This window comes from Dicentrarchus labrax, unplaced genomic scaffold (genome assembly GCF_905237075.1).
Source record: "Dicentrarchus labrax unplaced genomic scaffold, dlabrax2021, whole genome shotgun sequence".
In the NCBI taxonomy this organism is placed as follows: Eukaryota; Metazoa; Chordata; class Actinopteri; family Moronidae; genus Dicentrarchus; species Dicentrarchus labrax.
Window position 1 is genome coordinate 8098889 of NW_026136716.1, and position 72089 is coordinate 8170977.

At 42.3% G+C, this 72089-nt stretch overlaps 1 protein-coding gene across 2 annotated transcripts; it reads right to left on the reverse strand.

The window, feature by feature from the left end:
- Positions 1 to 750: 750 nt before the first annotated feature.
- LOC127378802 (fidgetin-like) lies at positions 751 to 32352 on the reverse strand. 2 transcript variants are annotated; one of them, XM_051428066.1, is made up of 3 exons: positions 32146 to 32352; positions 31054 to 31084; positions 751 to 3957 (listed from the first exon to the last, which is right to left on the reverse strand). In XM_051428066.1, the coding sequence occupies exons 2-3, from the start codon at positions 31076 to 31078 to the stop codon at positions 1691 to 1693; spliced, it is 2292 nt and encodes a 763-aa protein (XP_051284026.1). In that variant the 5' UTR covers positions 31079 to 31084; positions 32146 to 32352; the 3' UTR covers positions 751 to 1690. The 2 variants fall into 2 exon arrangements, with proteins under 2 accessions (XP_051284026.1, XP_051284027.1); XM_051428067.1 differs by lacking the exon at positions 32146 to 32352 and adding an exon at positions 31208 to 32076.
- Positions 32353 to 72089: the final 39737 nt, after the last annotated feature.

Here is a 72089-nt window from a genome sequence, read left to right on the forward strand (position 1 = left end):
GATCAAATCCAACTTGAAAACTAGGAGGACGTCTGGAATTAGCTCCCTTGATCCTGGTTTACTGTTATTAAAACAGATCTGATTCAACTGAGCAGAGGAGCTGCTTACTGATATCCAATACAGCACTTCTGGCTGAAACCAACTGGAGTAAACTAGACCAAATGACATTAAGTCAAACATTTAATTCAAGACCCACACAAAGAGATACAGTAAATTGTCTGATATCACTGTGATTTAAAGAATAGCTTGGGAATGTGTATTTACTTCCTTGCTGAGAGTTAGATGAGAAGATTGATGCCACGCTCATATCTGTTCAATATACAGCCACAGCTTATTAGCTCCGCCACACGTAAACCCACGGTAAGACCACAAATTGTTGTTTTTACACTTCAGTTTTCATATAGATGAAACAAGCAAAATATTAAACAGAATTTGTTATATTCTGAAAGCCATGTTAGCTGCCATAGCTCGATCTTCTCGTTTAACTCTCGGTGAGACGGCCAATATTTCCCAAAATTGTCAAACAATTCCTTTAAATTATTTGGAGGTGTTTTTATGCTTCATCTACGTCAGAGAACACGTGACAAATGAGCCGACATTTTGCGCAGAAGTTAGCTGACAAACTGATGGAGCCTCCATGCAGCCTAACCATATAGCCTAGATCAGATAATATAAACAATGTTGATTATGGTTGTTTTAATAAATATACAACTCCCACCACCCCAACACCTGCCCGTCTCCTAACCCCCCCCAAACAACAAAGCTGGGCAACACGGTTTTAAAATCTTTTAAGAGCGATGGAAATAAGCTTCAGGATTGGTCAAGTAGAAACAGGTAAACGAAACACCTGCTGTGAGGGGAAAAAGAAGAAGAAATAATGTTTTTTACTCTCACTATTGATTATGTTCCATCACTCCAGAACACATCTAGTACATTCATTGTCACCTCTTTGCTATTTATCCTAGCCAGCTGAGGTACACCTAACACTGCTTCACTAAACTACCTTGGATTCTCCTGTCAGATCTTAGTGCTTTTTCGTCAAAATATCTTGAGGTACTGTACAATTCACAAACGCTTTCCTGAGTTTTGTTTGTTACGTTTGTTTGTTTTGCAGACACAGGATCAGAAGAGATGAGTGTGAGTCAGGGCCCAGACTACTGCCGCCCTGATGGATAACTGCTCTTAGCAAGACAATAAAGAATGATTGACCACCACCAATGGCAACTGTCAATCTCTGTTTTTCAGACTCACCCACTGAAGTTTTAAAGCTCTTGATAATCATCAGCTCATGCCATGAATGTAGATTGTGAGGCAAATAAACAAATAAAAAGAAATCAGAAAGCACCACTTCAGGCACTTGGATAGCCAACTAAACGTCAAGAACAAGAACATAAAGATATATACACAGACACTGGGGCGTCTCTTCCGAAGCCAACTTGCTTGCAATGTGTAAACAATGCCTGGCTTTTTCTGGAGTGTCAAGCATTCAAATTAAATCTCTTGCTCATTAACTGCAAAACTGCCAGCTGTCTCATCAAACCAGGTCTCTCGGTGCGTCTAAACCCTGCTTGTGAGAACTCGGTGGGCTTGTGTTGGCCTTCTGTGTCTGCCGTTCCCTCCAGCACAATGCTTCTGCCCTGAGGGGAGGAATTGTGGATGCCTCTTTTTCTCAAGGGCGGAATCTATCTTTTCACTGGCTGCAGCCGAACATTTTGTTCCACTCAGTGTACGTGTCAATCTCTTTCTGCGATATACTGGCTTGGAATTTACAAAAGACACTCTCAAAGTCCTGGTAGGTGAGGGGCCTGACCTGTCCCCTGGCCATCATACCCGTCATGTCCATGCCCTGTGCAGAGACATGTAACAGACTGATGAGAGCCTCCTGGCAGGATCTGGCCAGGTCCAGTCCAGAGAAACCCTCAGTACGCTGGACCAGCAGCGCCAGCTCCTCCTCGCTCAAGCAGTACTTGTGCTGAGACTGAGCCAGGAGCTGGTTCATGATCTGGTGTCGGGCTGTGCTATCCGGCAGGGGCACGAGGACCCTCCGAGCAAAGTACCTGCGCAGCCCTTCGTCCATGTCCTGGGGTCTGCTTGTGGAGCAAACCACTAACACTTGGTTGCCTCCGTCCTCGCCCGAGCCCATGAGAAGTGAGTCCAGCTGGGCAAGTAGCTCCCCCTTCAGTCGGTTGATGGGACTCTCTTCGCTGAGGTGGGCTGACAGCAGCATGTCCACCTCACTAATGAACAGTACTGAGGGCTGCCGGCAGCGTGCCACCAGGAAGGATGCTCGGATAATTTTTTCCCCCTCTGCCAACCACTTTGTGGCCAGCGTGGAGCCGCTGAGCTGGAGGAATGGGGCACCGAGCTGGCTGGCGAGACAGCGACCCAGCAACGTCCTGCCACTGCCCCTGGGGCCAAACAGCAACACGCAACGTGGGGCCGGTCCCAAACTGCTGAACATGTCCGGACGCAGAATGGGCCACAGGACCTCCTCCTTCAGGGTTGCTTTGGCCAGTTCTAGTCCTGCAATGTCACTCCAGTCCACCGGGGGCCCCTGTTGAACGATTTCAGAGGTAACCATGTCTAGGAGGTGAGGGTCACTAGTTTTTAGCTGCTCTTCAGCAGGCCGGGTGGAGGAAGTGGATGAGGAGGAGGTAGGCCCTGGCGCTGAGTGGGAGAGGTGGAGACGGTGATCATCGGCACCTTGCTCACTGAGGGATGGGGAGGTGAAGCTGACGAGGGAATCTGCCGAGCGGGAACCCCCCAGGGTGGAGGTGACGTAGGCCGGTGGAGTCAGTGGCCCACCTGTTGCCTGGCTGCTGTACTTTCTCTGCTGCTCCGAGGACATCGTGGACTGCTTCTGAGGGTTAAAAGGTAAAGACGACTTTTCAGCACTTCTGTCAAATCCGCCACCGCCGGCGCTGTTGGAGCCTCCGTTTGCACTGCTGCTGTCTGCTATCCTGTACATGGGGCTGTCGGCCGAGCTCCGAGCCTGGCCGTAGCCAAAGTTAGCATAAGCAGAGTCTATCTCTCCTTGGCCCGTCATGTAGAAGGCTTTTCTCTTCAGTGAGTTGGAGGAGCTACTGTTGAGAGGGGTGGGGGCAATTGGGGTCAGGTTGTGGCTCTGGTATGGGTATCCAGGTAAAGTAGAAGAGGGGGGAAGGGGTGTAGGTGCAGCAATGCCTGAGGGGAGGTATGAGGAAGGAGGGGGTGCTCCCCCAGGGCTGTATCCTGGCCCGACTGAGCTCTGAGCTGGGTAGCCTGCTGGGGGGTAATTATAACTAGACAAGTTGGGGGAGCCTCCGTTGTAAGCTGGGACTAAAGTGGGATGGGAGGGTGGTGGGGGCGGCTGCAGGAGCCCAGAGCTGTGCAGCGGGGAGGGAAGTGCTGGGGCGGGGGCAGACTGGGAGCTGTAACTACTGTGCAGGTAGGAGCTGCTGTATGCAGGGCCGTATTCCTGAGAGGGCATGGAGGAGGAGTGGAGGGCGGTGGCAGTGTGGCTCCCACAGCTGCTGCTGGAGTAGCTGGGCTCACTCAGGGTGCTGGAGGCCAGACCCGGGGAGCTGCACATGCCAGACACCACCTCTGAAGCTGCCGCAACCCCTCCCTTTCTGACAGAAACCCCCTCTGGGATGCAGCTCATGGGATAGACGCCATCCTGCCAGGGCTCCGATTCACCTTTCCGGCCATTCATCACCCCGGGGGCCTCTGAATAGGAGCCCGGCATCTCCAGAATGCCGGAGTACTTCTCGGCGTACTTCTTGAGCAGGTTGGAGGCGGTGAGGGCTGAGATGTCATCATTAGCCCAGGCATACTGGTAGGTGGCCGAGCGCTGCAAGTGGCCAGGTACCGCCCTGTAGGCCTCAGCCTTGTGGGCTGGCGAGCGCGTAGTGGATGAGATGTCGAAATGCTGTTCGGCCCACTGGCTGTGCTCGGGGGTCCACTGCATCTTTAAGCCTGAGAGAAATAGAGACACAGACAACACACGTGAACACACTGACATGCTAAAATCGCTTTTCAGCAATAATTAAAATGACAACACCTTCAAATTGCCTGGGATGGAAGGTGGTCAATTAAAAAGGTGATATTCATCTGGAGGTTTGTGTGTCTTTATTTTTATTTATTTTTCTTCCCTATACACATGAATTGTTAATTTCTACAGATCATATAAAAAAGGGACAGAGCGAGTGTCTGCAGGTATAGTGCACTGCAGAGGGATGGTGAGAGGGCTGGTTACGGCAGCCTAATGCACCCTGGCCAGACCAATAAGACAGAGGCATTGAGGGTCACTCTATAATCCCCGGCTCATCTGAGGTGGCTGGAGATGGGTTTGAAAATGCGCCTCGCCGAGTGCCACAAAGCAACACACACACCCATACGCATCCACCCCCCTCTGCTCATGGTGCTTTCATCGAACACACACACACACACACACACACACACACACACACACACACACACACACACACACACAAACCCGTGCTCAGACACACAGGCATTTAAAAAAAAAAAAACTATCTATGCCTGCACTCAGGCGTGCTGACGTGCACACGCGCACACACTAGCTCCCATCCACTGACCCAGACGGACAAACACAGGCACGCACACAGTAGCTGTAGCGAGCAATGAATTACAACACATTGTGTCTCAAGCTTAGTTCCTGTCTGCACAGCTCCACCTTGACCTCTCTCTCTACCGTTCTCTTTACCTTTCTGTCTGCCTTTCTCCTTTATGCCTCCCTGCTGCCTTGTCTTTCCTCTCAGTCTCTCCTCTTTGCTTTTCTGTCGTCCATTTTCCACCTCCCCTCCTGCTAGATCCTTCTTTATTTCTCCTCACCTCCTTTTATTCTGACTCCATCTATTTCGATATATATCTCTCCTTTTCATTCCCTTATGCTCTTTCTTTGCGGCCACCCCTCCTCTTATTTACTCCCTCTGTGCTCGCTGCGCCTCCTCCCCTCCCTCCCTCCTTGCTCCATCTCATCTCAGACACACTCACCTGGCTCTCCCCTTTATTGCCTCAGGAGGCTGGAGAGCCACTGTTTCCTTTAATCCCAGCCAATGCCATCTGCAAACACTGACAGTCACACAGCGACTCCATCGTTGTCTCACTATCAAAGCCGTGGCGCTATCAAAGGCTGGACGGGGCGTAATCACAGCAGCCGCACGGCAGATTGAACCCCCCGTTTGATTTGACTTAGTGCACACAAATAAAGGATAATATCGGTGTCATTTAGGCTGCTTCCTCCGACTTATTGACTGGCAGTGGTTGCATGTAGAGATCCACAGTTGGGGGTCTGGTGAGCAATGCCTGCCTCAGAATTGGTTTATGTGTGTGTTTTTGTGCTTTTGTGAGTAAAGCAGGCAGGCACAATAAAACCCATTCATGAAGGAGCAAATCTTCTCTTCCTCCCATCCATTTATGCTACTGCAAACACAGACATACAACAACAAAAAAAAAAAAAAAAAAAAAGTAGAAGCACGCAGACACAAACACACACACGTTCACACTCCCTTGCTCTCTTTTCCGAGGCCCAGTGTTTGTTTGGTAACAACACAGGGAGGGAGGGGGGAATCCCCAGACTCCTATTTCCTCTCTGATTCTCCTCTCTAGCCATCTCTCGGCAGACGCCAGTGGCTAATTAGCAGAATGGCGATCTGCTAATTGTGTTAATTTACAACATTTTAGCCGAGGGGAGTCTAGCAGGGGCTGGCAAGCCTGTCACCCTCCCAGTGTACCAAGCAGGGAACGCCTCAGACAAAGAGCTGCGCGGAGGAAACTTTTGTATTAGCTGGGAGGCTTCTTTAATATTGAGAATATATTAAGTGGAAGCAGCACTACAAAAGGGCAGTATTTCAAGGAGAAAATTACAAGCTGGGAAAACCGGACATAATAAGAGAAAATGAGGCCAAATACAGGTTTCACAACAATCCTTCAATTGCAGTCTGGTTTGTATACACCATTATATTGTTGTTATGTGTGTTTTTTTTAAATATAAAATCAAAGGTTTCAATTTTTAAGGAACCAAAAGAGGATGTAGTTTGTCATTTCATCGAAATAACTGGCAGGCACACTTTGCTTATTCTGTTCTCCATTATTCCAACACAGTATGAATACAAAATAATCCTAAATAAATAATATGATTATTGAACTCTTGAACGGTCTCATGAAAGCTGAGTAAATCAAACATTTTTAAAGGGCTTTTAAAGTTGGGTCGTTCTTAGGATTGTATTCTCAAGCTACATGTTTGATCCGTAGCCAGGAGCAAAATGCTGAGTTTGGCAGTGCACATGAAATCTCTATTATTTCAACATTAGGTCTTCAGCATTAATAGATAATATATAGCTGAGGTAAAAGTGGCACGTGGCAAAGGCTCTGAGCCAGATTCAGCCATGTCTTCAACCATCAGTGTGCCTTTTTTTGCTAATCCACAGTCCAACCCCCCCCCAATCTGATTCAGGAGCTAGAGTCACTGCAGTGTCTAGTCTTTGAGGTCTGCAGAAGCAAATGCCTGCGATGAAACTGCCTCACTGATGCTCGGGTCAATCTACGTCGCTTGATTCTGCTGCAGAAATATCCACCTTCACATGTCATTTAATGCGGCCTTCAGTAACCTTCCATTCGGTAATCTAATCATTGACCAGCACTGGTGATCAAGGAACGACAATGTCGACAAGTACTTGACCTTGGCCTGTAACTAACATAATAATAAAGTCCCATTTTTATAGTGCAGGCCCTTCCGACAGGGGTGAAGTGGTGAATGCAGAGTGAAGTGGTAATTTATAGTATCACTACACAAGATAATGTTGACAGGAGAATGGATTTTAGTTATTTGTCTTTGCACAGATGAAATAGTGAGAAAGTATTCTAGCTTCTGTGCAGCTTGGTATTTTCTGGAACCTGCTGTTGCACTTCAGTGCTCCCTTTGTTCTGAGGGGACAGCTAACACACCATAGCCACAGCTAGCCTGAGCTAACTGTATGTAATTCAACCTAGCAGTAAACGCCATCAGTTTGTTGTTGCCACCATTAAATCGGATATTTAAATGGATGAAAATGAACATTTATGTATCAAATTCAATACAAATATTAAAAGTCAACATTTAATTAGGAACTATGAACTTAAAATATTCAAAATAAAGTTGTTGTTTTTTAAAGTAACCATGTTCAAAATGATGTAGAAGATTGCTGTTCAGGCAGAGCATCTATATGTTTTTAGGACAACATTTTGCCAATCCCTGAGATTTTAGGTGTAAAAGAATCAGGCTAAAAAGGCATAAAATGAAAGCATTAAAACCTTTTACAACCTTGTTACACAGTTTGCTGGGTTCTTGAACCACTATTTTTTATGCTGTTTCTGTAGTGCAGTAATTCAGCATTATGGGACTGTAAAACTTCCAACTGATTTGACATTTAATCTCCAAATTGTTACAAAATCTGTCAAAGCAGCGAGTGGATTTCTCCCTGCCAGTCTTCAGTGACATGCAATCAGGCAAGAATTGTGAAGCGAGCGACTACATCTGGCAATAAGGTCGTTTCGAGACAAATATCAGTTGATTTAACACATGTCGTGAAAACAAAAAGCTGCACTGCATTGCAAGTAGTGAAGTAGAAGTGAAGATATTATGACTTTGTTAAGATGGATGTGTCTTTGCGCTGTCATGATGAATTGGCCTGTTTTCGGCATCCTTTTAAGTGCCAGGCTGTGGTTCAGCTCAACTCAGTGCAGGGACGCGTACAGAGAAATGGATGGAGGTAGAAATGAAAAGAGGAAGCGAGGATGGAGAACGCAGAGAGCAGGAAAACACAAAAATAAAACAAGCCTTGCGAATCACAGCGCCCTCCTCTCGCCACATAGTTTGACACTCCATCAAACTCCGATATGTCCTCCATTTAAAGAAACATGAATCTTTCTAATTCCATCATTAATAAAGATAACATATATAAAAGAGTGTGTCAGGCTCCATCAGGGCTTTCATCTCTTCTATAATGAGGTTAATGCAGAGACGCAGTGATTACCCCAGCAATGCAAATGAAGGCCAAATGATAACTTGCACTATTTAAATAAGGTAATAGCGATTACTCTACGTTATTCAAATGAGGACAGATGCTTTGAACTGAGCGCTTTGAACTCGCTGCTCCTTCTCCAAAACAGAGATGGAGGAGGATTGACTTTGGAATCATTCAGTGTGTATCCTCTAATTCAGCGTGATGTAAACCAAGGGCAATGAGCAAAGCAAAGTCACTTAATGTGGTGGTGCAGCATGGGCGGGGTCAGATAGGGAAAAAAGCTCAAGGTAGCCTGACATATACACTCCTTTACTCTCGTTGAAAGGCCTTGAAAGTCACAGAAAAAAGGTCCTTGAGTTCATTAAGGGCTCAAATCAACTGAAAATCAACACGAATATCCATCGGAGTGTTTTTTGTTAATAAAAATCATCGACTACTCTAAATTCTACCCATTCATTTCCCAAAAACTTTCAAGGCCTTTTATAATTTCAAATATGAAAAGAATTCAGCTACTTGTGGACTCCAATTTGCCTGAGCTTTAATGTTGAAATGAGTGTGTTCTGGCTTCGATAGCCTTCGTCAGGGTTACAGGATTAAATGTATAGACCATGCTGTTAAAAGCCCAATTTTTTTTAGCTGAATTCTTTCTATTCATTTGTTGTCGCTTTTTTTTCTCCTGATTATAGCAACTTGATGCAGCACATCCCTTTATTTGATTTCCTCCACAATCTTTCAAGGGTTTTTAAAGCCTGAGGGAAATTTGCAAAGCATTTGGACGGACACATGCAGCAGCGTGTGTGAGCTAAAAAGCGAGCGATGTGTGTGTTTGTGTTGCAGGGGAGACGGAGAAAGAAGGAGAGAGATCGTGCACTCAGCTGAAACAACATCCAACAGAAATCTTCTCCACCTTCTGAAGCGTCAAGTCTGCCAGAGCCTCTTTTTTTTTTTTTTTTTTTCCTCCAGCCTCCACATAGAGAAGCCTAATCATTCTCATTACACTCGGCGTCCATCTGCATCAACAGAGCTGCCTATTACTGTGCGTGTGTGTATGTGCAGTAAACAGCTCTTTAGAGAGAGCTAATGAGCTCTTTTAAGTCTGTCCGCTGTGTGATTCTGCAAGCGGGGTGTCAGAGCAAACTGCCCATTTTGGTAACGTCATAATTAAGCCGGGTGTGTGTGTGTGTCTGTGGAAAAGAGATGCCGGCACACATGTTGACGCCGACATGCACACACACACACACACACACACACACACACACACACACACACACACACACACACAATCTGACATACAAATGCGTGCGGCCCCCTTCTTTCGTCTTTCTAACATAAACAGACACCGAAGACCTTCAAAAACAAACTATCATGTCGTATTTTTATTAAAAAAACTCTGTCTCCAATTGAGTGTGGGAGGAGGAGAAGGAGCTGCATGACAAGCGATAACTTCATCAGGAGAGACCTGTTTTCACGCACCACCGGGGAAATCTAACCAGCCAGTTATTCAAATCCTTATCAAATACACCAGAGGGCATCTTTTAACCTCTTAACTGCTGCGCGTGCAAGCACAAAAAACCTCTGGATATGCGTTGTATGTAGCTATTGTTTTATGAGTGTGTGTATTCTCATGTGCACAGGGCCTTTACTGTGTGTTTGACAACCTCCGGACCACCTTGTTAATGAGTCCAGCACACTGTGACTAAGCCACGGGCTACGCTGTAGTGGCACACAACCTACAGTAGAGAGTCAAATAATGTGATTAGGTCCTCCAAAAGGCAATTAATTATGAAATTAGTCATGAGCTGGTGTCACACACACACACACACACACACACACACACACACACACACACACACACACACACACACACACACACAGACCACAATCAAAACTCTCTCCCTGCGTTGGTGAATTCACCTGTAATGCTCTTCTGAAGTGACAAAAATTAAAAAGAGGTTGAATTATCAGCAGCAACCCTCATTTGAGTCAAAACTACATGAAATGAATTTTAAAAAGACAAATGTGTGTTAACAGATCAACTCAATTTCTCTCCCATCCCCGGTGACAGACAACAAAACTGTTTCTTTCCACACCAGACTTTTTTCCTTCTGCAAAGAACCAACAAGCTCGAATCCACGCCTTTGAAGCCGGCGACTCGAGCTCAGCCACAGCTTACCGTTACAACGACTAGCCTGTCGCAAAGCAACGGCAACAACAATAACAACAACAACAACAGATAAGGGAGTAAACAGAGTGAGTTCAAAGTCTAGACGGCGAGCAGTGACCGGGAGAGATGAGCTGTCACTAACTCAAAGACAGTAAAGGGGGGGAGAGATTGCTGTAAAGATGACAGCTCCGAGCTGCGATATAAAGATATTTGACAATTGACGGCGTCTTTAAATAAAAAAATCTAATATTCATTGTAATCTGTGATCTTTGACCCCTTGTGATAAGTTTTTCGCAGCTTCTGACCATCAAACTTTGAAATCAGTGTGCCTTTGTGGAGCAGCTTTGAGAAATAGGCTTCATTGTAGTATGAAAATGTTGAAGCTTTAAAAAATATTAGGGTATGTTTAATGATGACTCTAAATTTAGCTCGCAGGAAAAAATCAGACTTAACCGCTATAAATCTCTTACTAAATTCCAGAGGCATATCATCATCGCCCCTGCCTGCCGGTATCAGATCTTCCTTAGAGCTGTATAAATTGACACTGTCTAAATTTCCTTTTACTAGACAGACTATTGAATGGGTGGGTTAAATGGGTAGGGCGCAGTTAAACAAATGCTCCGGATCAAGGAAATTGTGCGTGGCTTCTTTTGTCATTCAGAGAGGAAATTGAGAGATATTCGGCGGGGGCTTGGAGCCGCTAACGCATGGCATTCATCTATAATGCACTCGGCCTGTCCGTCAGCTACTCCATTTCCTGTGACTAGCGCAGCGTGCCTAATCACCCGGCTCGGCGCGGGGTTCCTTCCTCAAAGACGGCACACATGCTAATGCACGCACAGACAGACACACACACACACACACACACACACACACACACACACACACACGCGGTCACGCGGGCAGAGAATGAAGGCAGACACATGCAGGACACACAAACACTTGTAAGAAACATCAGGCCCACAGAGGCAAACAGATTATTCTTATCTGGTGAACAAAACATCTGTAAAGACTCTTGCCACTGCTGTGCCAGGAAGCATCCACGTACACATCATCAGTGGAGGAAAAAGACACATCTGTCTTGTAGTTAGTGAAGTGTGATCACTGACTTAATAACATTACATGTTGGGGCTGCTGTTGATTCATTTTCAACAAATAAAAAGTCGAGATAGACCTAAAAGGTGAGATCTGCTGCAGATATGTGCCTGACGTATTTGGCTTGTATTTAAATAACATTTAGGGATGAAGTTACACTAGAGGAGGATGGACTGATTAGTTACTGATTTATTTATCAATCTAGAATTAAAAACATTTGTTATCTTAACAAAGCCATTAGTCACAACTTATAAACCCTTAATGAGACATACTTTATTATTAGGGATTTATAAGTTGTTCCCAATAGCTTAAATCATTGATTAAGTCATATTATTGCTCATATAGCAAGCTCAATTTATTAATGTCATGATACATTTGACATTTATATAAGACATTAATAATTAATGTCATATTAAAGTAGTTACCACTGGCTTAATCAAGTTAATACATATTTTATTAATTCAGATTACTGAGCTATAAAGCATTAATAAAGTATCAGTGGATGTAATAAAGCCATTAGTAGCAACACAGAAATCCTTAGTAAGCATACTTTATCAAGTAGTTAGTAAAGTCTTTATCAGGTATCCTTTATATCCTTTACATTAATAAAACATTTATTAACTAAATAAAATTGTTAGCAACAGTTAAACCTGAATCATTATGTATTTAAAGGTTATATGTTGTTACTAATGGCTTTATCAAGTTAATACATTCATTAATTAACTATCAATTCATATTGCTGATCTACAAAAGCAGTGATCACTTTAAGGGTTTATGAGTTGTTGCAAATGTTTATACTAATGTTAAGTAAAGCATTTAATACAATTTATAAGCCCAAATCATTAAACCTGCCTCATTAGGAAGTGCTACCGTTTTCAGGTCATATGGCAACACGAGCTGAAGTTGCAGATACTAAAGTGATGCTTGATAAACCAACTCTGCTTACTTTTACAGAACAAAGTAATTAATTTGCAAGATGAACATCCTCCTACACTGGTGTTAATTAAACTTACACCGTCCATACTTGCAGTCGTTGTCAGGTGACGGCAGGAACAGTCGCACATCTATATTCCCTACAAACGGGCTGCTGCTGTGTCTCTACCTGAGGTGAAGTCAACAGGATCTCTCAGAGAGGCCCCAGGGTTAACATGGGGCCACATGCTATCAATACTCCTCTGACGCCCAGATCCATACCTGTGAACCACCACCACTTTGTTTACCTGTGTGTTCAGTAATTAAAATAGATTTCTGAGAGGAGGCCTAATCCTTTTAGAAATGACATTGATCCTCGCTACCAATGCAAAGAGAGCTGTGGTGTAACTTTTTTTCTCCCCTACACTCCTTCCATACAAGCCGCGATGAGGACACTCCCCAACCCCCCCACCCCTTCCTCCTCGATGAAAACTTTGGAAAGTCCTCGACATGAAGGACGTCATTTAGGGCCAGGCTGGCAGGAGAGGGAGGGGGGGGTGGGGGGTGCAGTAAAGGGGTGGCAGGTGGAGATAATAGAGAGGAAGCCTCTAACCTCGTCTAAAGCTGTCTGTCTTCGTAAATAAAATGAGATAATTATTGAGTGAACAACATTATACGCCGACGACGCACTCTTTCTTCTACCCCCCTCCTGCCGGCGCAGTTGTAAATCTCAACATACACGGTGCTTTTGGACATTAAGTGCTCACTAAGCACAGTGGATGCATCATATTTCAAGAGCAGGCGTTGTGTGGGTGAGGAGCTGGGGAAAATGGAGTGTAATGGTTATCCATTATCTTATACGGCAACGGCGGCGATGATCATTTTCAAGTGACTCATTTCTGGAAGTACCTATCTATTGGCCACTTCGAGAGAAGACTTTGATGGCTAATCCAAAACAACTATTCAGAGGTCATTTGCTGCAGTAGCGCCGAGACACTCTGCACAAGAGAACGCTCCAGCCTCCCTCATTATTCAAATACAATCCTCACGAAGATCCACATCACAAACAGCGGCGCCGCAGCCCCAGAGTGGGCGATTACCTACACAGCATACTCCGGTCCAGAGTGGAAACATTAACAATGCATCAACAAATGAATATATCACAATCCAAGTAAGAGTTTGAAAGCGCACAAGAGATATTTGTCATGGGAATTAAATAGTGATACTGCAATGTATTAACATATCAATGATCCCACTTGTGGAGAAGCTCGGTAGTCAATAATATCCAGATACAAGTCGTGTCTGTGAGGGAACTTTCATATTATTCAGTCACATTATATTATTCTGCAGAGGTAAATGTATTTTTAGAAGTGATAGGTTCGATGTTTGTTTGTGTGTGGTCTCGGCTCCACATGAATGGTTACTTAACACCACACTGATTTCCCCTCAGCAGTTAGAGAAAAACCAGCCGATGCTCAATGATGCATCACCGTGTTTGTTGCCGCCAGGCTGTGTGTATGTGTGTGCATATGTCTGTGTGTGTGTGTGTGTGCGTGTGTTATCATCGCTGGCACGTAGACAGACAGCCCAGGAGTGACTGCCGGAGTGTCACCATCTGTGGATGCATTATGTCTGTCTGCACTGGGCTCTGTGTGTGTGTAGTGTGTGTATGTTTGTGTGTGTGTGTGTGTGTGTGTGTGTGTGTGTGTGTGTGTGTGTGTGTGTGTGTGGGTGGTTTGGAAGGGGAAGGGGGAAGGGGGGGTTGCACTCAGTCAGACAGTAGACTGGACCACAGCTCCATAGTTTGCTGCTTCTGACAACAGCAGGCCAACTCGGTGCCAAATACTAACTACACTGCAAAAACTGTCAGTTTTAACAAGACAACTTTCCTGATTTAAAATAACAATCTTAACAATTTTTTCTTAAATAAGTATTGTGCCAAAGAGCTGAGGAAATTGCATGATTTATTTAAAAAGCCTGTCTTGAAGCAAGACAAATCTCTCTACTTATACTAATAAAATAATATTTTAAACTGTCATTTCATCACCAGGGCTAATTTAAAAAAAGAAAAGCACAATTTTAAAGTATCCACTATGTTAAGTGACTCTTTAATTTGAGTTTTTGCAGTGTATGAAACACTTGGCAAGCAAGTGAGATTCGAGTTCAACAGCAGTTGGTGGAGATTAACGCCCGCCGTGAGTAGCGCACGTGCGAAGGGTGTGCGCGCATGTGTGTGTGCATGCGCCTGTGGGGTGTGTGTGGATTACTGAAGAGGCCCTGGCTGGGATAACCTCTACCCCCAGCCTGTGAACTCGCAGGATCCTGCGCCGTGCATGTTCTGAAGTGTCAAATCCTGCACACTTCATATAGATTCTGGCAAGATCTGCCAACTCACGCCTTCTCTCACTGGGTCCCGGTAAATAGGAAAAATATGAAGTAGTCTCTCAGCTTTTTAAGACTATTTTTTATTATACAATTGTACTTTTATACTCACACAAAACCAGCGGGAAGGGGAGGTTAAAGATCATGGTTTTATCTGTATAAGAAAGTCATTTAATTACACAATTTCTCTGCCAACAATGAGTAGGGATTAAAATTTGGAGTCGTTCATTATAACATCACACCATTGGCTTTGTGTATACAGGATGTAGTGGTGACTGACAGAATAGGTGAGAGGGGAACGGGAGGACATGTCGCTTAAGGTCAGGTAGTTGGATTCAAACTCTACCAATAGCCGCAAAGAGCTCCAGCCCAGACGGCACAGCAGGATACAGCTGCTTATTCTCCATCCGAACGCACACGTGCTGTATATCTGGAGGTGTATGATATCAGGGCTGAAAGCGGCGCGCTCACGTTCCAGCAGGTGCGCGGACACGGGTCGGTGAAGCCTGCGCGAGCGTCTTTAAATCCACTGTGGCTCGCATTATGCTGGAATTCACACAGGTTGTCTAAACAGTCAAACAGCGGATCAATACGCCCATCGATCGGTGGCATTGAGACTGAACTGGTCGTGTCGAGGGGGCAGGAGATTCTCACTAGAGCTCTCTGCAGGCTGCCAGCTGGAGGACACACGTACACACACACACACTTAGAGAGTAAGCACACACACACACACACACACACACACACACACACACACACACACACACACACACTGAGGGTCTGGTATTAACCGCACATATTTGTGAACGCATGTATACAGATTCTCCTCTTTCTCCACTGCGATCTGCCTCTCTACCCACTCGAACAGAAACCACAGGCTTCCTTGGGAGACAAACTACCTCCACACCGACACAACGGCGTTCAGCTGGTATGTGCAGATGCAGGTCCTGTCTGTTCAAGTCAGAGCAGTCTGCCAGCAGTTTGTCTCAAAGTGAGGGCATCCAGTCAGCTTCAGCAGCTGAATATCAAGCTGGCTGCCGCGGCGTCTCCTCGCGCTCAACTGACACAGTCGATAGCTCTGCATTATTCATGGGGGCGGCGGGGGCCGATGAGATGGCCTCTCACTGAGGGCTGGATTTCAACAGTACCAAACTTTACAGGGGCTGGCGGATGCGTGACACCTTCAACAACTGCTTATCGTCAGCGAAAATGACAACGTGAGGCACCAGAAAGGGCACAACTTTGAAAGGAGAGGGCTCGGGGAGGCATTTGTAGGCAAATTCAAAAGCAAATTTGTAGGTTTTGAGTGAGACCGTAAGTTTGACATGATAGTTTGAAGACCACCCCCTTTCACAAACAAGTGGTGTGTCTTTTAAAGAAAATGTAACAGAGCTAAAATAGCCCACCTCTGAAAAATAAAGTACATATTATGACTCTCTTGTCAGCTCCTCTTGTTTGCTATCAAGTCAATAAACACGGATCACAAAGTTAACACGAAAACCTGAAGCGTCTAATAAAAAGAAAACAAATCATAATTTCAAATGTTGCTCATCCGCGTTTGCTGATTTCCATTACACAGACTAAAGACATCAATTAGTTAACTGCGTCCGTTCAAAAAAAAGCACAAGAAAGAAAAAAAAGACAGTTATTTGGAGTAAATCAAACAAGACGCAAAGAGAACCAGAGGCAATAAAACACGTCAGGCTGCTTGATATCAGATCTCGGAGGAGAAATTTGATGGGCACCGATGAGCAGAAGGCATCTCAGGAGAATTGGACAGAGGAGAGATTTAATGTGATCATAGGGGACGCTCATCTTTCAGGGAACGGGGTAATAATGAGCAATCAATAACGTCCTTAACAGAGTTAGAGCGAGAGGCTGACAGCAGATGTAAGGCTCCGGCTAACAGGCTACGTCTGATCTCACATTACCACACTGGATCTGGGTTTAACACGCACACACACACACACACACACACACACGCACGCATACAGTATGTACATATGTGCACGACCGCCAGCATATGGACCAACACGCACCAACATATGGACACAAACACACGCTCTCTTTCCCTTTCTGTATGCCTGTTTTTCTCAGCCACCCACACACACACACACACACACACACACACACACCCTCTCACACACTCTCTCCTCAGGTGACATCCAGCAGCATCGTGTCATTGTCTACCGATCAATAGCTGTAATCACATTCACAGGCGATGAACACGGTAGCCGGGCTCTGTACTGTGAACACAGGCTTTCTCAGTTTATCCGCCGACTGCTGATTTCACGGGCTAAAATGACAACCACCGCTGGCAGATTCTATCAGCCGGACTTGAGAGGTAATAAAAAAAAACATACGTATTTACTTATGAAGTAAATAAAGCGCTGTACTCTGCCCGCTGCTGTCGAGGCCACTTAGGCTCAGCTACCAACTAGACTCAGGGTCTCAGTGTGGCTGCGCCTTAAAATGACATACAACTTGTCACATTCTGATTATGATCAGTAACAATAAAGCGTAAAGTTGTGCTGCTATATGCCATATTAAAAAGAGTGCACACATACCAATCATAGGTTAAAATATTGCTAAGAATTATAAAAGCCAGAAGTGGTACTAAATGAAGACCCATGTGGAATCCGGCTCTTATTGTTGAGCTTAAATCATCTGGATCATCAAAGACAGTCAGAATTCCCATCATTAAACTCTAAATAAGGTCACTTATTATTCAATATATCATTAAAACCTGGTAAAAGAAAAATGTAAAATCTCATATTTAATGATCTATAGAAATGTAAAACTGTGTATAAGCACAACAGGCTTTGTACTATAATTCACTGTCCCTCTGACCCATTAACTGTCTATTTGTCTCAGGTAACAGGTAGATAATGCTGTTTTCGGACTTTATAATAAACAATAATAAAAAAAATAGTAAAATTTCATAGTATATTATACAGGATTTGTGCAATATTTTGTGAGTTTAGATTAGTTAGAGATAGATCAGTTATTGCTGTGTTATATTTTTATACAGTATCTAGATCAGGAAAGTGACGGGCCAGTTTATTTGCAGTGTGCTTAGAAAGTAAGCTCAGCATGCCAATCATTTTCTATTACAGTAATCTTTTGGTCTATAAAAGGTCAGAAAATAGTAATAAATAGCTTTCCAGTGTTTTGTATTGTCTGACCAACTGTCTAAAGTCTAATGATATATAATTTAGAATCACAGAAGACAAAGGCAACCATCTAATATTCACAACAGGGAGGCTGGAAGCTGCTGGTTAATTTTCTATCTATTGACTAATCCATTAATCAGCTAGTCATCTCTAATGAGCAGCAACTTCATCTTTTCATTGTACACATGCTCAGATGTCACCATAAATACCAAGCAGCCAGCAGACGTCATTTCACCAAGATGAAGTTTTTGTCTTGAGTAGCACTTCAACACGACTCTGCTTAGATTTCAATACTGACAAAAATGTCAAAATGTTTGATAAAGATCTGCACATTCCTGCGAGTGTTGAACTTGAAATGCGATCTGGTAATAGTTTGTTGCTGTTGGCTTGAGAGACCACTATAAGAACAGTACTGTAGCTGTGGGTGATACATTACACTGATGGAAAAAGTCCAACATTTCTAACCTCAAATAACCTTTTACTTTGACAACCCTGCATCTTCAACCGAACCTCTGCTACCAGAAATATTCTTCACTGAGCATATGGATTGACAAGATGTTTGTGTGTTGTTAGGTTAAAGTGTAGTACTACTACATTATAGATGTTATCAGCAATAACTATCTAATCATTCCAGGAGAGAGCATCCCTACTCAAAGCCAGTGAAGCTGTGAAGCAAACAGAAAATTAGATATTTAATACCTCTCTGTTCACTATTCTGCATTTTCTCTCCAGATCTGCCTGATCTGGAATGAGAAAGACCAGGACCTTGATAGCAGTGTGGATGTGATTTTTTTGTGTGTTGGCAACTTAATGTACTTTCACATATTTTCAGTGCAATATTTCTCACAGCAGCAGCAGTTAGAAAGTCTTGTTTTCACTCTTACTAAATAAATAATTACAGCTTTATTACTGTGGGGCGCAGCTCCAACCCCGAGGCTAACACAGGATCCGTACTTGTTTGTCATCTGGAGAGAAACCAAAGAACTGTATCTCCAAAAGACAAACAATGTTCCAGTTTTTGAGAGCCGAAAAATTTCCTTTTCAGACAGGACAGGGCTCTCTCGACTTTGGATTTGGATTTTAATGACATAATTCTCGATGGAAATGGTTGTGATTTGTGCGATGTGGTTAGAGAAAGAGTGCTACACAAACATATAAGAACCAGGGAGATAAATATCTGGTTCATAAATAAGATGGGAATATGATCGGGGAGAGAGGTGGAAGGGAACGGAGAAAGGGATGCAATTCAGCAGGGAGAAAAGGATGTGAAGTATTTATTGAAGAGATGAGCTGTGACATAAGATAAGGAGTGACTCTGCTGTCCTGTTGGAAGATGAATGTCATCCCACCATTCAGGTCCCAGGAGGGAGATGAGTCAATGCTGAGGAACGAAGGGCCGACAGGACGGCATGAAATTCAGACTGATATTTTCATTTCTGGAAAGTTGTCAGGGTACAGCGATTTCCTTGCAAAATTAAACCTTTTGGTGCCTTTTTTTATGCTTCTTGTTTCAACAAATGCACTAAACTAAAGACATCACAATTATATCCTGAGACTTTTTTATAAAAACATTCACACTCGCTACTGAAAAAGACAACAGCTCTGCACTGAAAACTGACTAACATTAAATCTATAGACTCATTTTGTAAACAATATCATGCTGTTGCAGATGCTCCAGCCCTTGTCAACAACTTGTACTAACAGCTGACCAGATGTGTCCGAGGGTTTCAGCGTCTCCTAGCAACAGTAAAACGTTCTGGCCCTACGGGCAAATCTGAAATCACAACACAGATTTCTACACTGTGCCATTTCTAATGGTTTGCTGTCAAATAATGATGCTACTGTACATTTAACTTGCACAAAACCGTGAAGAGAATCTGTGTTTGTGCTGCTGCACCATGTTGGGCCCAGATTTTCCTGTGAGTGCCCAGGCCAACACTGCTCCCCCTTCCCCGCCTCACCCAGCGCCCCCCCTCGGCTTAATCACAGCTTCAGCGCTGCCATTCATCAGGTTGCTAGTTGCGCTGACGCTCTCAGACGTGGCTACGGGCCTCTTATCTTATCAGTCAATCGGCAACAGCGTTCAGGAAATGAGACCCACAACTGTGATACTGCCAACTACACTCATCTGTCAAGACACGCTGGCTCAATTACCATACTGTAGCACAAAGACTCGCACAAAACAGGATGCACGGCACGGACGTGAAAGTGGATAAATTGAAATGCTGACGTTATACAAGTTAAGTCATTAGCCGCGTCCATATAGGGAATCCAAACGCTGGGTGGAACGAGAGGACGGAGGTGTTGTTTTATTTGGTGTAGCTGTGCAAAAAGGAAGTGGTAAACTTCTTGCAGCCCGGACATAAATCTGCATTTTTCTAATCATAAGTGTGTGTGTTTGTTTCTGATGCAGCCCCCTCATATTACTGTACTTGTTTGCTGCCTCTGTCTGGAGACGGAAAGGAAAAGGGAGGGGGGATATATAAAGAGAAAGACAGACTGAGACAGAAACAGAATGGGAAACAGATACACTGAGAGAGAAACAAAGACTGAGACAAACACATACAGAGAGAGAAAGAGGGAGAGACACAGACTGAGAAATAGGGAGAGAGAGAGAGATAGGGAGGGATGCTGGATGTGTGTACTGCATCCCAAGGGATCACTTACTCAGTATAGACACAGTACTGGAGGACAGAGCACAGCAAGGGTTCATTGGCCAAAATCTCTCCTCTTTACACACACACACACACACACACACACACACACACACACACACACACACACACACACACACACACACACACACACACACACAATCCCTCCAAGCAATATTCCTGTAAGCACTCGTCCACTGAGAATAACCGCATTGACTGAAGTGGAGTCAATGTAAGAGGACGATAGGATGAGGGGAGGAAGAAAAAAAATAAAACGGAGGGATCAGGAAGAAGCAGGAGGAGGAGGAGTGTCCACCTGGCCAGTGTCCAGGGGAATTAAACAGTCTGTTTACCGCTCTCAGCGCCTCAGCAGCGCCATGTTAGCCTAATGGCACGGACATGAAGCCAATTGATTTGTGGACCAATAGACCTGTCCCACAGCACAGGCAGATTACCTAGATCACTGGCTCCGCATCGAGTACACATCGCTTCTCATTCGTGCCCCACAGGCAGTGGAATGTGAACAGGGTTTAATGCGCGCCTGTGTGGGCTTGCTTGCATATATGTACATGATATGTGTACACGTGTCCTTTGGATTAGAACATGAAACAAGGGGCGTTTGTGGGGGTTCATTCTCAACTTGCATGTTGTTGCCGTGGGGTGAAAACTTTAGCCTCATTCATTATACTTTCTGCATGATGATATATGCTCCTCTATGGGCTAATGGTTGCAAGGGCTGGATGATAATTCAGTATTATAGAGAATAGGCTTTGGTTGGAGTCCTAATAGGATCATACTGTCTTATTGTTTTGTAAAATGAATAATTGCAACCAATATAATTGTAATTAAACTAAATTAGTTAAAGATTTGGATTGTGACGAAACGCCACAAAGATAGAAACTCAATTTTGTGATTTAAATTGTGATTATTAATCTAATAGCATCAGATGAAATAATGCTACTAGTTACTTTTGTATTTTCTATACTTAATATTTAAAGGTTACTCAAAAACACTTGAATTTGGTCATAATATAATAAAAGTGGTTATATTTATTGATAGCAGCTACATACTTTATCATTTTTGTCGTTACGTCTGACAATGTTTTGATATTGACCGACAACTAACACTAACGCTTAGCTTAAGCGGCTAACGTGCGGAGCTGCTAACAGCATCGATAAAATGGCGTCGACGAGCTCTCAAAGATGAGACTTTAAAGTTTGGACAGAAGATTCCAACAAGTCTCTTCTACGACAACTGCAGAGCTACCTGTTAGCTACCGATTTGAAATTAAAAATAAAATAGATTCACCACCCTGTTGGTGTTTTATGAACAGTTAAAAGCCCCGTTTCATCTTCACCGTTTCATCTTCCTCACCGGCAAACAGAGAGCATAATTAACCAGACAGTCAAGAGTTTCTGTTTGTTGTTTTAGGAACACATAAAAGTTAATTAGCTACAGCTGCCTACATCTGCAGCCGACAGATGTCATTATAGCCGAGGGTATCAAAGGCCAGCGGCTAAGGTTCTGATAAAATTGAAAATTGCACTCGTTCACAATTTCCATATAGAAACAATTGTTCGGCTCCATATTCCAGCAAGTTGTAATTATTTATACATGTGAATTGTTTCTTTTTTGTTGCATGACATAAATTTCATAATTTTACATGTAATTCTGTTTAAACTTGCCTACTCTTTTATATATATATATATATATACATACACACATAGTATTACTATGAAACGGACACTTCTCAAAACCAAATTTCATTAAGTAAGATACAATGTATGATGGCCCAGATAAAAGCTCAATTTCTGTTCCGACTGAGCTCACATTTAAAATATATGAAGTCACCCAACACCAATAATATGGACATACAGCAGAAGGTGGGGCGTTCGGTGAGTAATATTGCCCCGCAAGGACACTGCTGGCTGCATGCACGTTTGTGGCGCTAACAATGCATATTGTTCCAAATTGAATGTTACACCCAAATATAAAAAAAAAAAAACCCTGCTGCAGGACAATGACAGACCACACACACTTGAAACTACAGTTATCCATGTGTACGGCCGAGGAGTGAGAATAATTCCACATTCTCCACAGTTTTCACTCATGTCAGTGTCCGAGTTGATAAGCATGAAAATCCATTTATCTACAAAGGAACTGTGTGGTCCATATTGGACAATGTCTCTTTCATGGTCCCTTGCAGGCCCTTTTTCGTCCACAAAGCCACCCAACTGACTCCACCACGTCTGTAATAGGCCACATTCATTTGATATGGACACATCAAGGGAGATATTGCAGTGGTTTCACCGTGCATCAAGAGAAGTGGAGCTGGTTCACAGAAGCAGCAATATGCTCTGAACATAAAAGAACAATGGACGCAAGGCAGATGCGGTAAGGCCAAAAAAAAAAACCCAGAAAAAAAAACAGTGGACACTGTGCAGGCCTGGACATGAACACCCAACATGTATACTAGCATGAAAGACATGGTTGGCCAACCATATGGAGACACAGCGAGGCTCACTGTCATTATCATTCAGCCCTTTTCTCTCTTGAGAGTTGTTTTCCAGGCTGCAGTGTGAGCAGGAGGATGGACATCCAGAATTAGGCCTCTGAGGAGGAAGAGGAGGAGGAGGAGGAGGAGGAGGAGGAGCAGGAGGAGACGTCAGATTACAGATTAGAAGGTGGGGAAGTGGTGGGATTAAACATGCGGTCTAGATGGTAGCCCGACTAATACAGCTCACCGCTCGGCTAAGGGCGTTGTCAAATTTAGTCCTGCGGATTATGCTGTGGTTGGTCCACAGACGAACCACACTGGGGGAAATGTTTAAAAGAAAAACGACCCTCCTGGAGGATCTTATTGAAACACTTTCCACGGTGGTCAATGTTATTCATTGCTCATCTAATCCATATTTGTGTAAATGAGGTGCGCGGAGCTTTACAACGCGAGGCAGACACAAAAACCTTTGAGACTCTGGTATTAACAATGATGCTACGTCTTAACCACCCTCTGGCTAATGCAGCTAATGAATGAGAAAGCGCTAGCAGGCTAACGGCTCTAATTCTCCTTCACAGGCTATCATGTTGCAGCCCGGAGACAGATCAATACCATTTGCTCAACACACAGGAGGCCTGGGAATCTATAAAAGGGCTTTTATTGAGTAATTAAACACCCATTACTGTCCCGTGCAGCCAAACAATAAATTTGATCAGCCTCTCAGGCGCAGATCCAGCCGTGATTAATACTCAGTGCATGCATGACATAAAAGACCACAATGACATTTTGTTAAGTCCTGTCTTAGACCCTTTGACGGTGCGGGGACATGAGTTCGGCTGCTTATAGCGGCAGTTTCAAGGTTGTTTAGTGACCGATAGAGAGGGATATTGTGGACCTCGGCAGCCACAGACTGTCTACCCCTGCTGGCCCTGGGATCGAATCCCACCAGCACCTGCTGTCCCGAGGCCGCCTTAGGGAGCAGCATGTCCGGCTTTTATTAAAGACACTAAACAACTAATGGCAATGATGACCTTCAGACACTGTAACCTTTTAGAGGCTGACAGTACTTGATATGGCATCAATATCTCTAAATATTATCATGTTCTAAAATATTGAAAATAAGTAATTGGTATAGGCTTAATATACGTATTAGTAACTGCTGAGGCTATTGACATATATAAACTTATAAATGTAGCATTTATATGCAGTATATAAACATTTAACAAATGATTTATTTTAGGCTATACTGTTATGTAGTTGTAGGTACATATTAGGTGTTACCATATATTGAATATATATGAAGAATAGCATTTAAAGAAGATGTTTGAAATTTGTTAAAAAGGCATATTGTACAAAGATATATAAAGATTCAACTTTCTTCTTCAAAATTAATTTTAAAAATGTATTATTTGACTGACAACCTGCAGAACAACGCAGAGGGTCGGATGCTTGTTTGAAGGAAAAAGAATTGTGCAGACACTGAAGACTACTTTGACAAAAACGTCTATTCTTGCACTACAAATATGAATAAAATGTTTCCAGCAAAGTAGTAAGACTAAGTCATATTGTATTGGTCTTTACTTTAAACACTTCTCAGAGTGGATGAAGGTTTTTTGGGGTTTTTTTTCCCAACGTCCTTTTCTACACTTGCACAATTCAAAAACCTGTTACAATCCCATCCTTGTTGGAGAATATTTAGTGTTGTTGAGCCAACAATATGGCATCTGGGTGATTCTCCTAAATATGAATGGCCCATTCACGGGGCTCAATGGAGTCGCTTGGCAATGGCCCTTCTTCCCCTCCCTCCTCCATACTCAAAACAATATTCAGCGCAGCAGTCTTGGCACTTTTCCCTGAAATCAACAAAAGAGGAACTCGAAGCTGTCCCTGAAACCCTCAAAGCATTAAGCCTCTGTGAGATGCAAGTACTTGGCACAAGCAAAGCGATTTAACGACAATGGGCAAATCATACAGTGCTTTGTGAGATTTAGGGGATACAATAGCACTCCGTTTCCAAAGCACACATTAGTAAGCATGTCATTGGGACCCCCTGGGGGATTTGAGCAGCCTAGAGGATTGTGTCATGAAGAGGATAAATATATGTTACTGGGCAAGAAGATGGACTACTGCCAAAGCCTCCCTCCATCACACAACATACTGTGGATTATGAGTGTGTGGAATACATTAATAGATTAATCTTTTGAACACACAAACTAACCCACAAACTGAACCCATTTGGCTTGTTAAGCGTATACATTGCAGCACATCCAAAATCAATTTACCACCATTTAACAGAGCTCAAGAGGTGCAGATGAGGAAAGATTCTCGCCTCACTAAAAAAAAAAAATGAGCTCCTGCCATAAAAAATAAAACAAACAAAAAAATACTTGTTATAAATGTGCGGCGCTTGCAGCCATGCTGACCTCCGAGTGCTAAACAAAACCAACAACGGACAAGCAGACACCCACTCAAAAGTCAATACCATGCGTGCCTCCTCTTCCTCTTGTATGGTTAATGCATGATGCCACGTAGGGGAGACAGACGGAGAGTAGGATCTCATTATACGCTGCATGCTATCATTAGCTATCTACCACATGTGTCCATCCTGCCAACAGAGTTGTACAAGCAACACCCTAATGCTCCTGCCTGCTTCCAGTGGGGAAACTTGGCCCGCACGCACGTGCACGCACACACACACACACACACACACACACACACAGACACAGACAGTATAAGCATGCATGTACATAGTCACAGGTGAGCATACAAACACTTTCCCTCCCCAGCAGACCTGGGTACTCACAGATTTTAAGTCATTTTTCATGCAAAAATACTAAAACTTTTTTCCTCCAATATGAGGATTTGCTGCTTTTCTCTACTTTCTATGATTTCTATGAATATATTTCGGTTTTGTGGACTGTTGGTCAGACGAAACAAGATATTTAAAGGTGCTACCTCTGACTCGGAGAGACTCGGGTGGACGATTTATCGATAATATAATAAAATCCTTAGTTGCTGCTTTTCACTAAATGCAAGTCCGTCAATATAGTGGACCTGAAACGACTGGACAAATCATTTATAGGCAGCTGTTTTAGTAATCAAGCAATCGTTTTTGTTATTTATTAGGCAATTACAGTGAAAATAAATGTAGTCTTTCAGGTTCCAGCTCCTCAAATTGGAGAATTTGTTGCTTCCCAAAGTTGTGATTGGTATTTTTTTACTGTTTTTCTGACATTTCACAGACCAAGTGATTAATGTAAGAGAGAATTGGCAGCCTAATCGATAAAGACCATAATTGTTAGTTGCAGCCCCACAATAGACGCTGCAAAATGTGAAGCTTTGTAGCGATAGCCGTTGTTTTTTTGCTCTCGCTCCCAGTTTGTGCCCATCTCCCAGAGGCCACAGGCAGCTCAGTGTTGCTGTGCCACACGCCCAGCCACTCAACATCCTTTGTGTCCATCCCCTGGCAGCCTGCCAAGCCCAAACACACACACACACACACACACACACACACACACACACACACACACACACACACACACACACACACACAAAATTATCTCCCTCACACCCAATGAGCCGTTGTTCATTAACACGCACGCACACCTTTTGCCGCCTCGCAGACTAAAGTGTCCCGGCTTACTTGCCGCTCGCGGAAGATGCCTCGCTAATCAAGACGTTCAAACTGAGCTGCAGACGGGAGGTGGGGGTTGGGAGGTGGGAGGGGAGGTGGGGGGACGGTGGCAGCAGACGGCCACTATCTAGCCAAGGCTCTCTGTTAACAAAATCAGATCATCCAGCCAGAGCCAGAAAGAGAAGAGCAGCGGCGGCGAGAGATTACAGTCAGATCCTTCCTCTCTCCATGCTGTCATTTTCTTTGGCCCCTATAAAAAAAAAAAGGAAAAGGCTCTCGTCTGCGTCCTCCATCGTCGGGCCAAATGATTGGCGAGCGTTTCCGCATATCAATGCACAATTTAACTTAAGACTTCCATGGCAATAACCTAATTAGAAACGGCGCCTTCTCATTTGAAGGCACAATGTAAAGGATAAGCTGCACGCCGCCATGTCTATTGAGGTCTAATGGTGCGGAATATTCCAAAGTGGAAGTTAGATTTTTTTTTTCTTTTTTTAATAAGTCCTTAGCATATTTAACGCTTCCACATGCTGAATGTTTTAATATCTGCCAGAGAATCCGGGCCATGGGTGGTGGAGATTGCTGGTAAAGAGTAAAGGGAGGTGAGCGGGGGTCTGCTTAAAATTCAGAAAAAGGGGGCAGCGGATTGCAAAGAAGGTAGGAGGGAGAGAGAGAAAAAATCTACAGCTTTGATTTGATTAAAACCTATGAAAATGACGCATTACATAAACCAAAGAAACTTCAAACATTTGAGGGGATTCGGAGTTCAAAGAAAGTGAGATAATGCTTCTAATGCTGGAATTAACATGTAAATGAATTTAGCCGAATGTCTCCTCGAAGATGGAAATAAGAGGTTGGAAAAGTCTGGAAATTTGGTGACACTGATCTTCAGTTTTGGCTAAAACAAAAAAAAGGTTCCTGGCTGTTATTGGGACCTGAACTGACATGCTTGTTATTTAGACTACAACTTTAATTTCATGTCTTTTCTTAAATCTGTTTTAACTTAAAAAGTGCTGTCAGGCGATTTTACATTTCTTATCCAGGATTTAACACTTTTTTTTTTTTTTTTTACAATATCTAAACACATGGGTTCAGTAACATCACACACACAAAAACCTCATCAAACCTCCATGATCTTTCAAGTGTTGTGTGTTACATAAAAGCATTATCTCGGTATTAAGCATCACAGGTTACAGCAGGGTCCGCAGCAGTAAGCTGGAAGTATTATTCCACTCCTGAGTCGGTCTTGTGTGGATACCCACTCGCCTTAAGTACACCCATCAGATTCTGACTGGATAATAACCAGTCAGCACTGGGAGAAAGACGTGAGGGCACAATGAGTATAATGTGTGAGTGTGAGGGCAAATGGTTTGTGTGCGCGTGTGTGTGTGTGTGTGTGTGTGTTTGAGAAAACTTCAATTGCAACATGGAAGGAAAAAATCCATCAACCGGCAACTGTCAGTCACATCACAGCAGCACTGCCCCCCCCCCAAGAAAACAAAATCCCAAACCCCCATTTGAGGGAGAGAAAATGCAGCCAGTGTACCAACACTGAAGCAGGAAGGGAGGAGGAGGAGGAGGAGGAGGAGGAGGAGGAGGAGGAGGATTGAGTGGATCACAGTGTCAAGGATTTTAAGGAATTGGCGTCCACTCATCTACGGAGGGAAACGTGTTTCGGGCAGCGGCACTACCGACAGCTGCCTGCCGTCTCCAGGAGAGGAACTTAGATCAGCGAGGAGGGGCTGTCAGCGAGCATGCAGGGAAACACACAAAGACTTACAACAGCCTCGCTACAGTTAGCTGACACACAGCCCCAGCACTGTCTTCTGGGACAGAGAGGGAGAGGGGAGAGAGAGAGAGAGAGAGAGAGAGAGAGAGAGAGAGAGAGAGAGAGAGAGAGGAGAGAGGAGGGGAAATAAGTGGACAAAGAGTGAAATAGATGAGAGAGCAAGGAGACAAGACAGGCTGACGCACTGTCGAGCAAACGTGGAGAGAAGAAGGGGGGGTGTGTGTGTGTGTGGGGTGGGAGATGAGAAGACAGAAGAGAGAGATGGAGAGAGTGAAACAGACAAGACAGGTCCGAGAGGGATTTGTTCTATTTGCATGCGCCGGGCTCCCATGGGGTCCAGCTCCGCTCAGCGAGCCCAGAGCACAAAAGATAACACTTAACATATTTGCTAAAAGATGACAACCCTGGCTGGATCTCGTTTGAAGAGGCCTTTTGTCAGGACGTGCAGACAGGAGAAATCCACTGATATGGATGCAGCAGAGACTAACAAACGTCTCTCTGAGTGTGTGTGTGTGTGTGTGTGTGTGTGTGTGCGCGTCTAAAACAGCACAATATTTCCCCACATCGTCCTTACATCTGGCAGAAGTCCCAAAGGGGCCAGGCTAGATCGCACGCCGGTGGCTCCGGGACGGTAAAACAGCTTTTAATGGTAAACATTACAGACTGATAGAAAGTGTCAGGATAATTTATTTATACGGTCCCACTGGGAGTAGCTTAGCCACCCTCGCAGCACACCGGCTCTCGCTATTCATTTGAGGGAAAAGTCGCTATTTGGATAAATAAAGGCAAGAGTAAAGGGGTTGCCTGTTTGTAAAGCAGTTTTTCTTCTATTCCTATTATCTCCCCTCTCTCTGTCCCTATTAGCTGTATCGGGGGCTGCCGGGAGAGATGTGAGGCGATATGTTATGTGTATAATGAGGGGGATTATTGCTACTGTCACTGCAACACGCTCAGACAGCGGATGCAGAGGGACGGATCTTAAGCCGGGGACTGTAGCAAACAAATAGACTTAGAGGAATAAACAAACCACTGAGTATCTACGTTATTTACATTACACACAAAACCGACTCATGCGTGGCTGCGCCCGGGCTTCCTAGACTCTTACACACACACACACACACACACACACACGCACACACAAACTCCTGCACCCCATCACTCCCCTTGTTTGTCTAGAATTCTCTTATTTAACCAAAAAAACAGCACCTTGTTCACCTGTCCTCCAGTGAAATCATACATCCACAGGTCTGATTCAGAGGTCAATTATTAACAAAATGTGGGATTTTATGCATCACTTGTGCGCTGGTTAAATAAGTGCATACCTGTGTGTCTGTAATATGTCATTTTAGATCATTTCAGGTAGCTGAGGTTTCAAGTGGAGGCATTATTTTCCGGACAGTTAAAGTTGGACAATATGGACACTCACGCGCGCCCCTATAAACACAAAAAAACATTTACAAGGTAGTAAATGCTGCATGTGTGAAACCGACACACACGCAAACAAGGAGCGCATCAGCAGCGGAAAAAAAGGAGGAAACAGCACATGACGTGACGCAAATAAGTCTGTGTGTTTGTGTGTGAGAGCACGAGAGAGAGAGAGAGAGAGAGAGAGAGAGAGAGAGAGAGAGAGATCAAAGGTGAAAGGTCGAGTCCTCACTAATAACTGCAACAAAAACCAAGAATGTGCAATCGTGGAAGTTCGCCCTGCGCGTGCACAGAACGCACATTGTGGTTTCCGACGTGATTATTCATTAGAAAACTATCCGCTCTGGCTTGCAACAGGGGTGGGATGGTTATTTTGGATTTCAACAATCCACCATTGTTCTGCGTGAATGTGGAACACGTTTCCTGCAACCGGTAGAAAACAGCTTCACAGAAAGATGTTTTTTTTTTTTTTTTTTTAAATACCTAAAAATTTGAATGGACCCAGGTGGAGTGTATTTGTGCAGCAAGTTGTGGTTCCAGCCATTAAGGCTGTTTATTAACACTGTTTCTTGATGCACAATTCTGTCACAGCATAATGTTAATAATTATCAGTGAATTGGAATAAAGTACGAAATAGGAAATAAAGTGAAGCTGATAAATTTAATCCTGGTTGTAAATATGCATTTTGAGTTTGCAGTGGCTGAGGCCTTGCTCACTGAGACTCACAATCACATGCAACTACCTCCAAATGCCACTCGTTCCCGTTAAACGACGAGTGAATTTGTGTATTTTTATACAATAAATATTATGCACATAGTTGCGTGAGTGTGTATGTGAGACAAATGAGCAAAAACAATCAGATCTCTCGTATTAATCTGCAGGTTTGAGTATTTAAAAAGTTCAAGAACAATATTTGAGAGCAGATTTGAATATCTTTAAAAAAAAAAAATCTCATTAGGGGCTGCAAATGTGTCATTTAAACATAGCCCACTTGTTTTATTTATTACAAGGTAATGCGTGTGTGTTATGTGTGTGAACATAAAGATGCAAAATGAAGCTAAAACATGTCAGCTACAATTCTGGAGATTTATCCCATGAAAAACAAATTAACACACAATCTTAATTCAAGTCGAAGGCGTGAATATACACACAGTATGGTCAGTTTCAGTCAAAATCCAAACCCTTTTTTTTTTTTTAAGTTTAAGGCTCTGTGTGGGCATGTTTACCTCACACCTTCATCACCTCCTGAAACTCCTCTGTGTATTTTTACACCTTCTGTGGAAAAAAAAGTGCACAAGTTGATGGAAAAATCGACCTACCATAGACGCTGCTGCTGCTGATCATCTCGTTCTGGAGCAGGGAGAGGAAGAGGAGACGAGGAATTAATTTGTGGACAGAGAGATAGAGAGAGAGAGAGAAAAAAAAAAGCGGAAGGATTCCCCAAAAAATGATAAGAAGCTTTACATTACACACTTTTTTTTTCTTTTTCTTTTTTAAATATATATCTTTGTCTGGTCCAGCGCTGCTCGGATTTCAAGCCGTGGTGAAAGGTGGGCCCTTCGAGTCTGGGAGCGAGCAACTCAATAGGAGAAGCATCTAACCTACATGCATCTCATTAGAAAGTGGAGCCCGGAGGATGACAGGCAGCAAATCAACTGGTGCAGCCCGGCCGACTGTTGTTTGCAAAAAAAAGAAAAATGATCGCCGAGGCAAGTTAAATCTCTTGATAACGCCCTAAAATGTCCCAGCTTTTAAAAAATACATGCTGCGGTGACATTGTATCCGCTCTCTAGCACGCGTGCATAGGGCAACTTGTTGTAACCGTATCGCCGCAAGAGAGAGAGAGAGAGAGAGAGAGAGAGAGAGAGAGAGAGAGCCTGGAAAAAGGAAAAAGCCTCCGTGTGCTTGCAAGTTGTGTATTTTTTTTTTTTTATCTCCTCCTATTTAGAGAAGCGGTGCAGCACAGCCCGACACACACACGCACGCACACACACACATACACACACACAGGCAAGGCAAGGCAACCTTATAATGCAGCCTGCGCGTCCATGCCTCTGCGATTTAAACCGTGGCGCAGGTGCGCTCCTTGAAAATCACATTAAAAAAAAAAAAAAAAAAGGAAAAAGAGAGAAGGAGAGAGAGAGAGAGAAAAAAAAACCGCACGCAGCAATTCACGCTCAGGTATCGTTTGCAATTCGGGGGGGAACTTGTTAAATCACAAAGTGCACATGCATTATTCCGAGATAAACGGCGCAGCTCGGAGCTCCTCTCCTCTACAGACGCGCAGCCCGGAGAGCCTGTCTGCTCTGACCACTCTGTCTAATTGCAGACGCAGCGGACCCCCCCCCACCCTACACCTCCTCCCCTACCTCAACACCCCCCCCCCCCACACGCAGACTATCCTTCCTTACCTGCTTTTTAGCGACAGGTCGACCTCTCACGTGGCGGGGGTTAGGGTCGCATCGATCCCGGGGAGGGGTTCTGCGGAGGAACGGGGTGCCGAGGTTAAGCCCGGTTGCGTGCGAGCCGAAACCATCCCAAGTTAACGCAGGAAAACACTGACCACAGCCACTACTGCCATGTTGGAATTTCACCAGCCCCGAACAGCTGCTTCTCACACTGACCAGCACGCTCCCCACTGCGCATGCGCACAAAAGGGAGTAAAAGGAGAGGGGAGAAAAGGGAAGAGAGAAAAGAGGAAAAAAAAAAAAAGAAGGCAAGAAAGAAATCCTCAATTCCAATTATTGCCCATAAGGTTATTATGGGCGTCTGGTTTGTGTGGCGAGGTTGACACAGTGAGTCCAAATGGTGGGAAAAGATGAAGCGTTAAAGAGGAGAGTGTTTGGGAGCCAGAGACAGAGTGAGGAGCCACTGCACTGCAGGAGATGAGCACTTTAACAGTCACTTCTTGCCCAAATTAACACATTAAAGGTGAGACAGTCGTTTATTTATTTTTTGCTGCACATTCACTTTAAGAGAATTTGTGACAAGTAGAGTTATAATATATTTAGTTCAATGAGGTATTCACTTGTTAAAATTGACCTTTTATTTAGGTTGGGTGTGTATAATAATGTAAAATATTTATTAATCAGTCATAGAGGCTTTTTTTATTCCTTAAAGTTGTTTGATGTTTGGAAAATTCTGTAATAATTTCTGACACAAGCTGCAAAGCCAAAGAGGATACACTTTAGGTCTCACCTCAAGACTATGAAGCTGTAGTCCTTCTATAGAGCACTGGAGGACCCTTAAGAAGCCCTCTAGCCACAGCTTGGGAACCCACAGAAGTGCACACAGGGGCAAATCTGCACACCCGCCTCCCCGTCTGCCCCGAAATCTCACTGCGGCGTCTGCGTATCTCCCAGTGATAATTATAGCAGCAATATGGAATTAGCAATTGAAGCCCTAATTAGAATGAAAATGTCCCAGTTAGCGAGTTATCAAAGCATCAGCGGGGAGACCAGATTTAAACAAGACATCAAAGATGGAGTAACTGTCAGTTCATTGTTCCTAATCACCCCCACAAGTTGATAGCGGCGCGTAGCACTGAAACCATTCCTAATGTGGGCAAATCAGATTGAAGGTGAGGTTAATAAAAGGGTGCAGGATGTAAATACAATGTGGAGGGCAAATGGCACACAGACTCATGTCTATATCTATATATATATAGAGAGAGAGAGAGAGAGAGAGAGAGAGAGGGGATGCATCCTGTGCTGAGGTCAACGCACGCATGCGCACGTGCACATGCAGTCAAACATGATGCCCTTGAGTCACTGGTGAGCAGCATATGTAGAAAAGTGGATTGTTTCCTTCCTCCACCTGCTGTTCTTCCCAGTCTTTGTTTATGAGAGCGCCGGCTTCAGCAGATTAAACCATCCTGCAGGCCTGAGCTCTGTATTACTGAGAGCTACAACTCCACCTTTCACTCTCCATTGTCTTGTATTAATTGTCTTCTTTTCTCCACCCCCCCCTTCATCAATTCATTAAATTTGTCAAGCCTGCAATGCAATCAAGGATTTGTTAGCGTAATTAGAATTGATTGAAAACTCAACTAATCGCTGTGTGATAGCTTTGTAAAGAAGTGTTATTCTTTTTTTGTGATGCAGCGCTAATTATTAGTTAGTAATTAGGAAAAAAGCCTTAAATTGGCGTCTTTAAGGTTTAAGTGAGGAAAACAGGGCTTTGTAGCGCATTATAGTGTTCAGATACATTACCCAACGCGCTCTCTCTCCTCTCTGATTTACATACCGAAGGCAAAGGTATAATTCAAGTGTGTTGAATATGCAGTGTTGCTATAAAAGGCTCCCACGTTGATCTGAAAAATCTTATGGAGAGTCACAGGACGATTTCAGGTTTAATTTTATGACACATTCTCTGATTTGTGTGTGTGTGTGTGTGTGTGTGGGTGTGTGTGTGTGTGTGTGTGTGTGTGTGTGTGTGTGTGTGTGGAGGTGATTTAACGGCAACATAAATCTAAATAGATTTTAACTCATTAGCCATTGGAGAGGTAATGATGTAAGTCTGCCACTAATGAGCTTAAGCTCTTAATTGAATGGGGGGGGACACACACACACACACACACCACGTATATATATATACACACACAGCGTGGACACCCACACAAGTGCACAAAAAGGATACACACACACACACAAGTGCAAATACAATCCCGCCTCCTGTGTTGGTATGGGGTGTTTTTTCCTCCTTTCTCTCTCCGGGGTCATGAGAGGAGGGCGGTGGTGGTGGTGGGGGGGGGAGTCATAGTCACATGACCAGCTAAATTTCAACCCCAGTGCCTGCGGACTTCAGTGTCGGCCCTCATCACTTCACCACTGCACTTTTTTGTGCGTCCCCCCCCATACGCTCTCAAAATAAAAAAAGGAGGACAAACAAACTAGATTTGATATTATCCCTCACGTGTTCTTTATGAAATCGCTGCTATAAATGAAGTACAAGGCGCGTTTTTTAACACGAGGCAAAAACAAAGGCGTTTTCCACAATAAGTGCCTAATCAAAGGACCCATTGAATGTCACACTAATCAAACCCTGTACTCCAAATGCTCCATATTCACAGTATAAGAGGGAAAACATGCAACAAACCCCCCCGGCTGCTTTGATGCCACCCTCCTCGAGACACATTTCATATTTTTATTCATCTCTCCCAAATAATTATCAGCACTTAACCCGTCATGTCTGCCAAGACGTAAAAACGTCAAAATCAATTTGGTTAAGAAGAAAGCTTATAGGATAAAATGTCCAGTCTTTATAAACTGTACAATACATTTAGAATAGGCCGTGTTCCCCTGGTAATACAGGCTATGAAAATGATGATATCCAATTTCTTAGTGTCTTCTATCAAATATAGCCTGATATAAACAAAGCCCCAGTGAATGGGGGACAATCTCAAAGCAGGAAATCCAGAGGGAGAAAAAGGGGAGATTAGAAAAGCCCAGACAGTGTTTCCAGTTGCTCAGATAAAGAAGAGGGGAAATAATGTAGGAAAAAAAAAAAGGGAGAGGGGATGAGTCGTCTTTGCTCAGAGGCTGTGGTGTGTGTGGCCAATCCACTTTTATGAGCCCAGACTAACGCCCTGATGGGACACGGCGTCGATTTGAGCAGAGCCTTTTGAGCATAAGCTGCTAAATTTGGCAATAAAGGGAATGTGATTTACTGTAAGCTCCACTGGGCCGAGAGCAACGCAGCAGCCGACGGCGTGCATACATGCACACACACGCACACACACACACACACACACACACACACACACACACACACACACACACACACACAGACACACACACACACACACACACACCTGAGAGCATAAAAACACACACTAACAATAACTCACTCACTCTGTTACTGTCTCTCGCTCTCTCCCTCATTCTCCCCGACACACACACACACACACACACACAATGTGAACGCCTGGCCGGCTTGCCTCTGAGCCCCACACACTCGTGCAGCCACTCATGCGGCTCAGCGGCAGTGACTTTGACAAATAACCAGGAAGTCCTGGTGTTGGCTTAAAAACTCCAACTTGTTCGGTTGCAATTCTGCATTTGTCCTGCTTTAATGGCTGTGGAAGTGGCTTTGGAGGTAATCTGTCAGTGATTGATTAGAGCCCCGGCCAAATCCCCCCTCACTGAACGCATTGGTAGGCTGCGAGCCCGCCTGCTACTGTGTGAGGCGGAGAGAGACACACAGAGGGAGAGAGAGAGGGAGGGAAAGACAGAAAGATGAGGAACATGGTTCTTCTGTGTGTGTGTGTGTGTGTGTGTGTGTGTGTGTGTGTGTGTGAGTGAGCGCATGTTTTTGTTCACATCAACTCAGCAGACAATTCAAATGGCAAAGTTCACCTGTACAGAGAAGAATCCAATAGGCAATGTGCAAAAAAAAAAAGTCCTTTGTATATATTTTTTCTTCTTACCTTTTATTAGTTTTTATCATATAAGGACCTTTTAAAAAAAGAAAACTATATATATTCCTTTTGTCTGTCTGTTCCTTTGTGTTTCTTACCATGTAACGTGGATTGGATGTTATTCTACAAAGTAAACAACTTATGTTTGGAGTTAGAGAGGTCGACCTGTTAGAGCTTTTATGAACAAACTTATAACATTAATCCAAGTATTAACACTTATTTGGGATTTTGGAGGAGTAGTGCTCCGTAAAAAAGTACAGAAGATACCCTAAAATAGTTTAAAATCATGTTTATAAGCAAATGTAATTTAAATCAGTTAAAGTCAGTAAAGTGCCAAGCTGATAACACAATGTTAAGTATGTTTTTAAGCTGTTAAAGACGACCCTAAACAGAACATTTGAAGGGTTTAAACCCCATTGTCATTCATAACTGCATTGTTCAAACCCACAGAAGTTTATTTAAAATGTTGGTGAAGAGCTCAGTTTCCAGAAATACCAAATATGTCTGAGGCACAACAGTGCAACTTTACATTATGTTAAGTTTCCTTAGTTCAAACATCATGTAGCTTCAATGTAGAGCTATAAGCTGTTATTGAATGTACAGTAAATGCATGTTGTTGTTGTAAATATTGTAGTATGAGTAAAAGTCACTGGGTTATTATTACTCATGCAAGTGTAAGCAGTATTTTAATATTGCTGCTGATTCATTTCAACTACTTAAATTGAACTACTTTTAATAATGTTCAGTCATATTTTAGATATATTTAACAAAGTATGTATATATATATATAAATGTACAATATTTTCTCTGAAACGTAGGAGAACCTCAAGAGGGTACGTAAGTACTGTACTTGAGTAAATCTACTTGCCATATATGCTGTCAGATACTGTCATAAATACTTACATACTTAGATATAAAGATATATATTAGAGATAAAAGGTACATTTTATAAGGATTAATGTGATCGATAATGCTCACACTTCCGAACTTCACCTGATTCCCAGCGGAGGTTTGTCGGAGCCAGTCGGATTCTTCTGTTGGACCCAGACAGGAAGTACAGTTAGGGATGAGTCTCTCTGCAGCTTAAAAATAAAACCCTACATTATCCTCCAGCTTGCAAAAACCAAGAGAGTTTTTAATGGCTGCACAGATTTAATCAATTCTCATACTTCACATGCTGTAAATGAATTAGCCCACTGATGATTACACGTTCCATGATGTAATCATCTGTTTTCATCACTTTTATATAAGAGTTGATTACTCTGTTTGAATTTTGCATGCAGAGCAAAGCAAAGTGGTTAAAGATTGACTGTGCAAATGAAAATAATGGCCATTTAAAATAATTCAAAGCGGTCTGCAGTATTACTCTTTTCTAATCAGTTAAAACTCATTAAAGAAAAAAAAAACATGTTTTACAGGGAAAAAAACATGTCCCCCCCCCTTTCTTTTATTTCATAATCAAACATGAACAGGTCCTTTTTTGCCAAACATGTAAAGGCTCTGACCATGAAAATGTTTAGCATGAATCTTAATATCACTTAAGTGATAATTATTCTGCTCGCCACATACCTGACTAGCAAAATGGAATTCAATCAGAGCCTGTGCATAATGACAGTCATTATGAAAATAATGAATAAAAAAGTAATAATGACATCCCTGTCTGTATCCAGACCTCTTTTTCTCACACATCTCCATGGTGATCAGATTTTTTTTTTTTTTTTTCAACTCTTCATTCTGGCTGGCCCGTGGTCGCTTTAATCACATTGTTTATGGTAAACCAAGCGTTGTGTGGTAGCTCCATGCTTGGACTCATTTAATTAACCACTTGAGAGGTGCAGCAGAGTCTACAGTAGTGCAGTGTTGTCTCCTGCAGTGGTGAGTGCAGGGTTATTGTTGCTGACCAGTCCATCTCTCAGCATCTCTCTCTGCATCTCTCTCTGCTTGCTCTTTGAAATGAGACAAATCACCCTCCGAGCAAGCATTTGCCTTTCTACCACTAATGCGAATCAACGTCTGACAACCAGGAACAATATAATTATGAGAAAAACATCTCACCAGGGTTGTGGAGGAACAGATTATACATGCTGGGATTCACTGACTGCTTTGCTCTATTACAGCGTCTGAATTATGACAGTCAAATGACTACTTAACTTGATATTCTACAGATTTACGTTTCTGAATGGAAACAGTTTAATTTACTATATTGTAAATTCAAATTTTAAGCAGGCACTTATTAGAGAGACTACATTTTAAACGGACATACTGTTGGTATTACAATCATTATTAAGTGTGTGGTTTTGTGTGTGCTGTCGTTTGTACGTGTGAGCTTTTTGTTTTTTTCTTCTTACCTTCCACTCAGTAGATGTGTGTGTGTGGTGGACCATGTCCTTGAGGTTTACTCTTTTGATTCAATAGCGCTCCACATGGATGGACTCAATCAGATACCTCAAACCCAGTGAAGGGTGATGTTCAATGGAGCTGAAGTTACACTACAGCAGCTCCTCAGAGAAAACACGGCCTGGTTCTCAGACGATGTTTACATGCATAGACACTTCTTACCCCTGTAGAAACCACAGAGAACCAGAATTTTAAATGTGTAAACAAAGCCATTTAAACTTGACAAGGAGCGGAGCTGCTAAGTCGCTTAATTGTTGTCACTATAGCCCAGAAATGTGCTCTATGTTTGGGTGCAAAAGACGTATTCCTGTGCAGTTTTCTACTTCATATAGTGTGCCGACTGTCAGTGAATGTTGGAGATTTCTTACACGGTTGAAGCGTGTGAGATTCAAGGCTGCACTTAATAATAAATCCTCTTTGGCTTTTTCTACTTTTTCAACTGTCAAACCAATTTTAAGGCAAAAAGATTCAAATGTGTATTTGAATCATCAAAAGGCGTAAGAGATCACATCATTTACTTAAACTAAAATCAGATTTAGAACAGATATACAGCTTGAAAAGGACCAGAGTTATGTCTGCAGTTGGCTGTACAAATCTCTTCAGTATTCTGTGCCGTCTCTCCAAACACTTCCACGCAGTTCCTGAACAATAACTAGGAAGGTCTGGGCAAAGAACTTGAAATGGCCAACAGGGTTTCTGGCCCTAGAAGCCATTACTCCTTGAATACCTTGTGGATAATGAAACTGGGCCAGGGGGAGAGCGGAGATGGAAAACTGTGCTGTTCGAGTGCACTGAGCCATTGCACATTTCTGTTTGAACCCATAACACTGTGGCCATGTGACAAATGATAGCAAACACGGAGCCTGAGTCACTCAGAGAAGATTACAGTCAGCTGAGTTCAAATAAAACTAAAAAAAGGTGCAGTCTTTTTCTGGCTGGAGGTTTTCACTGTTCGGGTTGTGTTTGGAATCATTATTTAGCCCAGTTCAGTTGACAGGGATGTATTTGTGTTTGTGCAACAACCTGTAAAGTCAAATAACCTAAAGGGAATAGTTTGATATGTACGCTTATTTGCTTTTTACGGAGTTAGATGAGAAGATTGTCACATCTTCAGACAGGAGATCGTTAGCTTAATTGCGTGTGCAAAAAGCAGGGGGACATCTGGAGACCTGGTTTTCTACAAAAAAATACACTCACCAGCACCTCAAAAGGTTGTCTAATCCGTACAAATACGTGTAAAAAGGTTGTATTTTTTTACCTTTGGACAGAGCCAGGCTAGCTGTGTCCCCTTGCGTACAGTTTTTATTTAACGGACAGATACAAATAACCATAAGGGAGTAGTTTAATATTTTAAGAAATAACGTGTTCTTGCAGAAAGTTTGATGAGAAGATTGATACCGCTCTCATATCAGTCTGTATATTAAGTTACAGCCAGAAAACTGTTTGGTTAGTTTAGCATAAAGACTGTAAACAAGGGGAAACAGGATAGACCGACTCTACACAAACAAACAATAAAACCGGCACCTCGGAAGGTCGTAAATTAAATGTTATACCATTTGTTTAAAAAATAAGAAACATTCTGTCCATCAGTGGAGGCTGCCATGTTGAACCACCAAGAACGGACCAACCAAACACTGGCTGTAGATTTCATGTTAAAAGCGTGGGTGAAGCGAGTGAGTTGCAATCTGCAGCTACACTGCTAGATGCCACAAAATCCACACTGGTCCCTTTAATGTACAGATACAGTATGACACAAGTCGTGAGGGTGTTTTTATTTGCTGGGGGTCACACCGTATTACAGTAAAGTGCTAAAATCGTCCTTCTCGGAATAGGGAAATAACTTTTGTCGCACTTACAGCATGAAGGACTACCCAGACTATTTCTGCCTATAAGTCACATGTCAATTTGTAGCAGTTCTATCTGAGAAATGAACATTGGCTGGGAGCAGACTTCCTGATTGGTCATTTTGAAGCAGAGAAGTACGTCTGCATGGCCTGACCTCTGCCCGTTGTTTCTTCATGCTCTGCTGTATAACAAGACCATCGCACAGCACCGACGGGAGACAGGTCTCAGCTGCTCGCGCTCGTATCAGAATGGGCTGCGTGGAGTGAGGCGCCTCAAGGAAGTATCAGTAAACAACGCTATAGGGTTCCAGTTGCTGTACGCTCAGGCACTCATGCAAAATTCAGCACTTTGTATGTAGACTGAGACGGAGCCAAGGCAGAAGGCAGGGGTTATGTTTTAACTGGTGAACCTTCAGAACTCGACTATTCCCCCTCTAATTCTGACGGAAATGTTTTCGAATTTGACCTGAGAGCGTGAAACAGAAATATTAATTGCTGCACTTATACATGAAGAAATTCAAACAACGGCTGCTATAGCTCCAGCTCTAACCAGTTATCTCTCGCAGTCTCTCTCTGTCTTCCTCCCAAGTCCTTTAATGGTGTGATCGCCCTTAACTCCACTGTAAATCTCTCCCCAACGGCTTATGGTTCAAATTAATGGCCCTGCCATAAGTGTTTGAATTTCATGAATTGTAATAATACTTACATCACAAGACACATGAAGTCATGTCTCCCTCTCTACAGTGGAGATATGATACATTTTAGAGGGATGCACAAAGTGGTCCCCTGGTACGGTAGTGATGTATTCTAATAGACTGTGCTGGCCAACCCCCGGGTGCAGATATTCATGATTCATATTTGAAGGCTGCAGAACATTTAAATGGGACATTAAGTGGCATAGAAGATTAAAACACTGTTGGCTTTGTGGAATAACTGGGACGTTCACTGGTGGGGTATTATACCTCTTGTTCTCTCTCTTTTTTTTAATCTTTACTGGTAACTCGGCTTGTTTTGAGCAGTCAAAATATATCAAAGTAGGCCTACATTTTGAATTTTCTTAACTTTTTATGTAAGTGTATATATATTATAATCATACTGCAGCTATTGTGCATATTCTTTACAAAGAGAATAAAACTGAATGTGGACTAATTTGTGGAAGGAGGAACTATCCCTTCATATACAATTAAAAAATGTATTTAGTTTGGCACAAAATAGCAAAGGTCAAAGGTTCCTGCAAATGCTTGCAAGCCAAAAATGTCTGGGAACTGCTGTTTGCATTCTTCAAATAGACCACATAACGTTGGCTAATAGCAATTTAGCCTGGAGAACACTAATGTAGGAGGCGCTGTTACTGCAAAAATATAAACAAAACCTAAAATTCTTCCTTCTGCTAATTACAATTTTGAGCAAAAATGTATTTCTGTTGCACTTTTTCCAAATCTTTATCGGCAGTATAGAAATAGGACAATTTGTAAGCTCCAAATAAGGTTAGGAAATGGACAAATACTGTTTATCCTTGTCTGTCATAATGATCTTACAACTTTATCTAGCCATTATTATTATAGGTGCATGTTGTGTGTCTGCGAGAGCGAGTGCATGGTCGTGTTGCAACATAGATGTGTATGTGTGTGCGGTGGCGCAGGAGGACAGACTTGATGATCCCCTGTCTCCTGGTGACTGTGTGGAGCCAGCCAGCCGTGGCGAGGCTGCCATAACTACCAGTTGAGCTCTGTCAGGGAGATGACCCACTCTCTATTCAACAAGACCTGCCACCCTGACAGACAGACGGACAGAGAGAGAGAGCATGACGGATGGTAAGACAGGCGGGCAGAAAGACAAAAGACACAGCATGTGAATATTTTAACTCTCGACTAAATCCGAGAACTCGCTGTCTCGCTCAAACAGCTGAAAACAGGAAAAAGCCGTAGGTGTAATTGGACCGCAGCAGCACAGGTCAAGAGTCAATGGTCTTATTTGAGGGCTAACACCATTTAAGACTAATTTGAGACCATGTGTTATTGTGCCTTTAACTAAGTTTCTAACCTGATCTGTATAGAGGTTCATTGTGCTTTTAAAAGAGACCTGCTGCCCTGCAAAAGGCCATCTAATGGTTTTTCAAACCCACAGTATTACTTTAATGTACTGCAGATCAAAGGATAAAACAACCGCTTCTGCAGATGGGGGGGAAAAAAACTGAAGTGCAGAGAAGATTTTAGATTTTCTTTATGAGAAGTCCATTTGGGTTCTCATTGTTACGAATGATTATAGTCTCGCAAACGATTAAAAGGCACTTAAGCAAAAAACCAAAGCACATTTATTACGTGGCTTACCTCATACATTTTGTACAGTTATTGTGGAGTTATTAAATTATTAATCCTGTTTATTTATGGCCAATGAAATGTAAAGAAAAAATGACTTTTCACTTGTGTGTGTCGCATGCAGGAAATAAAGCAGCACAACTTAGTTTAGAGTGTTATAAAGACCCTAAACAAATATATGTGATGGGTTCAGTAGTGGCATCGAGATCCATGTTTTCAAAGTATATTAATGTGCACTCTATATGAGGAGGATTCCCAACATTAGTTCAAATGTTAATTGGGTTTCTCATTATAAATCAGGTACTCCTATGTATATGTGCATGTAGTTGTGTTTGTGTGTATTCGGGCACTGTTGCTTCAGTGTACCTGTGTGCAATAGTGCGTTCATTTTGTCATTGGTGTTTGTGTGCAAGTAGCGAGGTCAGGACCCGGGCTGGAGGCCTGTCCCTGGAGAGCTTGCCTCCAGCATGACCAACTAACACTACAAACAATTAAAAACCACTGCTGCCTCCCCCCGGGGCGTTCAGCTTTATCCAGCTCGAGTTGGAGAAATCGCTGCTGTGCGCTGCACTAGATTCCAAACTAAACCCTCGGTATCTGGTCTATAACGATGCCGGGCAATACAGAAGATGGAGAGGCAGAATCGATACGGCTACAGCCTGTGGACCAGTGTGGAGACAGGGGGCTATTATTAGGACGTCCTTTCTTTACCACCTGAGCCACTTACACACTTAGGATAGTCACAGACACACACACACACACACACACACACTTGCGTTCAACTGTTCCTTGGTCAAAAGAACTTAAAAACAAATGATGCTTGTGGGTAAACAGGTTTGTTATTCATCCCTACAATTATAACAACCGAACAGCCTCTTCCTGTAGCAGCAGTCCCAAATATGCACATTACAAAATCGACACGTTTGAATTCACTTGAATAGAGGCAAGGCTGCTGCAAGATGAAGTAGATCTGATGCTTAAAGAGGAACAAATTAACAAGATTGGTAATCCTGCATGGTGTGTGCACAGGGGAGCACAAGAGTCAGGTTAACTGAGAAAATAAGTGAGAAATAGTCAACACAGTAACAGAATCTTGTTTCATATTTGAGCACTGCCTAGTTTGACAGTTTGATCTGAGTTTAATGCGTTGAGCTGGATGGACACACTGAGAATGACCTATCAATCACAAGTTAGCCCCGCCCTAAAGCATACGCTGCTTTATGGTCTATTTTACTCTAAATGGGACCATCATTTACTAAATGAATATCATGCTGTATGGAAGAAGACCTGAAACTAGCGACTGAGACCATAAACTCATTAGGAAACTGTTTACTGAGCTCATAAATGAAGTGAGAAGTCGGCTCATTTCTCCATAAGACTGCATGGTTAATTTTTTATTTCAGCCGATTTTTAAACCTTCACTTCACTTCCTGAGTCAGTTCACTAGTGGTTGGTCAATAAAACTAACCAGCTTACTTAAAGGTCCAGTGTGTAACATTTAGGAGTCTCTATTGGCAGAAATGGAATAAAATATTCATAGGTATGTTTTCATTAGTGTATAATTATTATCGTTATGTTTTTGTTACCTTAGAATGAGCTGTTTTTATCTACAGATGCTACGGGTCGCCTTCCATAGAGACCGCCATGTTGAACCGCCATGTTTCTACAGTAGCCCAGGCATTTTGTGTTTTTTGCGTGTTCTGTAGCCACTGTAGTTTTTTGCGCTTGGAAAGGGAGGGTGAAGCAAGTGAGTCGCAATCTGCAACTACACCTCTAGACGCCCATAAATTCTTCACACCGGTCCTTTAAAAGAGCCGGCCCCTATTCAGTTGAGGACAAACAAATAATTCAGACTTGTGGTCTTGTCTGATGCAATCCAGACAAGCCTGCTACACAGACTGGGCTTTATATCCAGAGTCTGTTTGAATTAAAGGATTTGAATTTATTAGCAGAGTGGACACAGTTAGCGGAGCAGCCAGCCAGTAAGATAACCAGTCAGCCAACCAGTTATCTCCCTGGGCATATGCTGTGTCCACTGCTCCAGAGCCCCGCTGTCAAAGCCATTGTGAATCCTAATGATCAGAGTGCATCCCAACCGGTCAACACACACACAGACACACATACGGATACACTCCCCGGTCTTCGCTCCAGGGGTCCTGACAAAACAGGAGACGGCGGGGACTCGTCAGAAGACAGTGATGCCGGTGCGCTCCACCTGCTCACTGATTCTTACGCCTGGAGGAGCCTGAAGGCACTGCCATCACACAACCTCCCTGTCCGTGGCACACACACACACACACACACACACACACACACACACACACACACACACACACACACACACAAATACACAAATCGATAGACACATACAGATGCCCACATTCTTACAGACACACACAGATCCACAGTGCACATACACACCCCGCTACCCTCGTCTCCTACCTACCTCCCACCTCTTCTCTTCCAAGCATCCTTTCCCTCATGCCCCCTCCATTTCAACCCTATCTATATCCTGTTGTTTGTCCTCTTCCCTCACCTCCCTCGTCACCCCCAGCCCTCCTCCTCCTCCTCCTCAGCCCCCTACCCACCCTCCCACCCCCCCCAACTGCAGAATGCATGAACCAACATACACACACACCCTCACCTGTCAGGTAACATCAGAGAGGGGGAGAGTTGAAGAGACGTGACAGCGTGGTGAAGGAATCGTGTGCCAGGAACACAGACCTCTCTCCGTTCACCTCTGCTGTGCTGGAACACAACGAGCTCCAGCCCCTCACCTTTGTTAAGGATCAGACCTGTTTGGAGAGTGCTGGAGAACCTCCAACAGTTGGAACAGCAAAGACATGCTGAGGAGAGGAGGTAATATCTCTGAATGTGCAGAGAGGAAGTTCTGATAATCAATAGGCACAGAGAGTGAGTTCGCAGAGGAAGAAACAAAGACAGAATGATGGAAAGAAAGCATGGGGTAGAGACATGCAGCCCGAAGGCCTTTTCACTATCCATCAAGTTCAACAAGTTGGCCCGAAAGCTTGCAGCTGCCATATGTGGTGAACCATTTACACAGTGAAGTCCAACAAGTCAGCAGCAGCCCGGCAGATGATTTGCTAGAGAGAGAAATAAAATAAAAATCAACCATGAAAAACTTCAACACTGTTAGAAAGTCAGCTAATGGTGCTGCACTTCACGTTCCTGCGCCATTTTTGTTGATAGGTTGGTGCGTCTTTATTTCTGAAGGTATGGAAGAGGTGCCAAATACGGGCAAGGTTACATCGGATGTTACGTTTTCAACAGTGGAGATTGACAGAAACACATTTTTCTGCTTAAAGAATAAAAGGGATTTTTGACAGCTGCATTATTGTGCCGATATTTAACAGTCACAGAGATACATTTCGCTTTAGTCCTTTGATGGCATGCATAACATTAGATATTCATTAGATTGTAAGTAGTCATTTTATTAGTGTAGTTTTCAGTAAGATTTTAGTCACATTGTATTGTCCAAATTTTTGTCTTCTAAGCATTCTGAGGCTACAGTTTAAATACCATTCACTGTCTAGATTTAGGTGATCATGGGACCGCCAACCAACTATCTGACATGATCCAGGAAGAAATTGTCCGCGGACGAGGTAAAATTGTATTCACTTTTTGTTTAGTCAGCTTCTTTCCTGACTTTCTGACATTCCCGACGTATCCCATTTTTATTTCTCTGGGTTTGGACATTGTTGGAAACATTTGGGATAATAGAACAAAAGATATAACATCTGTCTGATGTTATATCTTTAATTTATTTCATTCAAGGACCACTCACATTAGTTTACTGGCGGAGACCTTATCTGCTGATAATTAGCACAACACATCAAAGAGCTAGATCAAGTTCTGAGGAATAGTTTTGGGCTGGGGAGTGTTTTCGCAATCGGAAGCGTACAATGTGCACATCTGCAATTATTTAAGACTTTTACATCACTTTAACATTGTCCTTGAGATTTCATTAGTTGAAGGAAATTGTAATACATCTTGCCTTTTTGTTTTCAAAGCCAACTTTTGGGTAAAAAATTGCTGGTTTTGTTGATGAAAGGAAAGGAAACAAAATAAAACCCACAGATCAGAAAAAGTATTCTGAGAAATGTAGAGAATCAAACAAAAAATACAGTAGAATACAAAGCTCATCGAAAGAAAGCGGCTTCTTCAAAAGCCAAAAATAAATATGTAAATAATTAAATGAGAAATGGATTTTCGTGAAAGCAGATCACAGTGTGACGGTATCTTGACACAAAGTTCATGGTAACAGCTAGAGCTGTAAATAACTAGAAGGGTTGGTTAGGTTTCTTTCAATATCATTGGAATAAATTGAAATAGATCATTGAAATGAATAGAGATATCATTGACCCTGTGACAGATTGGTGAGCTGAAGACCCTTCAGGCCTTCTGCACACAGTATGTTGATACAGACCTCCGCCACCCATGACCCTGGAGAAGAGAGGAAAGGAAGAGAGGGAGTACTGCAAATGAAGGCTTTCATAAGCGTCTATCACAATAAAACTAACTCTAAATTAATAGATTTTTAAAAAAATGTCCTAAAGAATTCTCAGATTTCTGTAGTCTTGTTTTTTCCTTTGCTGAATAAAATGCATGGTCATCGCTACAAAAAACATCTGGCTGTGTCCAAAGCACACTGCATTCAAAACTCAATGTATTCAAGGTAGGAGAATGAATTAGTAATATGTCTGCATGCGCTGGCCTTGGGAAAACATTCCCTCTTTATAATTAAGCCACTGGCAGACTCGAGCAAACCTCTACGTCTCCTCCTGGTTTGAGGGGAATGTTAAAAGCCGTCGCAACTAATTGGTTCCCCTGCCTCCTGTTTGTCATGGGAGCAACACAACAATCGACGCCCTCCATCAACTCCTCCGGAATTGGGAAGTGAAACAACAGGGTGGTTGTGTCGTGTCACGCCAAACAGAGTGACAGTCAGTCGGGCATTAGTGAAGACTGATGTCACGCATTAGTCACTTACGGGAGGCGGCGGGGGTGGTGGGGGATCCATTTCTGTCCATCGCCTGCTCTGCCTCTTCTTCTTTGTTTGCATTTGAGCCATAGCCAACAAACCATAAAGTTGTTCAATTATCATAAAACAAAAAGAATCACAAGTTCTTTGTTTATGCTCCCTGCAAGTGTTGGATTAACTTCTCACACTCAGCAAATGCCTCTATTGTCTAATGCTGCTTTCCTTCATTTACTTTGAGGGAACACTCCAGCGTTTATATTAAAGAAAAGCTCTCCACGCAGATTTGAGGGGGCTATTTGCAAGTTAGAGAATGCCACTTGAACAATAACTACCCATCTCTAGTGTTAGTTATCCTCTGGATTCACAAGAGCCATTTGCACGAAGAGGGGAGAATGATTTTGCTTCATCAGGAAGAAGTGGATCTTCTAAAAACAGTCATTTTGTTACTGCGTCTTCCCCCCACCCACCCTTACATCTCGAGAGATGGTGCGGGCTGATTCTCTGCCTGAAGTGCCTCTCGACGCTCTCAAAACTTACATCATGCATTGTTTCACCGGCTGGCATGTTTTGCAGGCTCTTGGCCCATTCGGGTGCTGGATTGAGTGTGTGTAGGTTAGTGGGTGGGCAGCAGGAGTGGGTTCTCTGTGAGGGGCAGTAGATGCTGGAATTCCTAATAGAAGGTAATTGAAAATGAGCACTTAGAAGCCGTTGGCTGGTATTTTCCTCATACACGATGAAGGGCTACCGTAATCATGTGCTAGACTCTGTTGTACTCAGCGTGCAATGGATTGGCTCATTAGCAGATGCCATGCATTATATATATACATGTTTGACGTACATTCACACACAAAAGCTCAAAGAAACGTGCTCGCACCCTGCTGAAGTATTTCTTTATTATTTATTGCTCTGGACTTCTTGTCACTGGTAGGCAGAGAGCAGCAGCCTTGAAAAGTTTTACTGAAATATGACAAAATTCGATGAGTAGGCTGCTTGAGGATGTGAAGTGGATGGCTCACAGAAAGAGCCCCCACTTCAGTATTCTTACTGTTCCTGTCCTTCTCCTGCTTCTCATGCTGCCCATGGTTTTACAGGACCAATTGTACAAATGCCACCTTTAGATAGATTTGAGCAGTTGCTGCAGGCCTCATCCCATTGGTGCAAATTGAAAAGGCAAAAACTAAACTCTTAAGGAAATGGTGAGTGTAAGGTATGGCTAACACAGGGAAGGAAATCTTAAATAGCGCTGCTAATTGTTTCTCTTGTGTTTCTATGAAGGCTTGTGGACACAGAATCTGTTTACGGGGGTAACCTTGGGAGTGGAAACAGCTTCATTTGAAAGAAGACGAGAAAAACAAAAGGAAAAGAGCAAGAGACAGAGACAGGAGCTCCCTGAGAAGTAGAGCGCACAGACAGAGGTCACATGATCCTGTTCCAGTTCTGATAATCCACACATTTAAACGGTTCGACAGCGATGGAACTGAAATTCTATAGCCGTCCGCCTCGCTCAATCAGCCACAATATCTTGCTCTAGCAAACAGAAGCTGTGGTGCTGCCGCTTAGCACCAGGATAATGATCAGATTAAAAGCTTTGACTGGTGAGACTTGGACTTATGCCAGGTGATGGGAGCAATTTCCTGCCCAATCAACGCTGAATGAAGGAGGGAGAAGCGCACCATTGGCTGCCGACGACAGCAGGGAGGGGTTATGGGGGCTAGGAGAGAGGGTTGGAAGCTTCCCAACCCCAAAAAGCAGCTGGTGATTCAACAGTTCCTATTGTCAGATTCCATTACATCCCTGCTCTCTTTGTCTTTCTTTCCCTCCGCCTCTATTTCTCTGTCCGTCTCTCCTATTCTCCTTCTAATCAAGTTCTTACCCTGTCTTCCTCACTTTAACTCAAAAAAATGGACGGTCAGCAGAAGGCCTTTTAGCTGGAGAGTATTTCTGTTTGGCTTTGGTCACACACACACACACACACACACACACACACACACACACACACACACACACACACCAAACCCAATGCAGCGCTCAAACCTACAAAAAAAGACAAAGAGCAAGATGAAGGAAGAAATAAAGAAAAGGAAGTGAGGATGAAAAAACAAACGGCGAGCAGAGACTGAGATGTCTTTGTCAGTGAGAGAAAGACATGAGTGGGCCGGCGCGCTAATCATCGATCGGATGATTAAGGCAGATGAGGAGGGCTTTTTCCCTCTGTGAAGGATCTGATTGTTGGTCTCCTCCCGCCTGGTGTCCAGGGAGCACGCCGGCGGCAGCAGCTCAGGATCAATACACTCAATCACGGCTGAGAGGGGCAGCGTCCGTCACGCTGTGCCAGACTATTAGGACCAAGTAGGCAGACAGTGAATAACTCCATGCTTCCCTAGTCCCACCTCACACCTCAGGGGGAAGCGATGAACTGGCTGGCTGGCTGGCTGGAATGTGTGTCTGCATGAGTGTCTGTGCAGTTGTCACAGCGGCTTCCTGTCGGGTTAAAGGAAAAGTTCAACGTCTTGAGTAAATACGCTTCTTCACTTTCTTGCTGAGAGTTAGATGAGAAGATTGAGACCACTCTCTCGTCCGTGTGCTGAATATAAAGCTCCAGTCCAGAGATAGCTAGCTTAGCTTAGCATAAAGACTTGAAGCAGCGAGCCCGGCTCAGTCCAAAGGTAACGAAATCCACCTGTCAGTACCTCTACAGCTCACTGATTAACACGTTACATCATTTTTAAAAAGGCACATTGAGTTTCTCGAGTTCTTGTTGCTAACTGCAAAGGGATATACTTATGGGGCAAACTGCTGGGTAACCAACCCAGCTGTTTGGATCGGGTATCTGGTCCGATACTGTGCTCATGCACTCGTAATTGTAATCATTAAAGTACTCCGGTACCGCATCTGATCATATATAGATGTTGATTAGAGCCATGAATTTGTTGCATTACCATAGCTGGGACCACTTTTATCTGTAGATTTTTAAACTTTGTAACTGTCCCGCTCTGCAGCAAAGTTTTTGCAACGTCTTGCTCCTCTGTCACCTTTGGTATGTTTAAATTCAGTCATCCTCATAATAGTCCGGTGGATAACCAGCCATTGTGCTTAGTTCTTTAATTTAAGAATTAATAAGAGACAATAATGCAAATGTCACTTGCTATCACCTCGCAGGAACACATGCAAGATCGACAGCAATCCCAGCAAAGGTAAAATGTCTGCAGTGCAACCGGTCCATAGTTAATGCAAGCGGCTACTTTAGGTTAGAGTGTTTCAAATGATTTATGTAGAAATTATGTTTATTTGGAAGGTTTTAAAGGAGCTATATGTAAAAATTGGCCAACTGTTGAATTATACTAAAATCTGGGGCAGCATTTTACCATCATTATCATAAGAAACAAGGAAATATACAGTCCCTCCTACGCCGACATTAACATTAACAGCTATTTACTGACCAGTCTAGAAGAAAGCATTGCGAGTTCAGCATCAAACTTCTTCCCTTTACTCACGAAAGCAATGTTAGTGTTAACTCTTCTTTTGTTTCTCTCTTTATAACTTATCCTCGGGCAGCCATACTTCTTCATCCTCCCATGTTGGACCGAGGGCAGACTGGACGCTACAGTGACTCACCGTGTAAACTGTAATTTATTTACATTCTGTTGATAATTTTCGTTAGCTATTAAATGTTTAGAAAATGACTTATAGGGGTTCAGATATGCATTATGATCTATTGTCAGAATGGACACAATTATGAGAATTGAAAAATACCACAACTTCCTTTTAAAGACCCTGTACAGACAGCACAGACAGTTGAACTGCACATACTAACTTCAAATAAACCTTTATTTTATTTCATATGTGAGGTAAGGATGTTGGAATAAAAACACAACTCCTACTTTTTGTGCCATTATGTGAAGAAATGTATTTTGTTCAAATCAATAACTGATACTTGAGCCTGCACCATGTTCTTAGTTTAAAAAAAAAATTAAAATTGCAGCACTTCACAAGATTCACTGACTTTGAAAATAAAAAAGCAGTAACAACTACTTCTTGTACCTCATCCTTCACCTTTTAACATTACTCCCTTTAGATTCTGAAGTCCCAACTCTTCAAAATATTACATTGAAAATCATTTTCAGACAAAAGGAAATCACTGTAAGCTGGCACACATCTTCAACTTGCTTCTTGAAAACCTTGTGCACTGACATTAAATCCCCTCCATCCCCACAGACAGCATCATCCTATGCGGCGGGTGAAAGACTCGTTAGCGCCGTAAGAAAGGAGGAGAAGGGAGGACAGCACTTTTCAGACAGCTGTGTCCCTGACAGACAATGGATGGCCCAGGTCCATCTGGATGCAGCAGCCCTGGACCAACATGATGTATACATCTTCACTAGCCAATGGGTGCCATCAATCGCTTCCTCACCATGGTGACCAGCAGTGACAGCTAGCCCGAAGACCACAGCCTCTATCTGCCTCTCATGTATCTGTCTTTATCTGTTCTATAAAGGATGTAAACAAATACCTTTGTTGGATGTTAACAAATAATAGGGTCTAAATAGATCTGAATTTTAGCAGTAATGTTTGTTTTCTCTCCACTGTCACTTCTTTTCAGTGTCCTAACTCATAAAAACACTGAAACACACAGACATCATACACATGAAGATAAACCATAGAGTATATATGGAAATGAAATTATTAAGAAATCCCAGAAACAAGGTGCTCATGATCTGATATTGAAGCCTGCGTGACTTGACAGTTGAAACTTACAAGCTGAAGTTAGGGACCATCTCAAAAGGAGCAAAATGGCAAGCAGGGTTAATTTATTTATTAATTTTTTTTTTTTTTATTATTCCAATACACTTAAAAACAGCTTTATTTTCATCTGGACATCTCCCATTTTATGCATATTTAAAGAAGAATCATGCTAAATTGTATTTGAACTTTAAAAAAAGTTGGGATTCAAATGTAACTCGTGTTTGTTTTGTATTCATTTAAAATACATGCTTAAGGTATCATATTTAGTATTGTTTTAAGAGCATATGAGGAGTATAAAAGGCAGCAGAAAACAACTGAACACATTTCTATCTATCTATCTATCTATCTATCTATCTATCTATCTATCTATCTATCTATCTATCTATCTATTCACATGGTGTTTTTTGAATTCAGTATTATCCTTTCAGCAGACCCTGCTTTTGAGTTGAGTGTTTGCAGCATTCCTTTCTAATCTCCATCTTTAAAAAAAAAAAATAACAGGCAACCTTGTCAGCCGAGCAGTGGAGATGCAAAGAGGGATTGGAGGAACGGCCTTGCTACAGGACCATTCTGAATATGTTAACAGCGCCGCTTCCCTTGAACTGTCACAACTTGAAAATCCACCGTGTTAAGAGCTTCACATGCAGGCAGCCATGAATATCTGCCGTTTCCATAGACTTGGCCACAGAGGCTCTTAAAAAGCACTTGTTGTAATACATGACCAATTCCCCGGCAGCAAGTGCAGGGAAGTATTAACATCTCCTCAGCCTGGTTCGGTTTTAATGTGATGGAGATGTTATTAGAGCCATCACAGGCCCAAATGAATGGCCAGTGGAAGCGCCACAGCGGGGGAGAGAGTGGGGAACACATCGACCTTCGCCTTACCAAGGACAAGGACACTTGTGCTCGTAAAAAGGGGTGGACCAATTGTTCACACCAGCCATGGCTGCTGAACCAAGCCTTGGAGTCAGGCTTACATGTTCATATCACACTAAGTTAGTCACCTCGGATTTCTATAATTTCTTTGATTCGCTATTTTAAGATGCCACCGGCTAAATAAGTTGAAATCATAATTGAGTTTATTTTCCATCGCTCGATCGAGAACTTAATGATCATAAGCCTATTAAATGTCATCTCCCTTTTATAAATACATCAATAAACTGCGACTCTTCAAGGATAAAATGTGTGGAAACTATGAATCTATAAATGATTAATTATTAAAGAGAACATCTGCTATATTGAGTGATTTTCTATTCATTTATAAGAATGTAAATTATGAATAACTTCATGCTAGTCTTGTGAAATCAAATCATTCCAGAAATATTAATTAATATGTGCTGTATATGTGACAGAGTGTGATTTAGCACGTTTACTTGTAAAATAAAAACATTTTAATATCTCTGCAATCCATTTGATTAATTTTGCTGTCCTGCATTGTTGTGTTAAGCAATTCTCCCTGTGACAAGAGCCTGTCTTTGAACAGTTATCCTGCCTCCCTGCTCCTTTGAAGTATAATTATTTTGCTTTAATTAGAAGCGAATCATGCTTAGTAAACACAAAAACACGGTCTCTTCAGATTAATAAGCCGGGGTAATGCGTTAGACACGAGGAGTTGCTTTGAATGGACTTTGGCTCCGCTCCAATTCGGGCATGATTCTCATTGTGCAGCAGCTCCCAGCCTTGACGGACTGACCAGCCGACTAGCAGTTGCAGAGGGGGGAGAGTGAGGATGCAGCAGAGAAGCAGCACAGGCCCCCGTGTCCAACACTGAATTCTATTGTTTCAACACAAAACATGTTGTTCTTTGTTGTCTGCTATTAATAATACATTGGCCAAAATCTGTAAGTCAAATACAGCAGAATTAGACATGAGGCACCTTGTAGAAAACCCAAACTGAGTATTACATAACTTATGAGCTTGCAGTGGGACTTTTCTGGCAGGCAAAATTTTTAGATTCTTGGTTCAAATTACATCCTGATTTAAGATTTCTTTGCACTTACTCCCTCTGATATGCAAACTTGTACGTGCGTTACGCATTCAACTTAAAATACAGAACAGGCCTTGGTGCAATTCTTCAGAATACTTTAAAAGGAGAGAAAAGCGATGCAGGCTTTGTAGTTCAAATCAGCTGAGCAAAACATCCCTTTAGTCCTCCAATTTCACTGAATCTAAACAGCGGACTGTTTCATATCAAACAATCTTTAGATGAGTTTAGATTACACGAAATCTAACAACCTTTCCTTAACACATTCAATTATACTATCAAACTGAAAAGATAAAATGCTCTAATATTTACTTGCCAGTTTCAGCAGCAATGCGGAGGGAGGGGGTGGAGGAGGGGGGGTGTCGCTCTCCCAGCAACTAATTACTTAAGCAGTTGTCAAAGGTTTGAAGCTCGCTCTTGAATTCCAATGAACACTGTCCATGGACAGCGGTGGTTTTGCATATATTATGAATATTTCAGCTTCTCCCAGTAACCTTGGTGTCGTTTGGCAGATAGGGGCTGGCAGAGAGCCATTTAAAAGCTTCTCTGTTGCAGAAGGGAGGAGACAGGGTATTAAGCTTTATCTATACTTGACATTTCGAAGCATTTGTAATTAATTCATATAGAAAATCTTTCCCCCCTCTCTCTAAATGACTGGCTGTGAACAGTCCGTAGCAAAAGGTAACTGCTATTGTTTCTGCAAAAGGACACCAGATGCAAACCAAAGTGGTACACATCAAAACTACATATCAAAATACAGAAAAGCCTCATATGAAATCAAATTATATGTTTGTTTGTTTTAAGGCAATGGCGATTCTTCGGAAGCTCACATAGACATATCTGTTTATACATGCTGTTCGAGATTCAAGGTAAGAGCTCACACTAAGCCAGGCCCTGAATACAATCACAGAGGTTTGAGATTCTGAGTGTGAATAAAGATGCACGTGTAAATGTTAAGAAAAGTGAAATGTGAAAGTGTAGCCAGATGGACAAAAGTAGAGTCTGTCTGCATGTCACAACTCCTGGCAGGGAGCCAAAGACACAGGTGTGTGTGTGTGTGTGTGTGTGTGTGTGTGTGTGTGTGTGTGTGTGTGTGTGAGAGAGAGAGAGAGAGAGAGAAACCTCATATCCATTTTGATACAAAGAAACAACTTCAATCCTTCAATCTAAAAAGTTTTGTGGTGTACAGCTCTGCCTAAAATTCTAAAAAGCCCATTCTGCCCTTCCTTCCTTGCATCACAGAAAGAGATGAATATGAAATGAATATATTTTGATCTTTTCTCTTTCGGTTGCTTCACTGAAAAGGCCGACATGAAGTGCTTAAATACACAAGTCAGACTTTCATGTAGCCTCAACGATTTGGCCTTGTATAGCATATTTCTGCAATTGTTGTCCTCCAAAACTGGCCACTAGCAACTACTTGCATCCACCTTGAAAAGATAAAAGCCACCATCTGGAAAGGCATGTCATTACAATTCCATCATAACTTCTTTATAATATACAGCGATAAGTCACTATTTTGTTGCACATGCTGCATTGTCTAATCTTATAACATCAAGTGCAACAATTCCACAGCGTTCTGAAAAGCGTCAACATCCACTAATAGAAAAAATCCAATAGCTGCTTAGCTGGTTAAATAGCCCACTGGCCACAAATAAAGTCCTTCCTCTATATGTTTTTCTTCTTGTTCCTACAGTTGGATGTTTGTACTTGCAGAATGATTTATGTGCACTAGAAGGATGTTTTCACATTGATCTGCTGAAAGTGGAAAGTGTCTCTGTGCTCATAGAAAATCAGATTTTCTTATGGGCAGAGCCTACATGCATAGTTCATTGACCTCTAAACAAATAGTTTGGAGGTCAATACCGGTCCAGTATGCAACTTATACAAGTGTGATGTAGAAACCTGAAGCCACCAGTGCACAAACACTGAGAATGGACTTTAGTGTCAAGCATGAACTATGAATTCTCATAGCCCAGTTATAAAAGGTGGTAGTAATGTGTGCAGTCCATTAAAAGAATAGAGTTGCAGGTCTTTGCGCTGACTTAAAAATGTATTTTATATGTGAAAATCTATTAAATTCTTCTTATTGTTCTCTCAAATGAATGTTCCCATCCCTCCTACGCTGCCATTTTAAAATATCCATTGTGGGATTAAGACCTATACCTCAAAAAGAAAGACTTAAATAACTCTGCATTGAGTAAATGTTTTCATTTTCAAACTCCTCTTGCGTTGGTGATTCCATAAATACCATATCCTCAGTGTTCCTTGATAGACGGTTAGCTCTGACATTCCCAATAGCTCAGCCTCTTTCCTGGAGGTGGTGTCAATCCGCCGAGATGACTACGCAAGTGTAAAGACTTCAATCTGCGGCTGTGCCTCATCCAAAGCCGAACCCATCCACACCATTGTGTCCGTTTTCTAAAAGAGTGAGCGGGTTAGAGCAGCGTGGGGGTAGTGAGCGAGTCTCTTGAGTGTGTTTGTGTGTGCGCGGAGAGAGTGTGCCTGTCCAAGAGGTTGCCAACTGGCATTAAGGGAATGTGAATCAGTGAGGGACCACCGCGGTGGTATCCAGTGGTGTTGAGTGTGTCCCCCTCAACACACACACAGACACACACACACACACACACACACACACACACACACACACACACACACACAACAACCCCCCCCCCACACACACACACACCCCACCCCACCTACCTCCACCCCTGTGTTCTCTTTCACATCCCACCCCCTCCCCTCAACCACCCCCATCCTTGTTCCTTGTTTCTGCCTCCAGCTTTAGCACTTCCTAGTTTAGTTCTGCCTGAGCGCAGAGCAGCCCTCTCTCCAATTTAGTGAGTGGCAGGGAAGATGCGGACTGACACTATACTGAGTGAGTGTGTGTGTGTGTGTGTGTGTGTGTGTGTGTGTGTGTGTGTGTGTGTACGTGTGCATGTGTGTGAGCCATTGTGTGTGGGTTTACTGAAAGGAGGGAGTGAGAGAGGGGAAAAAATTAAGATGTAAATAAAGTGTGTATAAGGGTGTATATGTGAAAAAGGGCAGCTGAACAATATCTTGATTTCACCTCTAATCTTTCTAAATAAATCTGCAACTGTTGCCACATGACCTGTGTGTGTCTTTCCTAATTAATAACCCATTCATGTGAGAGTAAAGAAGACAAAAAGAGGCTTTATAAAAAACAAAAAAGCACCAAAGCATATCTCCCATCAGCTGCGATGCCATATCTTCTAAATCCTCTCTTTTCATAGTGAAGACTGGTGTTAGCACAAGGGCTGCTTCCATGTGAAGCCTGTATGTGTAGAAAAGCTATAGCTCTCTATGGGAAGGCCAGCGCTCAGTCTTCAGGGTGCCATCCTGTGGCAACATCAGAAGAAATGTCAAAGATTTTGAAGGCTTGGTTAAATACGACTGGATTTCTTTGCCTTAAACCTTCAATGACATTTTTGGCTGTCGGAAAGGTCAGCGTGCAGCTCCTGTGAAATGCTAGCTCTTTTGGGGTGAACTTCAATACAGGATAATAAATCCCTCTCTCTATTTTTCCCCTCCATACTTCCAGTGCTGGCCGTGCAACAATAGCCCGTCAACAAGTAGGAAAACATACAGTAACGCATCTTGATGGATATTTTCTGTGTGTTGTCTCCTCTGTGATAAATCTCCTCGTCCTAAAGCAATTATGATATATATTCGCTGAACTCCACCACACAACTGCAGAACTGAGATATTAAAATGTCTGACAAGTCATTAAAAAATAATATTGAAAGTCAATTTTTATAATGAATTGCATTTACCTTCAGAATAATGAATGTTTCTCATGTGTGAGGGTAAGTGCAGTGTTTATTCATCAAAGTCGACACGTTATTGGTTATGAAACCAGCTTGAGGTGAGCCAACAAATATCTGGAAAAAAGAAAGTTAATTAAAATATGCATTCACCAAAGATTTGAGCTTTCAGATTTCACCCCTAAAATGTACAATTAATTAATAAATCATTTTTATAATCATAAGAAAGAATGTGCCAGTATTGACTGGAGGCTCATTCAGTTAAGTAATTATCTATAAAATATCTGATTGCATACTCGTGAGTAACGTATATAAATCTTATGTCAATGAGAACCCAAAAAAACTCAACACTTTGGACCTTGTGTTGGTCCAATCCTCCCATCAATTCTGACATTTAGCTGAAATGAACGGAGGAAAATGGGAAATTAAAGGACAGCAAGTATGAAAGAATGAAGGATGTGCCTGCTAGCTTATTGTCACACTGTGATGGCTTACTGGGACACTTGAACTGAACCGTCATTAACATTAGTAACATCCGTGTTTTTCCTACAATGTCAAAATGTCTGCTGTGGAAAAGGCCCTTTATGTTGAGAGGCTTGCTAATGTTAGCAGGCAGGTTAAGCCTACATGTAGCCATCAGCTGTGTGGAACAGCTGCATGCAACCTGAGCTAAGCTAACTATAGCTCTGCAACTTCTTTGGCTTTGGAGTTGTTGGAAAGCAACTTGGAGGGAGAGTAATGGAAGACAATGTAATGAGTAATGTAACTAATTACTGGTTTTATTGGACTAATTGATCAAGTAATTTGCCCCACGGTGTCATCACATGGCCAAAATTGCATACTTAGGCCATGTGATAACAACTAAACCACCTCATCCACTGAGGAAGGCCATGAGATGTTGCTGAGACCTTGGGAAACATCAAGTAAATTGGAAGTAAAAATTGATGGAAAAAATTTGTGTAACTGGAAAAAAAAATCTAGTCTAAGAGGAAATCTAACTTTTTCACCTTCCACTTCACTGCGTGAATAAACATATCATTGGTGAAGAAGTTGCACTGTGGTACTTTCCGCAAAGAATTAATTAAAATATTGATCATATAGCCAGGTATCGGTTTTCAGTCACTTTTCATTAATTGCAGTTGTTTTCACTGCTGTGGCTGCAGTGCCTGAGTCACTTTCACTGAAAAATAACATTACCACAGTGTTGTAAACAGTCAGCGCAGAGCAAAGAAGGTAGAGGCCGAGGTATTACATTGAAACATAATGATAACAGTGCTTGAGGATGCCTCATTTCTGTGCACTTCGCTGACATAAGTAATCATGCTACAGATTCATTCATATGATATTCTGTAGTTCAACTGTCCAGCTGTAATTTTACCCCTGGTTTTACCAGAGGATGTTGCACTCCACCATCCACAGTGATGCACAATTACTCCCTCAATATGATGCCACACAAAGACGATTTGGAGAGCTGGAGAATCTGATGAAAAGCATTGAACAGGAATTAAATCATGTTTTCCACACCATAGGTTCGGAAAATGGTGCTTGAGACACTGGAGAGCCCAGCGGCGGATTCCAATCTGTGGGCTGAAATTGGAAATGAACAGCGGTGCCGTCTCCATTCTGACAGCCTCGTGTCAATAAAAGTCAGTTTCCCTCCATTGCTTCCCATCGCTGACCACAAAGGGACTTTTGTCAGCTACAGTCAGAGCGCCGGGCGGCTAATATTGTGCTAACGTGCAGAAAATGGCGATTGCGTTTATGACCAGTAAGATTTTAACGATTAATCTGAACATACAGGTAGACAGTAAGCGACAGAAAAGAGGAAAACAAAGTCTTTAAAACCTCCACCTGTGCCCATAAGTGCCATATTATACAGCAGTGAATTGGTCGTTTTCTGCATTCAGAGTGAACAGCACTCGCCAGCTCCCCGTGCAGAGGAGATCATATAATGTGATTTATGGTTCTGGAGTGAATTATGGAAACACTGACCTTCCCTTTACATCCCATCAAACAGATAACTGGCCAGTAAGTTGCTGTTATGATAGGAGGAGGGGGGGAAGAACACTGTCATGCCTGTTTACATGTTCTGATTCAGGCGAACGGCAAATAGGAACAGATTCATATCGGATGCTGCCTTTGATATATGAATAGGAGTCAAAAATTTGGCTGTGGTGAAACTCTGAGTGTATGTTTACTATCATGCCCACATGCTTGCAGCCGCGCTAGCAGCTCTGGCCTTGGTCTGACAAAATGCCATTAAAGGTGGTATCACACATTTTTCTTTTCCAACTGAATGTCATGACAATACCATCTCGGAGATTTTTTTTTTCCTCTTTTTTTTCCCTTTTTTTTCCTTCATCTCCCCCACCTTTGTTTGCACTTTCAATTTGCATATCAAAGAAATCCCATCGGGACCTGCTTTGCATATTTACATCTGATTAGTAACTTTAAATGAACATGTCAAAAATGGTCGAGTTTTCTTTTTTGAATGTGCGAGGACTACCTAGCTTGTATAATTAGTGCCAGCACATGTAACATAGCCAAAAAACAAAACAAGCTGATTTCAAACAGCACAAGAGGCACCTTTTATATTGCCTTTCATTAGGCATACTCAAATATTCCTGTCTCACCTTGGACCTCAAAGCTTGCTAAATGATAACTCCCTTCGAATGATAAAGACAAAAATATGTACTGTATGTTTGTGGTAATATTTCTTTGCAATGACATTAGGTCTTGTAAATTCTATCAGTTTCCTTCTGATGGGAATATTTTTAGATGTACGGAGGAAGAGTTTGAAAAGAGAACGCTTGGGTTCAAGGTCACTTAGTTCTGTGACAAAAACAATCTGTCTGCTTACCGTCATATAGTTCAAAGTCACAATAGGGTAAAGTGATATTCTGTCTTCTTACCTGACAGCAGAGTATGTCTCAATGCTGACATGTTATTCCTCTCATTCTAGAGACCAGAAGTGAGATCTAAAACCAAATTTAAACATTTTATTTTGCCTGTGTTTTGTCACATGTGGGAGGGACGGGAGGGACAGACTCAAGGGCCTGTGCTTTCTTATTTGCACCAAGTTGAGACTTGACATGTTTGATGCTTTGTCTATGTGTGTGTGTGTGTGTGTGTGTGTGTGTGTGTGTGTGTGTGTGTGTGTGTGTTGCTGCAGCACGTCGAGAAAATTTAAAGCAAACTTTTCCCTGCTGAAACTTCTGGAAGGATGAGCTCCTGCAGGCCACAGTGTGCACACATGGAGCCTAAAAATGAACTAACTATGTGATTATTAATTGGAGTCTATTTTGATTCAGTATTCCACGCTGCATATCGTCATGGGTCCTCGGTGGGATTGTGTCTGCGTAGCGGTGTGTAGGGGGGGAAGCAGTCTGGAAGGCTGTGCCGTTTGGAGCACGGCTCGCTACCCGCACATCGGCATACCAATGAGTGGGGTTAAGAAGGCACGGCTCCTCGCGGAGACACCGTTCCTTCAGCAGCCCCAATCCGCCAAGTCTCCACGGACCTATTTCCAAAAGCTGCTCCTAATGTGGGCCTGTGTCAATCACCCCCACAGACAGCTCCCCCCTCGCCCCCCTCTCCTGTCCATATGAAATAGTCATACATTAGGAACCAGGGGAGAGCACCTCGCTGTCTAGGAGTCCTCATGTATTCTAATGCAATTCAAAAGCTATGGGTAGTTAAGTGGAAGACAGTTGCTGGATGTTACACCCGTTCACTGGAAGCGATTCCTTCTTTTTTGGCTTTCAAAGAGTTGAATTTCGACATGTAAGAATTCGGCTGTCTTTTGTCTCTGTTTGTTTGTTTATGAAGAGTCACACTGTGCAGGCAAGGAAAGGATTTAACAGAGGAAGCGTCGTTCTGTCAGCGAGTGGACGGGGGCTAGATATTGGATCTCGCAGTGACATGTTTATGTGACAACATCATTTGACAGCTTTGACACTCCATAGACAAACACCTTCAAAAGAGTCGGCAGTATACCTGCTCCAAAAATATAGGGATACCTTTTTGCTGCCAAATGTACACCAAGTTGATGGGCTAATTTTTTTTCTTTTTTAAACAGAGTTAGGGCCTGGAGTGTATTTCAAACATCATAAGGGTTACATTTGGCAGATATGCCATCAATACTCAATGTTGCATACTAACAATGTTGCTTGACTGACTATGGGAATGAGCAGCCGTATGTAAAATGTTGGTCGCAGTTAATAAAAAAAAAGTTAAGATGCTGACAAAGTCACATCAGCACAATGTCCTATGTATTTGTTGTTTTGTTGAATTTATATGTCAACAGATCCAATGAAAAACAAAAGATAAAGAACAAAATGTAAGTCGTCTCCCAATAGTTTTTGACTTCACTGCCTCTCTAAGGCTCTCAGTCCCAAACCCATAAGCTGTAAGTGTAGACGTAAGGGACTGTACGAAAATTATTAGGGAGGGCGAGAGGGTCAAAAGAGGAAGGTCTGTATTTTTAATTTACATTTTTGAGGGTCTCTAAAGATCATAGATCTGCTGCCTATTCATTTAGCCAGCTGTTCAGTTCCCATGTTAAAAAAGTGGTTGGAGTATTTGGTAAACTGTGTTTGCCAACATTTCTATGCAGTTTACTATAAAAAATATGATTCAATAGACCATTTTAAATTATTTGTGCATCTTAATTTATCACATTAAAGCCCTTGAAAACTTCCAGTCATAAGTATTTCTCTATTACATTAAATATTCAGGACCAAATGACAAGGAAAGTTGCACTTTAGAACAAACCTTCCAAAGGGATTATTTGTTAAGAATTGAACACAAAAAAGACTCAGCCAGTGTGTATCATTAGGACTGTGTGGATTTGGTTGATCAGATATGATTGACAGCAGCCTGGTAGCATAATCCCATAACTGTCACCACTTTTTTTGATTGAAATGTTGCTAAATCCTGATTGCTGCACAGAAATATGAGATCACCTCTTTTCCAACTGAGCCCATTTGAAATCATTGAGAAGTGCACAGACACAAACAAACAAAGACAGAAAACCTTCTCCTGTAAACTAACCACAACTATGTAAAAAAAAAAATGTTTTCAGGCACTTTAAATGAATTGTTCCAATTCAGCACTGTTATATTATTAAGGGGGCAAAGACAGGAAGGGTCTTTCTTTACAAACAAAAAGTGTACTATAATGTTCAGCCACCATCTCCACGTCAAACAATTTACCTACAGTCCCTAAATATTTAAAAATGTCACACAAACTGGAATAAATAGTGCATTTTGGGAGCTGTTTTCAGCCAACATTCATTATAATGTAGATATATTTCATCCAGTGCAACAATGTGGCTCATTGATGTGTTTTTTGGAGCTACATAGGATTTGTTGATAATATATAACAGCAAACTTATCCTTTACTGTAAATGTTGGCAGTTCTGGACTCAAACTTTAACAGAGTAAAAACAAGTAAAAAAAAAAAAAAAGATCATCTTTTCTCTTTTCTGTATTGACTCCTGATTTATTGCAGCCTGGAGTCTTATCACTCCACAACTAACACATTATCCCACCGTCAGGAGCCGTACTGCGGTGCCACGGAGGCAGCCGCCACTAAGTTCCTCCATGACCAAGGATCCAATCTCCTCTGGGGTCAAAGTACATAGTTCTACCGTGGCTGGTCCAATAGCACCATGCTTGGCTGAGTGCAGCCCACGCTGGGCCAAAGGTATAGTGGCAAGATCCACGGGACATGAGGAAGGATGAGTAAACCACAGGGATCTGAGTGGATTTACTCTCCTGCCAGCATCCTTTTTGGTCGGCAGTGGACCTATTGTACTGGCTCAATATGTTTTAGGTAACACAGAAACAAAGAGGGACGGACAGCAAATAAAGACAGCTAGAGGATGGTGCTTAGAGATGTAATGTAACAAGGAAACTTTTGATTTCTTTTTTGAAAATTGGCCCTATATAGCAAAAAGGACTCTTAAAATTACCTTGTATGCGTCTAAAAAACTTAACTGGTTTGTTCACATGCATTGTTCTGACATGAACTTAAGTTTTAATGCTTAGATAATGGCATGAAGCACCACATTAGTACTAATTTATCTAGCTACAGCACGATAAACCTACGTCTATACCAGAGGCTTTTTGAATTTTGGTTGGAATAAAAAAAGAAGGGTCACAGGAAGATCATAAAATGTTCCCTTTGAAGAAATTGCTTTGAAAAGTTGTTGCTTTATGATGCCAAAACCTGAAATACCCACAGTGTCAGGAGAAACAGTGCTGCTGCTCAGTAGTGGCAGCAGTAATGAACAATTCATATGGTTGTTTGTGGCTGTTGCTATTGTATGTTATGATTTATTGAGAAGTGTCTGACTTAGGTTACCTTTTGTTTTCACCTTTATATGCTCATTCGGAGTTACGTAATTCATTGTAAATTCAGTCGGTTAGCTGCGAAGCCGTTGGAGGCTCCTGTTTGTGGTTTTGCGTTTGTTTGTTTTTTTCTGAGATTTCTGCCATAGATCCTACTGAAGTAAAATTCCTGCTTAAGTGAAAAGACAAAGGTATTACCAACCACTGAATAGTTAAAGCAGTACAAAGCCTCCTGTAAGTGTTATTATTATTAATTATATTGTTGGATTTATTATTTGTGTGTAAAGGTGTAAGTAGCATTTTAAAGCTTTTTTAAAAGGTTTTTTAAGTCAAAGGAATGGTCCATTGAAAATGTTAAATAAAGCAAAAAGAGGGGCTTTCTTTTTTTTTTTTTTTTTTTAAAAAGCAAACCATTACAATCAGCCCTCCCAAACACAAATTGTCTCACAGTCCCTAATGTTACTTTAAAGTAAACTCTTTTTCAATTGTGCACATTTTCCAGAATTCCATTTAATATAACAAGACCTTGAATTCCCCTGGATTCAGAAAAATCTGAAGTCTTTTCTACATAGTACTGGGCACAGTTACTATATAGCATGAAGCCCAATGGAGGAATTTATCATTACTGTGTGAAGACTAACGGTATGTGTGCTTTTAAAATTAATGACAGAAGCACTCTGACTTTTAGTCCATCTAAAATTTTCATTAAATTTCATTATTCAGCTGTCTCTCTGGCCCTGAATTAATAAAACTCTAGGTATCATACTATGAATTCATATTACATTTGGGACAGATAGAGCAAGGTATGCAGCCTTTTTCCCCCTTTACAATACCTTAAAAACATACAATTAAAAGTGAGCACTTTCTTGGATGTGGAACTTTGGTTATTGCCTTGAAAATTGATTGTGAGGATGAAGCAAAGACCGGGCTGCTGCTTTGTAAGGCTCCTTACACTCGCACGCACACACATTCAGGTGCTATTTTTGTAGATGCTCAAATCAATGGTTCTAACATATATCACTCAATTGGCTGGGAAAACATCTCTTTTCACTGACACTGACAAATGAAGAGCACATGATAAAGATTTTCCTTCAGTGGCTGCTTTCTTGTGAATTCTGCTTTTTTTATTTTTTTTATTTTATATGATGAGGTTATCTTTACGGCTGAAGCTAAACATGCTCAAAATGCTTTTCATTTCTGACAATGGGGTGACACTCAAAGCACGCCACAGTGCTGTACAGATGCCAAATTTGTCGCAATTAACTGGAACCACTTGAATTCAGATGAGATAAGCAGCAGCGGCGTGAATTATTTTCTCTCAGTTATGTGTGATTGAAAAGGAACATTTGGGCTCAGCAAACTTTCTCCAAATAAAATAAAAAAATGTAACTGGCAGGAGTCAGACACATGAATACAGATTTCACTTGTACTAAATTAATTCTGGCAGACTTGTGGGGCCACTTTGTCAAAAAAGACCTTCTGTTTACTGCTTTTTTACATAAAAACATCTGTATGGTCATAAGGTTTTTTAGATGTTTGCCTTCATTTCATAGCATATTGTAGCAGGAAAAGCTGGTGTGTTTGCAAAGAAATCTAAAAGCATCCACAAATAAAATGGACAATTTGCATTAAAGTCCATATATCTTTTGCACGATCACAATTTCCCGCACGCAATAACAGATTCTGAATAGTACATTCCTGCTGTGTTTAGGGTTCATGTTTGTTTACCCTAAGTTTGATGGCGCTGAGGTTAAAGCTACCTTTAGGCTCTATAAAGAGCCAAAGCTATGGAGGGCGGCGTGAACACCTGTTAATAGCGCTGCCCTGGCGGTTTCTCTTCAACAAACTCTTCAAAATGAGATTTGAAAGCAGCGGTGATTTTCAGTGCATCATTCTCAGGCTCTGGACCTTCAACCTCAAACTCGTAGCAGTGATGGATGTGAAGTTTGTGTACTGCGGCGTAACAATGCGCCAGATAAGAAAGAGGGAATGCTGTAAACTATATGCTTTTGAAAGATGAGGTTCAGTTTTTGTGGGAAAACCAAGCTGAGGTTGGGTTGAGTCACTGCTCGGGCCTGGTAAGAGGTAAACTCAGGAAACTGTTATCAACACAGACCTCAGGTGAGAAAAGTCATTAACTGCATTCAAAGATAGTCTTTTATCTTTTCCCTCTGGAAGTAAACCGCTTCTGTGCTCCCGCTGGCCTAGAATGGATTCCTGCCAGGTCTTTCTTTCCTGAGTCTCCTTTACTTTTTCTATCCCTCTCATTTTAACAAAGGACACAGTATATTACTGACAGACTAGATATACTGTGTATATAAAGAAATAAACCACATACTGTTATTCATTCCCACTAGACAACTTGAGAACAGTTTGTGGTTGAACCTGAGAACTAATCCTGAGTAGGAAATCAGCAAGGTCATATTAAACATTGGTAAAAAGAAAAAACAATTATAAAGATACTTTTCAGAAGAAAAAGGATGAATTTATTAGATAGCCAAAAGGTGACAAATTGTGGAAAATTTGCCTTTACAGAGCTTGTAATTGTAAAACCTTAAATACAGCCATCAGACAAACAGCAGTGGGCAGTCAGGAGAGAGGCTATGGAGGCAGTACATTTAGTTTGTTTAGCCGTGGCCTGATGCAGTTCAAGGTGCTCAATCAATTGCATTACAATCGATTGAGTTGTTGATTCCATCTCTGACTATTTTGGAGATATTCTCAAAACACTGATTTTTTTAGGCAGCCGGTACCACCAAACCCTCCGACTGCAATATTTGGGATCTGATCAGACGTGAAAAAACGCACATACCTGGGGTCGGATACACGGTCCCAATATTTGTAGCCCCACCGGGCCGTAGGTTAAAGGGGACCTCTGGAGCACTGCTGCATATGTGAGAAAAGTTGTATACAGTAAAGCCTCTTGTGCCTCCAGAGGGAGGTGGGTGAAGTCTGATCAATTGCCTCAAGTGATGTCACTCGAGTCAGCGCCGGCTGGGTCTGAAGACTGCAACTCTGAGAAAACATCTGGGGGTGTGGAGTTAGAAAAGAAGCAAGCTTACCAGACCTCTGTAGCGCACCCTTCATCTCTGCTTAAAGCTAGAGGCTACATTAGCAGCCACACACCTGAATCTCTGACCAAACTGTCAGTGGTGGAGTTGCATTATGGGTAGACGCCAGATTTTGACAAGGAAGAAAAAAAATCATCTGCTGCATTGATTTTGATGCTTTTTTTGTGTGTCTATCATGGATTCAACATTGTTAAAGGAGTGAAAAAGAGAGATTCAAAAGACTTTTTATTTGAGCTTTAAAGTATAGAACAAGTAAATTAACAAATCCACCCTCCCAAAGCAGCAGCACATAATTTGTAGATAATTCAAATTTCTGACTTTTAAATAATTATTTGTATGGCTGCGTAACAAAGTAAAAAGTTCCAGTTTTTTGGAGTCCCTCCAACATTTTTCAACATTCCTACAGGAACTATGACCATATTTTTTCAGAAGAACACAGCCTGCACAAGCTCAAAGTCAATGAGCAATTATTGTAACAACTTAGTGTTCTGGATAAGTTCACAGAGTTTTGCTGTATTCTTCCAGATTCGCTTTATCCGGACATTCTCATAGAAAAAGGTTGTCAAACACCTCTACTTTTACCAGCACTACAGTGGCCTGAAAGTAAGGTCCATGTTTGAATCCTTGGAAATCCTACCAGAATAAAAGCTGCGGCAGTAAGAATATAAGTATTTGTTTTCCAGAGCCATGAAAGTAATGACTCAATTGTCCAGTGTGTTATTTTTCAATAAAATAAAATAAAAACCTTGAAAAATGGAACACCGTGGCTTATATGTGCCATAATTAGTGTTAAATAAGCTAATTCCTCTATAAGAACTAAATACATGAATATGGAAATCCTGTTGAAGGGGGCCTATGTATGTTGCAGAGAGCAGGATAACCATGAAGACAGCCGAGACAAATGTAACTAATTGTCATATAACCTCAAATTGGGGGCATGAAAGTGTCTAAATAATGGCAGCTAATTTGCCTTGTATTGTGCTTTCTTGATGGGTTTAAATTGAATGAGTCAGGATCCATTCTGGCGTAATGTGAAAGCTGGGGCACTGGTTCACACCAGAGACATTCAAGGTCGAGCTACTCCAAATGAAGGGGTGACGGGGGAGTGAAGAGATTTAAAGTAAGGCAGCTGAGTCAATGGACGGCCGGGGTGTAGATTTGGCAGCGTATTCATGTAACCTTGAATTATTGGTTGTTTTTTTCTGCATTGAAAGCTTTTTCTACAAGCCCTTCTCAAAAATATATCCCTTTTTGTCACCCACATTAATGGCACAATCAGCCTGAAAAAATTGCAGTCACAAATTATTCATTGTAATCCTCCATTTGAGGACCCTAATGCCTCTAATTGGGCTTTTATGACTTACAAACTGTATCTTCCTCTCTCTTTTTTTCTTTTTTTCCCCTCTGGCGTTTGTTTTTCTTCCTTCCCGCCATGCTGCGGAGTGACATTGAGCCTCTCCCTGTCGGGGTGCTCTCTTGTCTCACTCCAGTGCACATTTTCGCTGTCCCCTCTCCTCCTCCCCCAGACAATGAGCTTTTGACTGAATACATTATCCGAGCTGTTGTTCTGTTTGTTGTTGTTTTAGCATCCAAGAAAAGAGATGAATTATTAATGATGACAGACAAAAAAGAAAGAGGAGAATAAAAAAAAACTCTAGTGTTTTTTAGGATTTCTGCCGAGTGCTGCGGCTCCATCAAGAGGCCTGCAAATAAGACTGTAAAAGGCAGCACTTTATAATACAGCCTGTGACTTACAGTGTAATTGTATTGTATAAATCAGCTACTAATACAATACTTACCAATTCCTACTCACATTTTAGTGCATAGAAGAATATAAATTATACTATTTTTGTAAATGCTGGGAAACTTTATATTACAGCCTGTATACTTTATTCTTACTGTGTAATTAGATAAATTAAAATAACTAAAATGACTATCATTAAACATTTAAGATTTGTTTGTTCCACCTACACAAATATGTTATATTCTTACATTACTCTATAGGTTTTTCCCTCTTCAGACAACAATAGAAGCTATTCATAGCTGTGCACCCTCAGAAAGGTGAGTTTGTTTTCTACTCCAGCATACCATTATGAGCTGCTGCAGCGCTGGACCAACGCGCCTTTTATATTGTACCTTCTTCAACACGCCGCAATAAAGTTTAACAAGTGAAACTACAAGGTATTTTGTGTTCTTTATTGTTTATTGTAGCTATATTGTGACCGGACATAAAAGCTGGTCAGGGCTCTCCTCTATAACTATATCTCCACGGCAGTTTTTGCCAGACGGACACCAGATTTTCTGTTGAGGTTACCTTACCCGATAAGTGCAATGTTATTATTGTACTTGATTCATTACTGTCAGGAACAGGAGCTACACTGTAGTCAGTCCAACATAAGCTGGTAGGCTGGGCTAGTTTTTAAGTCCCCTGTAAGTATATTGCTGATTGACAAGCCCCTCATTATCCCAAGAGTTTTACCTCTTTTCATTGAGCTTCCCACCCCGAAACTAAATTGCATTGTTGTTGTGAAATTGGGAACTAAACCAATATATTTTATACGTTCTTCAACAACTCCTCCATCTGAGTTTAAGGGATTCTCCCAAAGCTCAGTTCATTACCTCGCTGCAGGTTTTGTAGTATATTGTAACTGTGAAATACATGAAACCATAATTACTTTATAAATTCTGCAGATTAGTGTAAAATGCCCAGTTGTTACTCCCTTGTTCCCCGTAGCCTAGTTTCCGAAATTTAAGTACCAGTAGGAACCAGTAAGTATTTTATTGGTGCCTGATTAATAGTTAAATTACAACTGCTGCATAGCAGAGTGTTACGGCTGTAAATAAAAGTTGAAACAAGTAGGTAGAAGCAGTTCGAAGCCTGAGTTTGACATGTTATACACAGTGCAGTCCTACATAGCTCTAAGTCACATCCTAGAAAGCTCAGTGTACAAAATTAATCATAAGAATATTTAATTATAGAAAAAAAAAGAACGTTAAAGCCTAATCTGAAACAACTTTAACAGCAATTGTTGACTGTCCCAGGCTTATATCTCAATACCAGCATCAAAGTCAATGTATTTCTCAGGCCCATGGTAATGTCACTGATCTGAAGCAGGGATTACTGTGCCCCCTCTTGGTTATAAATCAGCATTGCATTGTCATTCAAAGCTTCATTACAAGCTCTCTGTGAGATTAGAGCCAATGGTGCGATCACTTGTGTGTTGGGTTAGACTTTGGCAGCAGCGTCAAAAGTCAAAGATATACTCTAGGTGTTGGTGGATCAGAAGAAGAAAAATTCATTGTTTTTGCATTAAAGTGCTCATTTGTTCGATTGTATAGAATCAGAGGGGCAGGGGGTGTCTGTTCTGATCAGAGGAACAGCCGCCGGTGACAAATTAACTGCAGTGATTGTGTCAGTTTGTCACTGCATTGAACCTGAGACGCCGACCATTCATCACCGAGAAGAGGTGCATCCCCCCCCCCTCAGGATTCAGTGATAAGGACTGAATGAAGAAAAATGACAGAGAGATAGGCCTCATCCACTTTCTATCACAGAGCAACAGGGGCCGGCTACTGTATGTTCAAACGCTGCTCCTACTTTTGTTCCTAGTTGCTTATTTTATAAGGCGCTGCCGAGCATCATGAATCAAACCGGCTTGACTTTGTGGTGTGTTGTCAAAAATGTTTCACTGTGTCCTTTAACGTACAAGCAGCAGCGGATCGTTGATTTAAAGGGCTTCGGTTGCAGCACAGAGTCTAGAAACTTGATTGATTTTAACACCATGCGGCTCAGTTTTGGACATCTATTTTTTCCTGTTGTTTGTATTTATAGCACATCTTTAACGTCCTTCTTCCCTCAACCGGGGGAGAGAGAGAGGGAGAAAAAAAAGCCCTGCCTGTTTGGAGTTTACAGGATCAAAGAAGAGGTAAATATCATTTCCATAACATTTGAACCAGTTAACCACCAGCACAATGCAGATAAACACTACTGTAAGCGCCTGACAATGCCAATGAGGCAGGAACTCTGTGATTTGCCGCTCCGCCAAAGAGGAGGGAAGCGAGCGCAAACATGGAGGAGGTGAGAGGTCAACTGTGCTCTCCCTGCATCCCTTTCCAAGCAGCCCCTCAAGCACTGGTGATGTTTTAGGCAACCGTGCCTCACTTTGGGGGGAGGCCTGATGGATGCCATTCCCAAGGTGAATGGAAAGAATAGCATTAAGCTGCACCACACTGCCTGGGGAGATCTACACTGCTTTGGGTGATTCATCTATTGATTATTTCTACCCAAGCATGGAGGTGCCATGTAAACACACATATATTAGTAGTCTACAATGCACATGTGTTGCCCCTAACACACATGCAGACACAGTGGATCCAGTGAAGCACGCCTCAGGCCTACTCACTGTTTTATAATCAGATTCCAACTTCTACCAGCTCATG

Bases quoted from the DNA above. Each gene is read 5' to 3' on its own strand.
- LOC127378802 (XM_051428066.1), bottom strand. From the start codon at position 31,078: ATGATCAGCAGCAGCAGCGTCTATG. The intron at 3,958-31,053 runs GTAGGTCGATTT...TATTTCTCTCAG, and splicing joins CAGCAGCAGCAGCGTCTATG to GCTTAAAGATGCAGTGGACC.